At 42.5% G+C, this 72,089-nt stretch overlaps 1 pseudogene; it reads left to right on the forward strand.

Annotated features, from left to right (window-relative positions):
- Nucleotides 1-23,428: 23,428 nt before the first annotated feature.
- On the forward strand, nt 23,429-36,612 carry LOC105725432 (bromodomain-containing protein 7-like; annotated as a pseudogene).
- The last annotated feature ends 35,477 nt before the right edge of the window (nt 36,613-72,089 follow it).

Below are 72,089 nucleotides of genomic sequence, written 5' to 3' on the forward strand. Positions count from 1 at the left end.
ATGCAGACATTAAATTCTTTTACATAAACATAATTTTGATCGCTGCATAGTGTACTCAGAACTAAGCTTTGAAGAGAAAACAGGCATTAATCCAATAATTCCATAAAAATATAAAATTTCTACTATAAGTGTGTCAAACAAGCCGCTCCAGTTAAAAGCACCGTTGGTAGAGGGTTCGGCCTGGGGGTCAGTAAAAGCTTCTATGAGGAGGTGATGAATTATGTGAAACCTAAACAATAATTGTAAGATATGGCTGGTCAGGGATGGGGCAACAATGGGATGGTCGGGCCTTCCAGTGAAGATAGCGGTATACAAGATCCAACTGTTAGCAAGAGGCCTCGTGAGGCACTTTTGTCTCCTAACCAATTTTTCACTGCTATTTGTATGTGTTTATGTGGCATCTGGATGTTTCATTAAACTCTTGGGTACCTCTAATTATTTATCAGTTGACCTTGCTGGATTTTGTAGTAAAGAAACAACTTGGCTGGGGTGGTGGCTCACGCCTGTAATCCCAGCACTGTGGGAGGCCGAGGTAGGGGATCACGAGGTCAGGAGATCAAGACCATCCTGGCTAACATGGTAAGACCCTGTCTCTACTAAAACCACAAAAAATTAGCCAGGCGTGGTGGCATGCACCTGTAGTCCCAGCTACTCGGGAGGCTAAGGCAGGAAAATCACCTGAAACTCGGAGGTGGAGGTTGCATTGAGCCGAGATGGTGCCACTGCACTCTAGCCTGGGCGACAGAGCGAGACTCCTTCTCAAACACACACACACACACACACACACACACACACACACACACACACACACGCATTCATGCACACACACACACCCCTCATATTTTTGAGCCTAGGGGAGCAGTTGTGAATTCAGATGCCTCATTGGGCATTGTGCCAAGGATTCTCTCTGTGTCTGCTTATTTAATCCTCACTGTCTTTTGTGGGATAGGTACCACCATTCATTATGCAGAAGAAACCGACTTGCTGATTTACCAAAATTGGGCTCAACTACTGGAGAGGGAGGCAGCCAAAATCCAAGCCCCAGTGTAATGTCAATGCCTGTGCTTCCAAGCTAGTGGTAAACTAAAGTTATTTTTCCTGGTGTCGTCTTCATCATCTAAAACTGTTGAACAGCAAGAGCCCTGTTTTGTCCGTGACTTTAACAGGAACATTTCTGGTGTTTAACAGTTCAGTAAAGTGTCCGCTGTTGATACATGAGAAGTATTCCTTACAATGTTAGTGAAATATTCCTCTATTCCAAGAGCTCTGCATTGTCAAGACTAACTCAGACATAGATACTGCTTTTTGTCGAAGACCTTGTAATATTTGACGGTGGGATTTCTCCTTTGACCCATTCGTGTGATAAATGATGTTAATAGATTTCTGAATATTAAATGATTTCTTGTATTAAATCATCCTGGGTTTCTTGGAAGAAAATCTGCTTGGTTGTGGTGAAGTACCCTTCTAAAGCATAGCTGAATTAGGTTTGCTTGTATTTTATTTAGCGTGTTTATATATATATATATCAAAAACTAAGATCGGATCGGAGCTTTTTCATTCTTTGGTTATCGTTATTAGGTCGCAGCAGCAGACTCATGCCAACCTCACCAGAGAAATCAGGACACAGTTTTTTTCTTCCTAAATTGTTACCAAGCATAGGAATTATTTATTTGGAAATATTGAATGTTTAGAATAATTTAGGCCTAGTACTTCCTTCAGAGATCATTTTTATATGACTTATTCAATTTCTTCTAAACTTTTGATATACTCAAATTCCAACTGAGTCAATATTTATAATTTATTTTTTAAGAAAGCCATAAATATCCTTAAGATTTTCAGATATATTTAGCATAAAATTATATGTTTATTATATATTGCCTTACCTTGTAATTATTAATTTCTGGCTTTCACCCTTATTCCTTCTTCATGTCGAGAAGTTATATAAAACCTTTGTTAGGAGCTTAGGTCATGGAGCATGGTGGTACTCTTCTGACCGCATTCTGTTACTTGTTGCTTGGGTGGTCTTGGGCCCATTGGGTTGTCTCTGTCTTCCTTAGTTTCTTTATTTGTAACATCAAGATAATAATAGGGCCTTGTTTGTTTGTTTGTTTAGAGACAGATTATTGCTCTGTCACCCAGACTGGAGTATAGTGGCATGATCATGGCTCAGTATAACCTCAACCTCCTAGGCTCAAGGGATTCTCCTGACTCACCGTGGGACTGCAGATGTGCACCATCACACCTGGCTAGGTTTTAAATGTATGGTAGACATGGGATCTCCCTGTGTTAACTAGGCTAGTCTCAAACTCCTGGCCTCAAGCTGTCCTCCCACCTCGGCCTCCCAAAGTGCTGGGATTATAGGCGAGAGCCACCATGCCCAGCCTGTGATATTGTTAATAACACACTCGGTCACTGTGAGGCACATACTAAATGCTCAATAAACATTCAGCTATTATTCTAACTTACAAATTTTTAATATTTGTGTTTACAAAGAAAATACCATTTAGATTTATATATTAACTATACAGGTGTTTTATTTGGTTTTCTAAATTATTGGGAGTTTAAAATCTGCCCTTTATTGTTCCTTATGCTTTTCTTAGTTTTTTCTTGCTGCCTTTGAGGAAAACTCATTGCTGTGCTTTCCTCAGTGAATTTCTTTCCATTTTTTCTTGTTTAATAATAAAATTTAAAGCTGAAATCTTGGATCATCACATCTTTGTATATTGTGTTTTCTCAGATCATTAATTTCCAAGTAATCTATAACCAATATTTTAATTTTCTCTTTAACATATTATTTAGGAGACAGATTTTCAATTTGTAATGATCTGTAATTTTTTTTTTAGCTTTTGAAAATTTTGGGTGGGTTTTTGGTTTATTTGCTTTTTAGATTTTGAAGACTGTTATCCATTATGTATGCTCAGAGAATGTTATTTTATATACATTTTCTGTGTATTCTTACAAGTTAGTATTTTCTCCATATGCCCAAAGAATGTGACCTGAACTACCACTTACTAAATTTTGTTGTTTTGGGTGTGTATGACCTAATCATATATATTTTTGTTTGTTTGTTTGTTTTGAGATGGAGTCTCACTCTGTTGCCCAGGCTGGAGTGCAGTGGTTTAATCTTGGCTCACTGCAACCTCCGCCTTCCAGGTTCAAGCAATTCTCCTGCCTCAGCCTCCTGAATAGCTGAGACTACAGGTGCGTGCCAGCACGCCCAGCTAATTTTTTGTATTTGTAGTAGAGACGGGGTTTCACCGTGTTAGCCAGGATGGTCTCCATCTCCTGACCTTATGATCCACCCGCCTCAGCCTCCCAAAGTGCTGGGATTAGAGGCATGAGCCACCACACCTGCCCATGATATATATTTTGGAAATTGTATTCATTTATCTCTTACAAGGAGTTCAGTTATTTTCTTGATATAATGTTTAAAACTCTATTCAGTCAGCATTAATTATATTATGTAGATCCGCTGCATCCTTATTTATTTTTGTCTACTTAATCTGTCAAAAACTCGGAGTATTAAAATCTCACCACACCATTGATTGTGCTTATATCATTTGTCTCTTGTATTGCTAGTAATTTTAGCTCTAGGTGTTTAATGATTTTAGTAAGTAAACATTTATAACTGTTGATCTGCCTTGTGAATCGGATATTTATCAGTAAAAAACAATCGTGTTGTTCTATTTTAAGACATTTTGCTTGAATTCTACAGTGCCTGACATTCAATTGCTGCCTCCGGCTTGACTTTTGTTTGCACTGGACTGGCACCTGTTTGCCTGTTCTTTTGCATTTAACCCAGATACTTGATTTTGTTTTAGGCTTAGCTAATGCAAGCAGCATAAGGTGGGAATTTAACTTTTGACCCAACCTCAGAGTCTCTGACTTTCAAGTGGGGAGCTTAAAAGATTTACATTTATTGCCATAACATTTTTGTTTGGGTTTACATATATCATTTTGTTTTCCAGCTTTCTCCATTTTATTAACACCCCTTCCTCTCCATTTTCTTTTTGTTTATTATAGATAGCATAATATTGAAGTAGTTCAAAGTAAACCTAGATCAACTTCCAGTTCTATTGCTGACTAGCTGTGGATTTGTGCCAGATAACCAGGAGTACATTTTAAGTCTTATTAATGACAGAGAGAGGTGATTTTGTAGAGCTTTTGCATAAGAATTCTCATATGTAGGTCTTAGCAAGTCAGAGCTATGACAAAAATAAACACAAGCAAAATTAGACTATGTTACCCATAAAGTTATGAGTTCACAATTATTAGAGATGTACAAGAAAAATCGACATCAGACTGCCCTGGAGCTGATTCCTATTTTGAGTGGAGGCTGCACTCATTGATAGCCCACATCTTTCCGATTCTGAGGGTCTATAACTACCTGAGAAGTAGCAACGTTGACAAGATCCTAGTGGCTTCTAAATGTGCAGTTTTTCCATTTTCTTAGATGGGAATTCTAATTTTGCACAGAAGTTTCAGAAGAAAATCCCCCACCCAAGCATCCCATCTGGATGTGTGGTTGTGTGCAAGGTCTGTATCTATACAAGTACACATAGACACTGTTCTCAAGCCTGGCTGAACATTAGGATCATCTGGGTGCATTTGCAAGGCCACCACTGTCTGGTTCCTACAGTCAGGGAGTTCGGTTTAACCTTTCTGAGGTTGAAGCCCAGATATCAGCCATCCTTTTTTTTTTCTTTTTTTTTTTTTTTTTTTAAATAAACTCCCTAGGTGATTTTAATCTGCAACCCAGGTTAAGAATGACTCACAATGTTGCCATTGGTTTTCAGCTGGGCAAACATGGCAAACAACTATGCTTTGCCTCGGGTGCATTCATCTTTTCATCTTCTGGTCACAGCTTTCTATTTTGTTTGGGAATCCATCACTTCCGGTTTCTTTTTCATTTTTAATTATTTTGGATATGTAATAGTTGTACATGTTTATGATGTATGTGTGATATTTTAATACAGGCAAACTTTGTGTACTGATGAAATCAGGGTAATTGGGATATCCATCACCCCAGGCATTTATCATTTCCATTTTCTATCCGCAAGTTTGGGAAGGGTTGACTCCAGGATTCCGGGTGGAAGAGTACTCTCAGGCTTCAGTCAGCACCCACATTCCCCAGGCCAGTCAAACAGCATGAGGACTTTAGGGGATGTGCCTGCATTTTAGCTGGACTTTAACCTAGGGGAAGGCTGGAGAAGCTGGAATCACCTAGGATCCTAAGAACAAAGCTTGCATGGCAAAAGATAGTGTGGAAAGAAGAAGTAAGTGGGAGCTAAGCAATGTATACACATGAACATAGAGTATGGAACAGTACACATTGGAGACTTGGAAAGTTGAGGGAGTAGAAGTGGGGAGGGTGATGGCAAATTACCTCATGGGTACAATGTGCAATATTTGGGTGATGGACACACTAAAAACCAATACTTCACTGCTAGACAGTGTATGCATGTAACAAAATTAAACTTTTACCCCTTAAATGTATACCAGATAAAATAAAAATAATTATTGATATTTTAAAAAGGGAAGTGAATCTTGATGACCTCAGTTGAGTCATGAATTTAATCCCATTTACTATGGTCATGATTAGCTCCATTTTACTGATGAGAAAACTGAGGCTCAATGAGGTTAGGTTAATGATGTGATTTGGCTGTGTCCTCACCCAAATATCATCTTGAATTGTGGCTCCCGTAATTCCCACATGTTGTGGAAGGGACCTGGTGGGAAATAATTGAATCATGGGGGGGCTGCAGTTTTCCTGTACTCTTTTCAAGGTAGTGAATGAGTCTCACGAGATCTGATGGTTTTATAAGAGGAAACCCTTTTCACTTCATTCTCATTCTCTCTTGCCTGCTGCCATGTAAGATGTTCCTTTTGCCTTCCTCCATGATTGTGAGGCCTCCCCAGCCACATGGAACTGTGCATCCATTAAACTTCTTTTTCTTTATAAATTACCCAGTCTTGGGCATGTCTTTATCAGCAACATAAAAATGAACTAAGGTAGTTAGTTACCTAAAATTCCACAGCCCATCAGCAGAAGAGATGAGATTTACTCCACGAAGGTCATATTTCAAAAGCTGAAATTTTTGTTCTACCGCACTGCTGCAACAAGTAAACATGCCCTCAGTCTCCTTTCTCCCTCTGTTAAACTGAATAATTATGAATTTTCAAACTGAGTTTGAGCCTGCCAAAGAGATGTTATGAGCTTTGGACAATACTTGTGTCCTATGCAACCAGTATTTAATCTCCATTTCTCAGAATAATTCAAGGTTTTTGTTTGTTTGTTACTCACTTTAAACAAAAGAGTCCTAACTGTTACAGAAATGCTAATTCCATGTCCCTAAAATTGCACCTCTCCTGGAGTTTCTCTTTGGGTGTATTCTTGATGGTTCCCAAAATGTAAGTGCATAGTAAAGTGCAGAGAAGGAAAAGAATGTGGTGAGAAGATGAGGAAGAGAGAGCGAGCCAAGAAGCCGTCAAATGTGGATGGCAGTTCTTTTAGGACTATGTGGTGTAGGCTCTTTTAGGAGCTTCCCTGAGCCACCTCGAAAGAGTCTCAAAATAATCCTGCTGGATGTAGGTAGAATGGGGAAAGTAGGACATCATAGCATGTATTAAGCCCTCACTGTGTAAGTAAGTGGTAGGGACAGAATTTGATTTCCTAACGTGGGTGCTTTCTGTACGCTGCATGGTTGCAAAGTACTTCTTACCCCATCACTGTTCTGTTTTTCTAATAAGCAGAGTCATTATGAATTTTAAGACTATCAGAATTCTTTTGAAGGTTATCAACTAGATTTTTCTGTTCTTTCGGTGATAGTTATCAACCTAATCTTGAAACTACTCAGAAATGGCAGACAGATTTGTTTCCTAGGACTAGGCGCTGTGAGTCAAGCCCAGGTATTTCCTTAAAAAATAATAATAATAATTAGACTGGGTGCAGCAGCTCACACCTGTAATCCCAGAACTTTGGAAGGTTGAGGAGGGTGGATCACGTGAGGTTAGTTCAAGAGCGGCCAGGTCAACATGGTGAAACCCCGTCTCTACTAAAAATACAAAAAGTAGCCAGGTGTAGTGGCGTATGTTTGTCATTCCACTACTTGAGAGGCTGAGGCAGGAGAATCTCTTGAACCTGGGAAGTGGAGATTGTAGTGAGCCAAAATCACACTACCGCACTCCAGGCTGGATAACAGAACAAGGCTCTGTTTCAAAAAGGAGAGATAGGAGAGAGAGAGGAGGGGGAGGTGGGGAGGGAAGGAAGAAGGAAGGGAGGGAGGGAAGGAAGGAGGGAGGAAAGAAGGAAGGAAGGAAAAGACAAGGCAAGACAGATACAAAGGGATATATCCATATCCTGTCCCTACCCCCACAGGTTCTTTCCTGGGCTTGTCTGGTATTCTACACTGATAGCATCAAACTGTGATGATCCTAAGCATAGCCCCATTTGGAGCAGTTGTTATTAACAGTCAAATAGGCAAGTCAAAGTGTTAACATGCCATATTTTACAAACTCGTTTAGTTAACCTGAGTAGTCATGGGGAACTCTACTCAACTAGCCAGTCAGTGGAACAATGGAATACCATGGTTAGCCAAGGATGAGAGAAAATTAGAGCTGGACCCAGCAGGCTGAGTCTCAGTTCCCAGCAGAGGGACTGCTCACCTTCTTAGGTCTAATTGCAGCCATCAGTTTAATCCTTAAAGAATTATGTCCAATTGGTTTCCGTCTGTCTGCATTTGTAAATGTCATTCTGCCCAGCATGTGTTGTAAAGATTAGCTGTGCTTCATCGTTTTGTTAGCATGAATCAATAATGTGGGATTCTTGGCTCACTGAATTTTTAAAGTCATCTGTGAATCAATGTAGGCTATTTGTGCAGCACTCTCTATAACATGCTAATTTGATATTATTGGATAAAATGCCTAGTTTTGGAAGACAGTTATAGAAAATTTTAAGATTCGCTTAAAGGTTAGCTGAAGCTATAGAAGAGAGAGGTGATGTTATTTTGCTGATACTGACACGTGCATGGATTTCATTCTTAGGAAAGGGGTAAAATTAAATTACTGAAGTTAATAGTAGGTTCTAAACAGAAGTATGGTCCAGGAAAATGCAAAACAAAAGCCACTATATGAAACCTCCATGTTGGAACTTTCACAATATCTGTCAATGATTTAAAAATGCCTCACTCTTGGAAGATGTTGCAGTGATATTGGAAATTACATCCTATGTGGAAAACAAGGGAAGTGCAATGCATTTCCTGAAAATTGCACTATAAAGGAGGTTCATCTTTCCCAAAGTAAGAGAAAAGCAAGTAGTACTAGTGCTGTAATCCCACAGGTGATTTACTACTTTTCTTTCTATGGCAGAAAATTCACAGCCACATTACTTGCTGTCTTCAGCTTTAATACAGCCAAACTCTTTGGAAGCCTGTGGAAATGGGTGTTGATATAATATTGTTATTAATCAGTCAAAGATGAGCTAAATAAATATCCAGATTCATTAATTATAAGAAGGGACAATTTTAAAAATGAACCACTTTACCTGTCAAATTAGCAAATACTGAAGAAAATATGAAAGCTGCTAATGATTGAGTGATTTACTGTTAGATGATTATAAGTTATTGCAGTCTTCTGAGAAGCTATTTGATAAAAAAAAAAAAATCTGGTTGCCTAAACAGAGCTTACCCTTTTAACCTATTAAATCCAGTTTTAGTGTACATTCAAAGTTATAGACTAATATTTTTGCTTAAATATGTTTATTGTTGTATTCAGTCAAATAATAAAAATTGTAGGCTGGGCGCGGTGGCTCACGCCTATAATCTCAGCACTTTGGGAGGCCGAGGCGGGTGGATCACGAGGTCAAGAGATCGAGACCGTCCTGGTCAACATGGTGAAACGCCGTCTCTACTAAAAATACAAAAAATTAGCTGGGCATGGTGGCGCGTGCCTGTAATCCCAGCTACTCAGGAGGCTGAGGCAGGAGAATTGCCTGAACCCAGGAGGCGGAGGTTGTGGTGAGCCGAGGTTGCGCCATTGCACTCCAGCCTGGGTAACAAGAGTGAAACTCCGTCTCCAAAATAAAAAAATAAATAAATAAAAATAAAAATTGTAGAAACAACCTATCTACCTAACAAAGTGAGTGATTAACATAGTTATCATCTCTCCTTATGATAAGTTGTCCTGAATTCATAAAACAGAGTGTTCGTAAAGAACTTTTAATTTCTGAAGAAATGCTTAAATATAATATTAGAGGGCAAAAAGGACAGAAAATTATATGCATGATTTCATCTCACCTATGTAAAAAGTACCTTTTTGGAAGGATGCTGGAAGTAAATTTACTAAGATGTTAACAGTCATTCATTCAACTTATATTTGTTTTCAGACTCTGTTTTAAGAGCTTGGGATAGAAAGAAGAAGAGCAATAAAGAAAATAAAACACGATGATATACTGGAATGGTGCCAGCAGTGAGGGTCCTAAGCATAGCCCCCTTTGGAGCAGTTGTTACTGGACATCTTCAATTCTTAGTGGACAGCTTCAGATGATATATCATGGAAGTCATGGAAGCCTTTTTGAGGAGGTGATATTTAAGCTGATGTGAAGATAGGGAGGGAAAATGTGAAGATCTGGTTGACATGAGGGGAAAATGTGAAGATCTGGATTACAGGGAGAGAAAATGTGAAGATCTGGTTTACAGGGAGAGAAAATGTGAAGATCTGGTTGATAGAGATGGAAAATGCGAAGATCTGGTGGATAGGGAGGGAAAATGCAAAGATCTAATTGATAGAGAGGGAAAATGTGAAGATCTGGTTGATAGGGAGGGAAAATGTGAAGATCTGGTTGATAGGGAGGGAAAATGTGAAGATCTGGTTGACATGGGGGGAAAATGTGAAGATCTGGATCACAGGGAGAGAAAATGTGAAGATCTGGTTGATAGAGAGGGAAAATGTGAAGATCTGGTTGATAGAGAGGGAAAATGTGAAGATCTGGTTGATAGAGAGGGAAAATGTGAAGATCTGGTTGATAGAGAGGGAAAATGTGAAGATGTGGTTGACATGGGAGGAAAATGTGAAGATCTGGATTACAGGGAGGGAAAATGTAAAAATCTGGTTGAAGAGTGTGCCAGGTAGAGAGATGAGCAAGTGTCAAGGCAAGGAGAGTTGGGTGTGCTCTAGAGATATACCAAATTGCTGGAGCCTAATGAGTGTCCAAGTAGGCAAAGTGCAAAAAATGTGGACATTGGAGACTGAAATAGGCATTTATATCCATATACATGCAGCAGAAAGCCAATGGAGGGCTTTGAGCTGGGGAGCAGCCTAATAGGATTTACATATTTAAAAACACCACTGTAGATGCTTTTGGAAATGTAATGTAGAATTCAAGAGAGAAAACAGAAATCAATTAAGTGCTTTTTGCATGTTTCCTTTGATTCTGTAATCTTCTGGTTATTTATAATACAGATATAATGGCATGTGTGGGAATAGCGTATGCAAGATCATTGCAGTATCATTTGAAATAGCAAAATATTGGAAACAACTCAATTGCCAAAGGATATATTACCAGTTAAATAAATGTTGTCACAGGCATATGATGGAATTCTAAGCAACTAAAGAGAGTGTTCTCTTCAACATCCATATGGGAAGCTCTCCAAGATGTATGGCCAAGTGAACAGAGCAAGGAACAGAATAGAATGCATGATGTTTTAACAATTCTGTAAAAACAGGAGGAATGGACATTTTATATTTCCATAAAGACTCTTGAAAGAGTCTTTAAAAATGAAGTGAAAATTTGGTTACCTGTGAAGTGTAAAGGTGGGATCAGAGCAATGGAGGACAAAGGCATATGTATTTGGATATGGTTAGATTTTTGAATGTGTGTACTACCTACTCAGTCAAAGCTCAAATGTAAAAAATGAGACTTCCTAGAAATCCTGGGAAGAGAGGTGGAGATGCTAGGGAGTCTTTTAAAATGAAGTGAAAATCTGGTTACCTGTGAGGTGTAAAGGTGGGACTGGTGTGATGGAGGATGGAGGTGTATATATTTTGATATGGTTAGATTTTTAAATATATGTACTACCTACTCAGCCAGAGCTCAATTTAAAAAATGAGACTTCCTAGCAATCCTTGGAAGAGAGGGTGGAGGTGCTAGGGTAGTGGCGTTGGAGATGGAGAGAAGTGGATGACATTGGCATGTATTTTGTAGGCTCAGTCTGTGGAACTAGATTGGAGGATTGGTTGTGAACCATAAGGGGAAATAAAAGATGATTCCTAGGGTTTTGGTTTGAGAAACAAAGTTGTGGCATTTTCTGAGTTGAGGAGGACTAGGGTAGGAGGTGGTTTGGGGTAGAAATCAGAAGTACTTTTTAATTTTGTGAAGTTTGAGGTGATAAGACATCCAAGTAGTGATTGGAGAGGCTGTTGAATGATTGCCTGGAGATATATATGATTAGCCTCAAGTTGGAAATAAAAACTTAGCAAGCATCGACATATGGATGGTTTTTAAAGTCATGGGAATGGACGAGGTTGCTCACTGGATGAGGAGTAGAGTTAGAAAAGTGAAGGCTTCCCAGGACTGAGCCCTGGGGCAAAATATTTTAAGGGGAGGAGAAAAGAAGGATCCGGGAAAAGGATTGAGAATCTGGGCCATGGAGTTAAAAGGAAACCTAGGATTTTGTTGTGACACAATAGTAAAGAGAATAAAATAAGTAGTTCAAGAAGAAGGGAGTAGTTATTGATGTCAAATGTTGCTGGGAACTGAAACGAGAGCTCAAAGAAGCAACCACAGGATTTCTTAATGGGATGATCAGTGTTGATTTCAACTCAGTTCACTTCAGGGGTGGGGGGTGATTTGAGGAAATAATATAAAATGGGAGTTGTATACATAGAAACAAGGACTAAAAACCATTCATTCAAGGAACTTTTCCTTGGAAAGGAGGAAAGGAATGAGAAAGTTATTCGAGGGATGGATGTGGTGGCCAAGAGCTCTTGCTTTTCTGTAAGATGAGAAATCCTGAGGCATGCTTGTGTGCCAGTGAGAAAATTGTATAGTAGAAAGACTGAAGATGATGGTCCAGGAGAGGAAATGGTACATGTGGGAGCCAAGACAAACCAGGTTTTGGAGAAGATGAAGAAAGATGAGCCAGAGCCCGTGGTGCAACTGGCCTTTGTAGGAACCCAGCTGTTCTTCTGTTGTTGATGTGGTTGTCACTGGAAGTTCATGTGAATGGGGCTGTGCTTGCCTCAGTTTTCTTCATTTGAAAAAAGGAGAATATATGGTACATAGCTCCCAAGATAAAGTCAATAATGATGCCTGAAAAGCAGCATACTCTCAGTAAATACTAATTATTTTGTTACTTCCGTTCTGTGTGTTTCCCAAATGTTCTATACTAAGCATTTGCTAAAATAATGTTAACATGTATATTAATGCCCCATTTTATAGTCCCTGGACAATATGAGTAATGGAAAAGCATAACCCTTAGCACTTGGAGACTTTTTCAGCACCAAGGACAGCAAAACTTCATCATAATCAGCACACATAAGCATCCAGCTTCAGATTGCCTAGGGGGCGGCCGCTCTCATAAATACATAAAGAGGCAGAAGGGACAAATGTAGCAAGCCTTAGATTGAGCCCTGCGGGAAATTCTACTTCCCATTTGCAGAGAACAAGGCTGGGTTCTTTCTTCACAATGTCTCTGCCACTTGTACACAGCGCTAGTATTGTGTGTGGCGTTGCTCTGTATCTCTCGGGAACCCAGTGTGTTTGTGGGGACTTAGAGAAAAGCAAGAGAAAGTGCGGTAAATCAGAACTGGTTTTTCAGGGGCAGGCTTAGAGGACACCTGCAAGGTAGGGAGAATGGCAGATTACATTGGGATGTATCGTGGGCCTGAGTTCTGAATATGTTGACTTTATCTTTTAATAATGCATGTCATTAGGAACAGGGGCTACTGAGGTACCTGGCAAATAAAGTGCATTCTTCACAGGCAGCCTTGCTCTTCAAGAGTTTCTTAGGCCGGGCGCGGTGGCTCAAGCCTGTAATCTCAGCACTTTGGGAGGCCGAGGCGGGTGGATCACGAGGTCAAGAGATCGAGACCATCCTGGTCAACATGGTGAAACCCCGTCTCTACTAAAAATACAAACATTAGCTGGGTATGGTGGCGCGTGCCTGTAATCCCAGCTACTCAGGAGTCTGAGGCAGGAGAATTCCCTAAACCCAGGAGGCGGAGGTTGCGGTGTGCCGAGATCGCGCCATTGCACTCCAGCCTGGGTAACAAGAGCGAAACTCCGTCTCAAAGAAAAAAAGAGTTTCTTATGCAGAGGAAGAAGGAGCAATGCTTGACAGCTGTTTTTCTTACTAAAAATTGTCCATCTGTGGCTCTGGGGAAGGGGATCAGAAACAGTGGAGAAGAGAAGGGAACCAAGTCTCACTGGGCTCCTGTTTTGAGCCAGGCACTTCACATAGTTCAGCTCATTTAATATTCTCATCTACTTTTAAGGTAGGGATCAGCCCTATTAGTGCAAAAGGGAAAGATCTAAGAGGTTTTGCAACTTACCCAGAATCACACAGCTGTTAAGTAGGCAGTTAACATTTGAACTCAAGTCTTTCTTCCTGCGTTTAGCTCCTGTTCCTCTATACCAGGGTTTTCTCGGTCTTAGCGCTACTGACATTTTGAGCTGGATGGGGTGTGTGTGTGTGTGTGTGTGTGTGTGTGTGTGTGTGTGTGTGTTGGGAAGAGGTGTGCTTTCCTGTGCCTTGTAGGCTACTTAGCATTATTCCAGATACAACAGCATTGCTTCCCATCCCCAGTTGTGATCAGCAAAATTAACTCTGGACATCGCCAGATGACCCCTGTGGTGCAAAACGTCTCCAGGGTGAGAATCACTGGCTCATATCATGGTGCCTAAACGATGATTCCACAGCTCACAGCCCCGCAGGAGCTTTCTAGATTGTGGTCATAGATCATATTTCTGTGTGCCATGTTCATTCATTCTTTTGTTCATTCACGACTTCATGTGTCCCATCCATAGTCACTGCATGTCTAAGCCGGGCACTCTGCTACATACTGGGGAAGGGAAATGAATGGTGCATAGTCTCTGCTTTTGGAACATGTGGTCTGAGGGGCAGACAGACACACACAGCAGCGGCTCAGGGAGTACAATGCCAGCAACACCTCTGAGAAGAGCGATGTATCCCAGCCTAGGTTGGGTCTTAGGGAAAGGAAAACTCACTTGGTATATAAAGGATCCACCAACTCACTTAAAATATAAGCTTATCTTATGAGTTTTTGCTTAGGGATTATTCTGAGTTCTTGGTGAATGAATCCTTAGTGATCCAGCTGGCAGGATTTGTCTTTTTAAATATTGTATATACATAGAGCAAAGTGCACATTTCATAAATGTAAAGCATAATGAATTTTCACATATGTTACACTAGTAGAACCTCCATTCAAGGTCAAGAAATAGAGCATTTCTATCACCCCAGAAGTTTTCTTCCCTTAATCAGTAGAACCTTGCCCACAACAGTAAACATGGTTCAACTTCTAGCATGATAGAATGATTTCACCTGCTCTTGAACTTGATATAAATGGCATCCTACAGTATGTTTTCTTTTGTTTCTGCCTTATTTTTCTCATCATTGCAGTTGTGAGATTCATCCATACTGTTGCATGAAGTTGTACTTCACTTTTTTTTACTGCTGCACAAAATTCTATTGAATGAATATTGCCATAATTTATCCATTTTCCTATTGCTGAACATTTAGGTTGCTTGCAATTTTGTCTGTGTTAATAAAGCAGTCATAAACACATTTATCAGTATCTTTGGATGAACATAAACACTTTTTTCACTTGATTATATGCCTAGGAGTGGAACTGCTAGATCATAAGGAGGTGTATGCTTAGCCTTAGGAGAAATTGAAAGGATTTCTTGTTTTCAATTTATACCCCTACCAGAAGCTCTTGAGAGTTTTGGTAGCTGTCAGGCTTCAGAAAGCATCACAGGTTAACATCATGCATAAGTAAGGCAGGAATTGTAACCTCAAGGCTGTAGACAGCAGGGGTGGTGTTGGGAAGAAGGATGGCATCACTTCTGTCCCACTGGCCTAACCACTGTCACAATTCCCACATTTGGCCACCTGAGCTCTGGAAGAAAGCTTAATGGGCTACCCCACAAGTGAAGTGCTGGAGGAAGCTCCTTTCCTGTCAATGAGACGTTGATGAATAATAGATGGAACCATAGGGTTTAAGAGAGAAACCAGGCTGGGTGTGGTGGCTCATGCCTGTAATCCCAGCACTTTGGGGGGCCAAGGCGGGTGGATCACCTGAGGTCAAGAGTTCAAGACCAGCCTGACCAATGTAGCAAAACCCTGTCTTTACTAAAAATACAAAAGTTAGCCAGATGTGGTGGTGGACATCGCAATCCCAGCTACTTGGGAAGCTGAGGCAGGAGAATCACTTGAACCCAGGAGGTGGAGGTTGCAGTGAGCCGAGATAGCACCACTTCACTCCAGCCGGGGTGACAGAGTGAGACTATGTCGAGAGAGAGAGAGAGAGAGAGATCAGGGTGAGAACATTCACCAGCCCAACTTCCTTCCTGCCTATAAGAGACAGAGATCTGAAGTGGGTTTCTAATGTAGCCAAGACACAAAGCTCTTAGAGGTACCATGGTGTTGTGCAAAGAACTCTGGGGGTCCTGCCTCAGTTCCCCATGGGACAGGGAGAAGCCCCTTAAACTCTCTCAGGTCATTTTCTCCTTCACAATGCTTGCCTTGCTCATCTCCAGGGGTTGTTGAGAGAGCAAATGATAATATATACATAAATCATAGTGTATACATGAAGAGAAGTTTGTAGTCTGGTCTTCCTGGCAGTTGGTCACAGGGGGTTACGGGGAAATGCTGTACATTGATGGAAAGAATATGCACTAATAGTCAGGACCACCCTCTATCACTTGCCACTGGGTGGCCTGGGTTATTCCACTTCATCTTTCTGGTCTTCAGTGTCTCCATCTGTGAAATTATGTCTTGGAGCAGATCATCGCTGATGGTATTCCACTGGAGACTCTGGGAAAGTGAGAGTGTAAATTACCTCAAATAAGTCCTTACTGTTCACTCAGGCCCTGTTCAAGACAGCAATGTCGGCTAATTTCTACTGAGTGCCAAGAAATTGCTAAGCATTTTACATGCATCATATCTTATAAGGAAGGCATCATTATTATTCTCATTCTACTGATACAGAAACTGAGGCATGAAGAAATTAAATAAAATTTACCTGAAGTCTCATAGTTAGTAAGTAGAGGCAGTAGCTCAGCCCAGGCAGGCTGATTTCTGAGCCAAGTTATTAAGGCTGTTGATACCACAGATGCTTGACTCAGGGATCCTACCTTATGGGAAGGAAGGGAGTTTACAGAAACAGTTTAGGAATCAGACATACCACCTTGCCATTTACTAGCTGTGTGCTCTTAAGCAAGTGCCTTAAGCCCACTCAGTTTCCCTGATGTTCAAATGGGGGTGCTATTTTCTAGCTCACAAGGATAATATGTAGGAATAGCATGGTACCCAAGATGACACGAACTATTAGTTCCTCTTTCTCTATCACTATGTAAGTCAAGACAGAAATGAAGAATGGTCATTGGACATGACCTAACCTCCCATCTCCTTGCCACGAGGGAATGTTCTTGGAATAATGCCAAGCTGAAAGCTGAAATATAATGTAACATGACTATGTGGAAAGAAAACACCCTTCCAATATGCTTGTTTTTCTTTAATAGATGAGATCACATTGGGTATAAAGTTTTGCAGTTTGCTTTTCTCACTGAATAATGTGACATAAGCATTTCCCTGTGATAATGACAATCCCTTTGTAATCATCATTAAAAGCTGTGTAATGTTTCATTATATCTCTCATGATTTACTTATGCCCATAATGTTTCTAAATTTCTCACTATTATAAAAACACTAAAATGACCATGATTTTAGCCATAAAAACTTTATCTGAAATTCAAGACATTTCCCTAAGGCATGGACATTTTTTTTTTTTTTTTTGAGATGGAATTTCGCTCTTGTTACCCAGGATGGAGTGCAATGGCGCGATCTTGGCTCACCGCAACCTAGGCATGGACACTTTTAAATTCTTCTGACAGGCGTTGCCAAATTGCTTTCCCAAAATGTTTAACCAAGTTATACCCCCACCCAGGGAATAGTATTTTTCATTACACTTATGCTAACAATGAGAATTATGAGATCCAGAATCTTTGTTAATTTGATTATTAAACAATTTATCTCATTATTTAAGTTTACAGTTCTTTGATCCAAAATGTTGTTGATTATTGATTCATATTACCTCATGGTTTAAATTTTTCGTTTTGGGAGCCGGGCGTGGTGGCTCACGCCTGTAATCCCAGCACTTTGGGAGGCTGAGGCGGGAGGATCACGAGGTCAAGAGATCGAGACCATCCTGGCCAACATGGTGAAACCCTGTCTCTACTAAAAAAAAAAAGAAAAAAAAATTACCTGGGCGTGGTGACAAGCGCCTGTAGTCCCAGCTACTTGGAAGGCTGAGGCAGGAGCATTGCTTGAACCCAGGAGGCTGAGGTTGCAGTTAGCTGAGCTCACGTCACTGCACTCCAGCCTGGCGCCTGGTGACAGAACGAAACTCTGTCTCAAAAAAAAAGAAAAGAAAAGAAAAAAAATTTCTTTTTGTCTGTATTTTTTTGTTTTTCAGTTTTGTGACACATGTCAAAATATGTGTATGTGTAATTTAAATAATAATTAGTAAACAATCTATCCACCACTCAGCTAACGAAATAGAGCCTTTGTGTACCTTAGAAGCCTCCTGCATGTCCCTCTTAATTATTTTCCTCCCACCTTCTGGGGTAACTACAATTCTGACATTTGTGGTCATTATTTCCTTGAGTTTTAAAATAGTTTTAACACACATTCATGCATCTATCTGTAAGCAATGAAGTTAATCTAATCTTACATAAGGGGCACAGTACTGTAAATATTATTCTGTGGCTTATTTCACCTAAAATTGTTGCTAAGATTCGTGCATGTGAATGTGTATAGTAAAATTTATCCTGTTAGCTGCTGCATAGTATTCCATTATATGCACATGTTTCTTCAGCAGAATTACTGGGGTTTATAGCTTCGTCTTTATATGGTAATATGTTAGGCTTTAAGCTCATTTTAATACATGTTGTAAATATGCCTTCCAGATTATTTGATTCCTAATCATCTGACAATTAGAAATTATTTTATTCTAATATATAATTTTTTTTCTTTTGTAACTCTTTCATTGCCTCAGTATCTAGAAAGTTATTGGTCACCTTAAATCATAACATTTTTCTCATATTTTTCTGTTTTGCTGTTCTTTTCCTTGTCTGTCTTTGAATACTGGTGTATATGTTTAACTCTTTGCACAACTTGGGATTGGTTTTGCTTTACAGCAAGAAGCGAAAATGTTTGTTTTTGCTCAGTTGCCAACTCACCACTTTCTGTAGCATTATCAGATAAATTTTCTTTGCTAAACATTGTCTGTCATATCTCAGCCCTATGCCTGTCCTTATATATATATATATTCCACTCTACACCACAGCGAGAAACCTGAAAACTATATTCCCAGAGTTCCTTGGTGTCTGAGCGTGGGTCCATAGTGGCCAGGGGCGTCAATCACATGGTATTCACAAATGGGAAAACTATAGAAACTGTTTTTCTGCTTCTGGTGACAGCATCAGCAGTATTGCAGTTGCGTGGGTTCTTGATAATACGTCTTTTTATTATCCAGCTCTTGGGAAGGTACTGGCATCCTACATGTGTTAGTCCCTGGGCAATCTCTGCTTTGCTCCTCTTATTTTTCTATACATTTGTAATCAGTTCCCTGTATTAAAGTCCCCTCTGTTTGAAATACCTAGAGTGATTTCTTTTTTTCTCAAGGGTAGGTTGATTGATCTGATGGATAAACCTTCCTCTTCCTATTGATCTACAATGCTGAATTTATTGTGTACATGTGTTTGCCCAGGTATGTGTGTGCAGGTGTAGAAGAAAGAGGGGATAGAGAGAAAGAATGTCTGCTATTTGTTTTGGAGCTATATATTTTGATTCATTAATCCTTTTGCAAATTCTTGCCCACACATATTTATCATTGCAATTAGTGTACCTAAAGCATGCATTTTAGTATCTGACAGTGCAAATCTGCCCTCATCCTTTTCTCATATGGTGTTCACTGTCCTCATCTACTTTTCAAGTCATGTTTTTAAGAAAAATGTCTTAAGGCTGGACCTGATGGCTCACAGCTGTAATCCCAGCACTTTGGGAGGCGAGCAGATCACTTGAGGTCAGGAGTTCATGAAACCCCATCTCTATTAAAAATACAAAAATTAGCCAGGCATAGTGGTGTGCACCTGTAATCCCAGCTACTCAGGAGGCTGAGGCAGCAGAATCACTTTAATCCAGGAGGTTGCAGTGAGCTGAGATCACGCCATTGCAACCAGCCTGGGCAACAAGAGTGAAACTGTGTCTCAAAAAAGAAAAAGAAAAGTCTTTGGAGGAGAATTGATTGTGCTCTAGTATAACCTTTTTCTCTGCATCTTGCTGAAGCTGAGGGTATTGCATAAGAGAAGGTGACATTGCTTCACAGTAGAGAACTCATGGAAACAGTCACATGCCATGTCTCCCCATCCTGTGGGCAAGTGGGTGGTTGTGTCTGGGTGCACAGGTGATAAATTATTGCCCTTCAGATTGTCTCTTCCTTACCACTTTGGGATCCCCCTATTTAGATAAGAGGCTGCAGAATTGTCCTAAAAATGAAAGGGGATCTTGTTTCCTGTGAGTCAGCCTGACTAACAGTGCCCAAGGTCAGAAGACAGACTTCCTGCAAGACCTTGCAATTTCTCAATAATCCTATTTGGGCTCATTAGATGAAATGGCTTTGGGAAAATGATCTGATCATTATTTTAAACATCAGGGCAATCATGTCAAGAGATGCCTCTGAAACACACACCGTCTCTGCTTTGGTAACTACTGAAAGGGAGGGGACTGGGGAAGGTGCTTGTAATTCTCTTTTTTTTTTGTCAGAGACTTTCATGATATTGTGAAAACACCCCTAAGATCTCCCCTCTGGGCTCCCCTCCTGCTTTTCTGTGAAGCCTGGTTTGGTTGAAGACAAAGACTGCCCCCACTTTGGAAGTCTCAACTCTGGGGAAGCCTCTGGCAGTTTCCCACCCGTGGAGTCGTCTTTGTGTATAAGACCGCTTTGGAACTTGAAAGTGCTCATCATGACCCTCAGGTCTCGGTGCCCTGGGAGTCGGGCACATTGAGAGTGAGTCGCAGTGAAGCTATTTTAGAGGGAACATGGGGACTGTGCCAAGGCTGTCCTGGCAGGGAAGGCTGGGTAAAGGGCAGTATGACTTTGTGCAGACTTGGAGCAGAGTGGAAATAGCCCCCCACCTCCCACCACCATAAGCTTTGGAGTCACACTCTGTGTGCTTGAATTCTGGCTGCTCTGCCTCCAGTTAATGGGGTGCTTTCTGTGCCTCAGTTGCCTTCTCTGTACAATGTTAGAAATAATGATGACTGTGTTAAAGGCTAGACACAATTAAATGAGGGAATCCATATCAAAACTGAAAATAGTGCCTCCCCATTCCCCACCCAACTCCCAACATTAATTCATTAGGTTATTTGCCTAAACTATGGAGTCAGACTGCCCAGTTCATATCCTGATTCAGCCAGTTCCTAGCTGTGTGATGTTCAATGACTTGCCTAACCTCTCTGAGCCTCATTTCACTTATCTGTAATCTAGATTTCATAACAGTTCCCCCTGATAGCATTGCTGTGAGGATTTAATGAATTAATTCGTAGTCAACTCTTAGAGTCATGATTCTAAACTGAAGATATGTGTGACCCCCCCCCAGGGGATATTTGCTAATGTCTGCAGATGTTTTGATTGCAAAATTGGTGTGTGTATTATCGGCATATGGGTTGAGGCCAGGGATGCTGCTAAACATTTTACAAGGCACAGGACAGCCCCCCTATGACAAAGAATTCCTGTTTCATATGTCGAAAGTACCAAGGTTGGAAATCCCTGATAGGCCAATTCATGGCTCAAGGTGAGCCCTGACTCTTGTCTTTTGAGCAACAGTGCTGTGCGCTTACCCCATGTCAGGAGCTGCACTGTATGCTGGGAGTATAAAGATGGATGACATGAAGCCCTGCCCGTACGTGGCTCAATCTAGAGGGAAATGCTTTGGGATTGGGGCAGGGAATGGGAGGCAGGAAGCTTGGTCTCTGAAAACCAGTCAGGGAAGTTAATCAGAGGAAGACTTCTTATTCTTTCATCGTCCCTCTAATTATAGAACAGGCCAAGCTTCTGGTGGCATACCAGGCAAATAAGTTATTACAACAATTTGATGGTTGCCCTTCTGGAAGAAGTGCAGGATTCCATGAAGCCACATGGCAAGATCCCCGTTCCAGTTGGAGGAGGTGAGGACAGACTTCTCAAAGGAGGTGATGCTCATTGCTGCATCATGACCGGTGTGTAGAAGTAAGGAAAATGAACATGGGGCAGTGCAGAGCAGAGGAAACCTCACAGACAGAGGTTTCTATGTATCCCAGAAATGTTTATTGAGCACCTAATGTGTGCCAGGTGCAGTTCTAAGCACTGGGAATACAGCAATGAACCAATGCAAAAAGCTGTAAGCTCCCCATGGAGCTTACAGTGTAGTGGCAGGGGATTGGGCATAACCAACAGGCACACACATAGGCAGTGAGTTAGGTGTTGACGAGTCCTATAAAGAAAAAGCAGGGAAAGAGAAGAGAAGGTGCTTGAGAGGGCAGCAGTATTAAATAGGAAACTCATGAAAGGCCTCCATGAGGACATTATATTTGAGCAACAACTTGAAGCAAGTGAAGTGGGGAGCCATATGGATATCTGTGTTTCAAGCAAGGGGAATAGCTCATGCAAAGACCTGAGGCAGGAGCCTCCCTGGCATGTCTGAGGATGAACAGGAAGATGAATGGAGAGGAGGGGAATTGGACTGCAGTGGGAGCCATAGCCAGGTCAAGTAGCATCTTGGATGCCATGGTAAAGAGAGTGGATCATTTTCCATCACCTACCAGGGAAATAAACAGTCACCAGGGAAATAAGCAGACATCTTCTATGAGACATGGCCCTGTCTGAAGCACATGCTTAGACCAAGCAGGCTGTCTTCTAGGTAGCTGTGTCCATTGAGTGCCTCTGTGATTACTCAATACAAATACTGTTACCCATTGCCTGCAAGATGTGTTTAACGCAGGAGGACTCTTTTTTGTACTCAATCCTGGCAAATTTTTATGGTGGCAACTGAGCCCTTAGTTTCAATCACAGTGACATGGCTTTGGGTACAACACTCTTGATTTTCTGGGTCTCAGACTGTTAAGGTATGAGGAGACTCAGTGACCATTAGCTAACTTCCTTTTTAGCTCCGGGATTCTACAAATGCCTCAAAGGTCTTCTTGGATGCCTGGATAACAATTGCTAAAATATGGAGCATTAACCATATGCTAGCGTTGCACTAACCATTTTACATCTGTTTTTGTCCAGTAAAACTTCAACAACACCCTGGGATAGAAGTAGTATTAGCTCCATTTTATTTTATTTTTCATTTTTTTTTGTTTCGTTTTGTTTTTAGAGATGAGATCTCACTCTGTTGCCAAGGCTAGAGTGAAGTGGGTGATCATAGCTCACCTCAGTGTTGAAACCCTGGGCTCATGTGATCCTCCTGCCTTAGCCTCCACAGTTTTGAGACTGCAGGTGCACACCACTATACCCAGCTAATTTTTATTTTATTTTATTTTTTGTAGAGACAGGATCTTGCTAAGTTGCCCAGGCTGGTCTCAAACTCCTAGGCTCAAGGAGCTTTCCACCTCAGCTCCACTTTAGAGATGGGAAAACAGAGGCACAGAGGGGCTAAAAACTTGCTTTAAAGTTGCATGGCTTGTATGTGACAGGTGGACCCAGCTCTGTCTGACTGCAATGCCCATACTCTGTGGACTCCATGAGCCTGAATAGGAAAGATGGCATCAGAATGGGGCTCCCAAATACGTATAGCTCACCAGGGGAGGAGGATGCAGGTATTCTGTGTTTCCTGCCTCTGCTTCCACATCTGCTCTGCTGATATACCTGAGGGGCTGGAAAGACTCGGGTGGGGTCCCTGGGGCCATTCCAGCAAGGTCACAGTTAGAGTGCTAAATTGTGTATATGCGGTGGCTCATGCCTATAATCCCAGCACTCTGGGAGGCTGAGGCGGGAGGATCACCTGAGGTTAGGAGTTCAAGACCAGCCTCGCTAACGTAGTGAAAACGCGTTTCTACTTAAAAAAAAAAAAAGTTGTTGAATAAGGGCTGAAGTTTTATCAATTACTTCCCCATGAGGCAGCTCTGAGCACCAGGTCTGAGGCTTATTCATGGGGCTCGTGAAGCATCCAGACCCCTGTGGAGGGTCAGGTAGGACCAGACGTCAGTCCCAGACACCGGGAGACTCAAACAACAGGATGGGAAACACAGGCTGACACGTTCGCCTTACCGCTCAGAGTTGCCTAGCAACCACAAGTGACAAGCTGCCAACTCGGTGATACAATCACAGCAGGGAGATCAGAGTAAGCCAATTAAAACTTTTTTTTTTGTTGTTGCATTTTTCATGTTTTTGTTCCCATAATTTCATTTAGTCCTGACTGCCCTCAAACATGGATTAAGAAGCCTGCCAGAGGAGAGTGGAACTCGCACATATGACACAGCCCATTTCTCCTTGCACAGTCAGAAAATATGCTTGTCACGTGCCAGCCAGGGAACGGGAGATAATTTAATTAAAATGTAGGCTTGTCTACCTATTTTACTTAGCTCTGCTGTGAAATTTAAAATTTGCCTGGAGTTAGGACCAAATCTGATTGTTATTACTATATATTAGTGCTTTCCCACAACCAATGTTAGCCTAAACGGCAATGCCTGGCACATACTAGGCACTCAATAAATGCTTGAACGAATAAATGAATGAATGAAACAGACACTGGGGAGAATGATAAAGCTAACTCATGTTGGTGAACGTGTCTTTTTTTTTTTTTTTGAGATGGAGTCTTGCTCTGTCACCAGGCTGGAGTACAGTGGCACGCACAATCTCAGCTCACTGCAACCTCTGCCTCCTTGGTTCTAGCGATTCTCCTGCTTCAGCCTCCAGAGTAGCTGGGACTACAGGTGCATGCTACCATGTCCAGCTAATTTTTGTATTTTTAGTAGAGACAAGGTTTCACCGTGTTGGCCAAGATGGTCTTGATCTTTTAATCCCATTATCCACCCGCCTACAGGTGTGAGCCACTGTGCCCGGCCTGTGAGATTGTCTTCAAGAAAGTTCTAAAACCATAGGTATCTAAAGGAATCACTTCCTTTATTTAAGACCTTTTGATGGGCACATCAAGGACCAGGATGCTCAAACTGCCCAAAGTCCACATAGGGATTTGGTGAGAGAGCCTGGCACAGACCAGGATTTTTTCAACCCTAGACCAATGCACATTCCACATTTTTCACACAAAAATTCATGTATCTGTGAGCAGAGTCCAAGTCTCTGCATCTCATTAACCCACATCCCCCACAGAGGTGACACTTTGAAAAGAAAGTAAATGATCTTCATGGTCAAATCACACACCTTTGGGATCCTTCGGAAGAGATATGTTGTCTTGCTCTCAGAGATGAGACAAGGAACAGTCAGAGAATTGTAAACACTGAATTTTCCAATGATAAATAAAACTTTCATTATTATCCACTAGATTTTCGGTTTTCTTTTTCCATGTTTCCACTCCCTACCTCCTCAGTTTCTGGATGGATTTTAAGCAGCAATGGAAGGAGTCAACTTGAGACATGAAGAGTAGGTGAGGAGTCAGGAAGAAGCCTTATTTCCTATGCTGCACTAAGTCTTCTCTGAGTTCTGAGGCTTCTGAGTCCTGATACACTTTTGCCCGGATCTTGCAGCTCTCTGGGTGTTCTCTCTCTGCTCTGACTCTTCCTTATCTCACCAGTCAGAGAGCAAGACAACATAGCTCTCCTGAAGGATCCCAAAGGTGTGTAATCTGACCACGCAGACCATTTACTTTCTTTCCAAAGTGTCACATCTGTGGGGGGTGTGAGTTGATGAGATGCAGAGGCTTGGACTCTGCTCACAGATATATGAAATTTTGCATGAAACATGTGACATGTGCATTGGTCTAGGATTGAAAAAATCCTGGTCTGTGCCAGGCTCTCTCATCAAATCCCTGTGTGAACTTCAGGAAGTTCTGAGCATCCGGGTCCTTGAGGTGCCCATTGAAAGGTCTTAGATAAAAGAAGTGCTTCCTTTTAGCTTTAGATACCTATGGTTTTAGAATTGTCTTTCTTAATATTTTTAAAATCATTATTATTGTTTCCTTCCACCCAGAGTCATTTTAGACATTTATTCCTAATCGTCCCTCAATGAAAAAAAAAATTTTTTTTTTTTTGAGACAGAGTCTCACTCTGTTACCCAGGCTGGACTGCAGTGGCCCAATCTTGGCTCACTGCAACCTCCACCTCCTACGTTCAAGCAGTTCTCATGCCTCAGCCTCCCTAGTAGCTGGGAATACAGGCACATGCCACCATGCCTGGTTAATTTTGTTTGTATTTTTTACTAGAGATGGGGTTTCACCATGTTTCCCAAGCTGGTCTCAAACTCCTAAGCTCAGGCAATCTACCCGCCTCAGCCTCCCAAAGTGCTGGGATTATAGGTATGAGCCATCGTGCCTGCCCTCCACCCCCATGAAAAACCAGAGATACACTGGGTGCATCTGTTGATATACTCTATGTATATCTGTGCTTTATACATAAAAAGAGATTGTTTTTCACCCTTTCCCCAAAAGAACCAATTTTCACCCCCTTGGGGACAGGATAAGCTCTTTTGAGAATTCACGTTACAGGACAAAGGCCTCTATCTTTTCCTCTGACTTCTGGAGCTCATTCAGATAAAAGGCAGTCTGTAGCCTGTGCTTTAAAAGACACGACTCACTGAGGAAAAAAATAAATAAACAAATAAAGTAAAGAATCAAGAACTAAATTCTTTGGAATGAGGTCACTGTAGCCTTTCTATGATATTGTTTTCAGAATTCAGCATCTAAGCTCTCCTGGCCAGCATTACGTTCTTTTTCTTGACAGAGCGCAATCTTTGTATTCATACTCCATGCACAGAACCTTTGTGGCTTGAGTACAGACACTAACGAGAGTGTGAAGGTTAATTTTATGTGTGACCTTGACTGTGCCATGGGGTATCCAGATAGACAGCTAGAATGCCTGTGAAGGCATTTCTGGATGAGATTAGCATTGGAATTGGTAGACTGACCAAATTAGATAAAGCCCTCCCCATTGTGGATGGGCTTTATCCAATCAGTTGGAGGCCTGAATAGAACAAAAAGGAAGAAAATGAATTCTCTCTCTCCTGACCGTTTTGGAACTGGGATATCTGTCTTCTCCTGTGCCTGAACTGGAACTTACACCACCAGCTCTCCTGGGTCTCTAGCTTCCCAGTGGCAGATGGTAGAACTTCTCCACCTCCATAATCACATATGCCAATTCCTTATTGTAAATCTCCCACAATAAATATAGGTAGGTAGGTAGGTTGGTAGATAGATAGACAGACAGACAGATGATAGACAGACAGAGAGATGGCTGGGTGGGTGGACAGACGGACAGATAGATGGGTGGGCAGATGGACGGGCAGGCAGGCGAGCAGACAGATTATAAATAGATTGATAGAAAGACAGAGAGGTAGAGATAGAGACAGAGAGATAGATAGATAGATACATGTAGCTTATTGGTTCTGTTTTCTGGAGAACCTTGGTTAATACAGAGATCTTGGGGCAGAGGAGGATAGAGAGCTTGGCAGAACGTCATCATGTGGGCTTGTAAGTGACTGTTGTAGCAGAAATATATGTTTCCCCTCCCAAATCTCCTCCAATCCCTTTTAATAGCTCTATGCATACCTCTGCCAGCTTCTGTGTGCTTCGTTGCTAATGGCTGGCATGTGCAGCCTTCTTCAGAGGATTGCTCTTGGTCTGTTGGAGCCACCTCACCTATCCTGAGAACTGAGCTGGCAGCCCTGGGGTATCCCATAGCAGTTAATCTACTGGTGGGGAGCACAAGTCTCTAGTTTCCTTATCATGAGGCAGAGCAAACGCTGACATGCAATTTATGCTCCACCACTCCTCCCGGGGTCAGGCTGAGGGTAGAACATGGCCTGAAGTCACATTCTTCCCTACCTCCTCTTTCTCTAGCCAGCTCTCTTGAAAGCACTTTCTTCATCAGTCATGTGCACAGGAATCTTTCCTACCTATCCTATAGGAAGTTATCAGTTTCATATAGTCAAGAGCAGAAGGAGCTTTTCTCTGGATATCACCAAAGGGTAGCCTAACAATAGGCTATGCCAATATACCATCAGGATGCTCAATTTCTATTTGTTTTGTACCATGAAATATACACACCTCTGTCTAAAAATTGTTTTGTGGACTCAATGATGGTTTTGTGTTCTTACTGGTTTTCAAAGTCATTGTGTGAAATAAGGTAGTTTCTAACTGTCTCAGGACTTAAAATATGTTGGCCTTCCTTGAATTGTAAATATGTTTTTAAAATTTCATTTTCCATCACATGAATTTACTTATCACCTCTCCCCATCCTCAGGATCTGCTTCTGGAAGAAGTTGAGCAATCACAATCATAGTAAAGTCTTGGATTTTCTTCTGTGAAAATTGGGAAACCATTGAGTATTTTTTTTTTTTCTGCTTTTTTGAGATGGAGTCTCACTCTGTCACCCAGGCTGGAGTGCAGTGGTGCAATCTCAGCTCACTGCAACCTCCACCGCCTGGGATTAAGCCGTTCTTCTGCCTCAGCCTCCCGAGTAGCTGGGACTACAGGCTCCTGCCACCATGCCTGGCTAATTTTTGTATTTTTAGTAGAGATGAGGTTTCACCATATTGGCCAGGCTGGTCTTGAACTCCTGACCTCATGATTCGCCCGCCTCAGCCTCCCCAAGTGCTGAGATTACAGGCATGAGCCACCGTGCCTGGCCCACTGAGTGTTTTTAATCCAAAGGATAAAATGCTTATACTGGAAAACTCCAATTCTTAGTACTAGTAATAGCCTAATTGCATCACTGTTCTTTGCTGAACTAGTCTTCTTCCTCCTCTCTGGAGTGAGTGGAAAGACCCCTGGAATTTTCCCAATCCCCAGCAGCCAACTGAGTTCTTGCATACTTGGATTCATATGTATCCATGATTTTAAATGTCCTACTCATAGACCTCCATCTAGTCTACTTCATTCATGCAACAAATATTTATTGACTGCCTACTGTGCATTAAGCACTGCTTCCTATCAATCTAGTCTTTTGACTTCTTGAAGTCCCAAGCTCCTTACTGTCAGATATCTCCCCTAGATCTGGGCCACCCATGATTCTTTCAGTCTTGTATGTGACTATGTATACTAATAGCATGTAAAACAGAGTTTTGACAAGGAGTTCCCATAGACACCCACAGTGAACCTTGTAGGTGCGTAAAGGAGATTTGACATCACTTTCACACTTTGTGATTGGTTGTCCCATAGGAAGGTACCAGTTTCTCATAATCAGTACCAGAAAGAACTTGTCTCTGGAAATCACCGGAGGGTAGCCTAACAATAGGCTATGCAAATGCACCATCAGGATGCTCGATTTATGTTTGTATTATACTATCAGATAAAGAACACTTCTGTCTAAAAATTGTTTTGTGGACTCCATGAGGGTTTTTTGTGTTCTTAGTGATTTTCAAAGTCATTGTGTGAAATAAGGTAGTTTCTTTACTTTTTTTTTTTTTTTTTTTTTAAGACAGAGTGTCATACTGTCTCCCAGGCTGTAGTTCAGTGGTGCAATCTCTGCCTCCTGAGTTTAAGCAATTCTCCTGCCTCAGCCTCCTGAGTATCTGGGACTACAGGTGTGCACCACCATGCCCAGCTAATTAGCTTTTTTTTTTTTTTTTGTATTTTTAGTAGAGACGGAGTTTCACCATGTTGGCCAGGATGATCTCCATCTACTGAACTTGTGATCTGCTTGCCTTGGTCTCCAAAAGTGCTGGGATTACAGGCATGAGCCACCATGCCTGGCCCTTTTTTTTTTTTTTTTTTTTTTTTTGAGATGAAGTCTTGCTCTGTCGCCAGGCTGGAGTGCAGTGGTGCAATCTCTGCCTCCCAGATTCAAGTGATTCCCCTGCCTCAGCCTCCAAGCTAGGACTATAGGTGCATGCCACCACACCCGACTAGTTTTTTGTATTTTAGTAGAGACACAGTTTCACCATGTTGGCCAGGATGGTCTCGATTTCTTGACCTTGTGATCTGCCCACCTCAACCTCCCAATGTGTTGGGATTACAGGCATGAGCCACCATGCCCAGCCGAAATAAGGTAGTTTCTAACTGTCCCAGGACTTAAAATATTTTGACCTTCCATAAATTGTAAATATGTTTTTAAAATTTCATTTTCCATCACATGAATTTACTTATCCTCTCCCTCGGTATTCTGAAATGATGCAATAGTGACCCACAATAAATATTTCCTCACCAAACATTAGCTCTTTCCCATTCAACCCTGATTTACCTTGGCATATCACCCTCCTGCATAATGATTTAGGAATGTGCAGATTGCATCTTAGCCATTGCTCTTGTGCCTTAGTGCTGGTAGCTTCTTGTTTTTTAGGGAAGAGCAAAGCATTAGACTGACAAGCCATTCTGACACGAGTTGACAAATATCTATCAGGACCATGGGGAGAGTGAAATCTTTTTGACAACTCTATTATTTTTCTTTATCTCCAGGTTTTTAGGGGGCAATCTTTCCTTCAGTAGGATCAAACTCTCCCCTCCTTGCTCTACATGAGAGAAAAGTAAAAACATGGATGATTTGTAAAGATCTTTCAAGATATGACTTTTTTTTTAACAAGTCTTTGCAGTACACAATCTAAGAAAGAAAAATCCTCTGTTAGCTTTCATAATTGTGAAAAGTTGTCTATGCCTACAAACGAGGTGGCCCCAAATATAGGGTGATCATCATTTTCTCGAAGATTCTTCACTCTTTAAAAATTTTTAGCTAAAGTACATTTTTACAGTTGTGAGATATTGATAACATTGCTTCATATCTAGTGATAATAGTAAGTTTGTGTTTAGTTACACATACATTTTAAATTATATACAGAATCATAGTTTAGATATAAGGCTTCTTTTCTTCTATTTCGGTAAATCATTCCAATTTTTCCATGCATTTTCTATATAATTTTCTCTGGCATGACAGGGGACACTTTTGAGTCATTTTCCTGACTCAAAACCAGGAAACTGACATTGGTACAATTCCTCCCACAATGTTCCTGAGCATGCTAATTTCACTTTCATCCAAAGCACTTCAGATCTAGCAATTTTTGAGTTCACAAGAAATTGTATTCCAACCCACAAGCACTGATTTGCACAACTTTAGGACACCTTTTCTTTTATTGTAAAACATAACAAAATAGCTGGGAATGGTGGTTCACGCCTGTAATCCCAGCACTTTGGGGAGGCGAGGTGGGCAGATCATTTGAGGTCAGGAGTTCAAGATCAGCCTGGTCAACATGGTGAAACTCTCATCTCTATTAAAAATACAAAAATTAGCTGGGCATGGTGGCACATACCTGTAGTCCCAGCTACTTGGAAGCTGAGGCACAAGAATTGCTTGAACCTGGGAGGCAGAGGTTGCAGTGAGCCCAGATCACACCACTGGGCTCCAGCCTGGACAAAAGAGTGAGACTCTGTCTCAAATAGTAATAACAACAACAGCAACAACCCACAAAATACAGAGATACCCACATAATATTTGAATGGCTCAATGGATAATTATAAAACAAACACATTTGTCATAACCACCCAGACAAAGAAATAGCATATTTCCAGGTCCTCAAAAGATCAAAACTTATTATCTTTCCTGGAGGCAACACTATCTTAACTTCTGTGATAAGAAAAGCATGAACAGCTTTTTTAAAAAACGTCTGTTCTGTGTGTATCTGTTTGTTGACTACACAATACAAGCTCTTAGTCTGTTTCACTTTCAAGTAGCTTTACAGGTTTTATTTATAATGATAACCAACACTTGCAGTGGTAAGGCCATCCTCCCAGGAATAATTACTAAATGTGTGTAAAATTTACCTGCTTCCTTGTTTACTGATTCTGTCATGGGACCTCTATAAACATCCAAAGCTAGCATTGATTGAGGTCATTTCAGAATAATGTGTTTTCTCCCAGAAGTACCCTGTTCTTTAAAGTAAAGTAATTGGCAAATGTGTCCCATAATTTGAGAGACTATAAAAGGAATATGTAGAAGGTGACTCACACTTCTCTGAAGTCTAATTTTGAGCCAGTATCTTCTACAATATGCAGACCTATGTGGCGTTTCTTTTTTGATTTGAATTTTCTTTAATAGTAAAGCATCTCAAATATGAAAGTAAAAAGAATTTAGCATGCACCCATGTTCTCAACAATATCCAGATATCACACATGATGTTATTATACAATAATATAATTATGAAAACAAATAGAAAAAAACAACTTCAAAGGAGTGGTTACCTTTCTGATATTTTGTAGGTATTAGTTTCAATTGCACCATGTACATTATTCTGATATGTATCTTTTCATTACTCAATATAATGTGTTTGATACTTAGCCATATTGTTACACAAATATCTGGTTCCTTCTTCTTAAATGCTATAAAATCATCTATTATAGAAATATAATTTACTTATTCTTTTCCCTACTGGTGGACATTTAGATCACTTTGGTTCCCACATTATACTGATGAAAATTTGCAAATATACAGACATATGTAAAGAGTTGTGTGTTGAAAAACCATAATCCCTCTACCCAGATTCTTTAACATTTTGTTTGCCTTATTACTCCATATATCTCCATCCTTTAATCCATCCATCCATCCATCCATCTTATTTTTGCTGCTTTGCAAAGTAAGTTGCTATGTTTTACTATTAAATATGTTAGAGATGGAAAACAAAATAGTGATTCCCAGGAATTAGGGGATATTTGGAATTAGGGAGATGGTTGCAACTGTACAGGCATGCGTGAGTGAAATCTCTGCGGTGCTGGAATAGCTCCCCGTCTTGATTTTGAATAATTGTGGTGGTGGTTTCATGAATCTAAATATGTGAGAAAATGACATAAAATTATCTACGTGCACATTGTGCCAATATTAGTTTCCTGGTTCTGACATCAGTTCAAAGTTGTGGAAGGTTTAACCATTGAGAGAAACTGGGTGATTGCTGTATAAGACCTCTTTGTACTATATTTGCAACTTCTTGGAACCTATAATTATTTCAAAATAAAAAATTAAAGCAATAGCAAGAATAATGAGATCATTTGAAGCTCCTGGACTTGTTGTTAAAGTAGGGAAGTTGTGATCAGGAAGTGTGCAAGTATAAATGAATGGGTCAAAAAGCCAACTGTGGAAAAGCAGAGAAATGGAATAAATCTGAGCTCTTGAGATCATTATTGAGTCAGGAAATAAAAACTCTTCTAGACCTCTTATGGGGAGTAATACATTTTTCTCTGTGTCTAGGCAACAGCAATTTTACTGAAATAAGCATGAAAGAAATCAATATTTTAGCTTCTTAGAGCAAAACTTTTTTTTTTTTTTTTTTTTTTTTTTTTTTTTTTTTGAGGCGGAGTTTCGCTCGTTACCCAGGCTGGAGTGCAATGGCGCGATCTCGGCTCACCGCAACCTCCGCCTCCTGGGTTCAGGCAATTCTCCTGCCTCAGCCTCCTGAGTAGCTGGGATTACAGGCACGCGCCACCATGCCCAGCTAATTTTTTGTATTAGTAGAGACGGGGTTTCACCATGTTGACCAGGACGGTCTCGATCTCTTGACCTCGTGATCCACCCGTCTCGGCCTCCCAAAGTGCTGGGATTACAGGCTTGAGCCACCGCGCCCGGCCTAGAGCAAAACTTTTAAAAGAAAAACAAATTTGGCAATGATAGCATTATATATATCTTCATGTATAGATGTGAGTTCTTCTAGAAATACATCTAGGAATCAAATTGCTAGATCCAGAAGGGTGAACGTCTTCTAATTTACTACATATTTTATGAAAATGAAGAGGCCGTCTAGTGTAAATTGCACCCAAAACGTTATTTAAAATATTAAGACAGCAGCAGTTGTAAGATGCATTTAGATGTAGGCAATGTTAAAAGGTGGCAGTGGGGGTCAGTACATGTGGAGGTGGAGGAGGAACATCTTAGAACCAGTGTAACAAAGCAGAGGACTCCACATTCCTTTACAAAATGATTGTATAATTTTTTATTCCCACCAGCTGTATTAAAATATGAATTTTCCGCATCCTTACGAAGAAACTCATAATCAAATGGCTATGAGATGATTTTTAAAATTGCATTTCCTTAAGCACCTTTTCAAAACGTTTGTGGAAGATTTGTGTTTCTTCAGGTGTCAATTGCTATTCACAACCTTTGCTCATTTTTCTGCTCAGTTTTGTCTTTTTCTTACTGACTTTAGGAATTTTTTGTATATTTAGTTCTGCATATTGCAAACATCATCCTTATTCTGGATTGTTTTTGTGGTTATTTTTTACATTGTTCTAACTGTCTCTCCTAACACCAGATCGATACTCTTTAAGTTTTATAACCAGTTTTAACATCTTACAGGTGTCTCATCTTTGTTCTTCTTATTCATAATTGTTTTGGCTATTCTTGGCTTCAACAAGTCTTTGTGAATTTTAGGGTCTGCTTGTCAAGTGTTATGAAAAATGATCTGCTTGAATTTTGATTGAAGCGTTGGTTGTATAGATCAATCTGGAACATTTCCATCTTTATTATAGTGTATTTTTTCATGAACCTAGTGTTCCTCTCCAAATGATCTTCATCTCTATCCTTTAATTAAATGTTATATTTGTCCCCATAACAACAGATCTTTCAATCCATTTATTCTGTAGAAGCTTGTTTTCTGTTTGTTGTTATGAATAAGACATTTAAAATGATGCTTTCTAACTTATTGTTAACAGTGTTCAAATATGCTAATTTTATTTGACTTTGTATTTATATATATATTTTTAAATGATAGTTTGCCCTCGATAGTCTTGATATTCATATCTAGACAGTCACATCAAGTGCAAATTTGCCTCAGCTGTTAAGAATTTCCCCTGCTATTCCTAGTTTGGTAACATTTTTCTTTTAACACATGAATGTGAAATTTTACTGAATGTTTTTTCTGCCTACATGACGATGGTTATTTTTCAACTTGAATCTGGTACATAATAACTTACATTAATAGATTTTCTAATGTTATGCTGTCTTTACATTTCTGGAACAAACTCTATTTGGTTATGGTTTCTGTTTCTTTTTATGCTGTTAGATTTTTGTTGACCAATATTGTGTTTAAAACTTTTACACATATATCTATAAATGAGATGGACATAACTTTTCTTGCCTGTCTTTGATATAAGGGTTATATTTTATTTTAAAATCAACTGCACCATTCTTCTTTTTCTATTCTTTTAAAATGTTTTATAAGAAGTAGGATTATTTGTCCCCACTGCCTCGCGGCGCGAGGTTTCGCGGGCCCAGCTCCCGCACTCAGCTCGCCTGGCCCGGACCTGAACTGGCGCTGCATGGCCTGGGCCTGGCGCTGGGGGCGGGCACCGGGGCCTGGTCGGACATGGGCCAGAAGCACAAAAGTCAGACAAATACCTCTACGAGGAGTATGTAGAGAAGGCTTTGAAGCTGGTCCTCAAAGTAGGAGGGAACGAAGTCACCAAACTCTCCACGGGCAGCCCGGGGCACGACTCCAGCCTCTTCGAAGATAAAAACGATCATGACAAACACAAGTGGAAAGAGAGAAAGAAAGGAGAGAAGGAGGTTCCAGGGGAAGAAAAAGGGAGAAAATGGAGAAGCGCTAAGGAGGATAAAAAGAAGCGAGATCGAGACCGTGTGGAGACTGACGCAGAAAAGGACCTGCAGTGTCGTGCCCCTGTGAGATTAGACTTGCCCCCTGAGAAGCCCCTCACAAGCTCTTTAGCGAAGCTTTGAATCAACTGATGAGACAATTGCAGAGAAAAGATCCAGGTGCTTTCTTTTCATTTCCTGTGACTGATTGTGTTGCTCCTGGCTGCTCCATGATCATTAAACACCCAATGGATTTCAGTACCATGCAAGGAAAGATCAAGACCAATGACTACCAGTCCACAGAAGAACTAAAGGATAACTTTCAACTAATGTGCACTAATGCCATGATTTACAACAAACCAGAGACCATTTATTATAAAGCTGCAAAGAAGCTGTTGCACTCAGGGATGAAAATTCTTAGCCAGGAAAGAATTAAGAGGCTGACGCAGAGCATAGATTTCATGTCTGACTTGCAGAAAGATAGAACAGACACGTCGCAGAGTGGAGAGGACCGAGGCTGCTGGGCAAGAGAGAGAGAGAGGACTCTGGAGATGCCGAAACACAAGCCTTCGAGAGTCCCAGCAAAGAAAATAAAGACAAAGATATGCTTGAAGATAAGTTTAAAAGCAATAATTTAATGAGAGAACAGGAGCAGCTTGACCGCATCGTGAGGGAATCTGGAGGAAAGCTGAAGGAAAGCTGACCAACTGGCTTGTGAACAGTCAGTGCGAATTTGAAAGAACAAAACCAGATGGAACAAGAACGTTGGGACTTCTCCATCCTGTGGATCCCATTGTAGGAGAGCCAGGCTACTGCCCTGTGAGACCGGGAATGACAACTGGAAGACTTCAGTCTGGAGTGAGTACTTTGCAGGGATTCAAAGAGGATAAAAGGAACAAAGTCACTCCAGTGTTACATTTGAATTACCAGCCCTACGGATCGTATGTACCGCATTATGACTCCACATTTGCAAATATCAGCAAGGATGACTCTGTTAATTTATTCAACCTATGGGGAAGACTCTGATCTTCCAAGCAATTTCAGCATCCATGTTTTTGGCCACATGCCAAGATTATCCATATGTCATGGCAGATAGTTTGCTGGATGTTTTAACAAAAGGAGGGCGTTCCAGGACTCTACAAAAGTTGGAGATGTCATCGCCTGAAGATGAAGGCTGTACTAGGACACTTGACACAGCAAAAGAAAAGGAGATTACAGAAATAGAGCCAGCAGGAGTTTGGACTCCAAGACAGGCTCATAGCACTGAAAGCAGTAGCAAACTTTGGCATTCCAGTTGAAGTTTTTGACTTTGCAGAAACTGAAGTATTCCAGAAGAAACTTGATGAGACCACCAGATTGCTCAGGGAGCTTCAGGAAGCCCAGAATGAACGTTTGAGCACCAGACCCCCTCCCAACATAATCTCTCTTGGGTCCCTCGTACAGAGAAATGCATCTTGCCGAATAAGTGACCAGTAATCTTGAAGAACTTGCACAGCAAGTAACTCCAGGGGATATCATAAGCACGTATGGAGTTCAGAAAGCAATGGGGATTTCCATTCCTTCGCCCATCGTGGAAAACAACTTTGTGGATTTGACAGAAGATACTGAAGAACCTAAGAAGATGGATGTTGCTGAGTGTGGAGCTGGTGGGAGTTGAGGCTGCCTGGTATTTGAGTATATATTATGTACATACTTTTTCATTCTTAACTTAGAAATACTTTTCAGAAGATATTAAATATTTGTAAATTATGTTTTTAATTAAACTTTGGAACAGTGAGTTTTAAAGTTCTATAGGGTAGACTTGTATTAGGTAACAAAGTTGGACCTGGGGGAAAAAAATAAGACATAGGATTATTTATTTCTCGAAAATTTATAGATTTTGCCAAAAAATACCATATGACCCTGATAATTGTTTTGTTCTCTTCTTATTCCTGGTTATTTACATTCCATTAAACTCTGCTCATTTAAGAAACTCTAATTTTTTTTCAATTTACTGTTTATTTTTTAATATTTCAAGGTAAATGTTTAAATCATATTCTGTCTTTATTCCTGGCTAATATATGTTCTTAAGGTTATGCATTTCCCTTCAACTACTTTATAAATAGAATATCATAAGTGTTGATACTCATTCATTCATTTATTCAACATGCCCCTACTCAAACAAAGTTAGATCTATGCATATGCTGTGGGTAGTATAATGAACATAGCTCCTCAACTTCATGAAGCTTGCATTCGTGTAAGGAAAGGCAAACAAAATGCACAAATAAATTATGTCAGATAGTATGTAAATTATTCAGAAGCATGTTTTTAAAACTTCAAATATATAGTGAGTTTTTCACATAGCTATCAAATTGTTTAGGGGTTATCTTAATTTTGTGCTGCTAGAACAGAATACCTGAGACTGTAGTTCATAAAGAACAGAAATTTATTTCTCACGGTTCTGGAGGTTGGGAAGTCCAAGATCAAGGTGCTGGCAAGTTTGGTGTCTGGTCCTTCTGCTCAAGATAACACCTGAAATCCTTCATTCCCTGGAGGGGGAAAATACTGTTCCTCACATGGCAGAAGAGTAGAAGAGCACAGAGGCAAAGGGAGCTGAACTTGCTCTTTTATTATGGCCTTGATCCACTCATCAGGGCTCTGCCGTCATGACTTAATAACATCCTAAAGGCCTCACCTCCCAACATGATCACAATGGAGATTACATTTCAACCTATGAATTTTATAGGGGACCCAAACATTCAAACCATAGAAGGGGTTTTACTTTTATTTTCCTATTTGGTTTTTGAATGTGGTCTAAATGCTATTGATGCTGCTTTATGGCCAATATATGGTCACATTTTGTAAATATTCCATATGGGATGGAGGAAAGTAAATGCTCTAAATCTTGGGTGCAGGTTTGTTAACATTTTGCCATATTCCATTTATTTCTGCTTCTCCTCTAGCAGATGTGAGATAAACCCATACCCTGACTCTGTGTGATGCCTTCAAAAACTTTATTGCTTCATTACTTTCCCAAGACAGAGTAAATGGCATATTGAGATAGACCAGGAGAGAAAATACTGGGTACATGTGGCACCACATCCATGCCTTCATCTGTGGTAGACTTTATTAATCAATTATGGAGATTCACCCAGCCATCTTGGCGATCATCAATCAATCAGAGTTGGCGTGTGTAATAAAACTTGTTGACAGAAGTGTCTGCTTTAAGGGAAGACCACTTGCTGGTTTGTCCTGGAAATCTTGACTTTTTCTCAAAACTTCTTTTGAATATATCTGGTAGATATATCAGAAAAAGTGTGGATTTTCTTATGCAAGAGTTAGCATTTTAAAAAGTGAATAGATGTCCCAACATATCACCCATGGCAGACATGACTGAACTTTTTCACCATATTTCCTCATCCAGTCTGAACTCAGCCTCAGAATTGTCTCACCACAGCGTGCCAGACAACACTACCAATTGATTTGACTTGACACGTGAGATGAAACCTTTGATCATCCCCGAATTACTGGGCTTTGATTTGAATAATATGCTCCCTCTTCATCTGTGCAACTTTCATCCTTAAAATCAATGGTGACTGATTTCCTCTGAAGTAAAAATGGGGACATAGTCTCATAGAATATTCAAAATCTTGAAGAATTTACTCCTTGTCTCCTTAAGTAATATTCCAGAAAGGGATATTAAGTCACCGTGCTGGAAAGGAAATCTCAGTCATATACTAGAAACAACCAAAGACAGCAGAGTCCAATTTCCAAGGATGAGGTTCAAAAAAAGAACAAAATGCAGTTCAGCACAGAAGAAAAAGCACATGCTTTCAGTTCTCAGTGGTGAGGGTGGTAATCTGAAACAGATATTAAAGGGCATAAGACATCTGGAAATCAGAGTTTCTGAGACTGAGTTAGGAGCACACCAATTTGCTGGGGCCGAGTTAGGGAAAGGAAAAAAAAAACAACTTTCTCCAGAGGAAGAAGCTGAAGGACAAAATGGATATAAAGAAGCCTTGCTTTATGGCTTAGGAACAGGGATCTCTCTGACAGGCTGGCTGAGCAAGGGCACAGGGTTCACCTTTTCCTTTTAGACAGTTGTCACATCAGAACATCCTGGCTTGGCTTCTAGAACTTTGGTAATAAAAGACAGAAGGAAGGGTGAAGGGAACACTGGACTCATTTGGGAAGAGGAAATGAAGGTGTACAGCATCGATGCTCTCCTTGACCAAGAACTTAAGAAAGACCAAGTCAAAAATACATGATAGAGTTGCAGTTTTTCATCAAGGAAGAGTGAAGATCAAAGGTTTCTGGGGATAATCATTCAGCGGAAGGGGAACGCTTGAAAAATGGGAGCTGAATTAAAGGAAAAAATCCACATCCATGTCAACCTCAGGCCATCAGGAGAGGTGGGAGGCAAAAAATAAACCTCTTTCCTTAGATCCTTCCTAGTGCAACCAGAACAGACAATCTCTATAGTCCGGTCTCAGAATTAGATTTAAGCGTGGGCCCCCTTCTTCTGTTTCTAGTTTCTCCATATTTCCTGATGTATTTTTGGGAAAAAAAATACTTTTAATGATGCCAACTTGCCTCCTTTGAGCACATTAAAAAAGGAAACGATTGGCTGAAGCTGTCATGATGATGGGAATAATTTTGTCGCTGTGCAATTTGGCTCTTGCTCTAACGTGAAGCGCACATTTTCCTCCAATGTATTTTAAGCCGGAGACTTCTAAGTAAATGGGAGGTGGCTGATTTTATTTCTGTATGCAGCCAGCCTTCACTGGCACGAGCTCTGATTTGGCCCAATCAGTTTTGCATTCATGCTGAGAAGCGAGTTGATCAAGTTCAAGGAACATCTGTATGCATTTATCTGGATGGGGTGCAAACATCAGAGCCACTCCTTTGAAAGGTTCCTCAGCCCTCCAGGGATGGCCACAAGATTCCCAGACAATGACCTTTGTAACTCCGGCAACTGCCTTCCATCCTTGAACAACTGCAAGGCCTCTTGAACGTGCCACCATCTTTGTAATTTATAGGTTGTTTTAAAGAGTCTAGCTCTGGCAAGTTTGAGAGTTTATTAAGTAAATCTTCATTAGCTGGTTAAATGGCCTCCAAAAAGTTACCCAACTGAATGTCCAAGTGTCAGAATGTCAACTCATATATTACCACGGCATTTCCACAGTTACATCTGTCTTGGTCTTCCCCATCTTTTTATTTCCCCTTTCCTGGCTGTCATAAATTTCATGTGCCAGCAGCTCTATGACTCAAAGAAGGTTGTAAACATCCTTTTGTTCAATTACATCAGGACTTTTTCTCTTTATGTCAGCAATTAAATTTATGAGGGAAAAAAGTTCACTCTCTAAACCTAAAGAGACACAGTCAAGCTCAAAGTAAATAAAAAGAGAACATAATCAACAACTCACAGTTAAGTATAAATGAGGCAGTGATTTCAGAATCCCAAGATGTGGCCTCAAATCCCAATGCCAACAACTAGCTGTGGCCCAGGCTGGAGTGTAGTGGCGTGATCTCAGCTTACTGCAACCTCTGCCTCCTGGGTTCAAGTGATCCTCCTGCCTCAGCCTCCCGAGATGTTGGGGTTACAGGCATGCATCACCATGCCTGGCTAATTTTTGTATTTTTAGTAGAGTTGGGTTTTCGCCATGTTGGCTAGGCTGGTCTTGAACTCCTGATCTCAGGTGATCTGCCCGCCTCGGCCTCCCAAAGTGCTGGGATTATAGGTATGAGCCACCGCGCCCGGCCCTGAGCTCTCCTGACTCTGCAGACTGTAGTTTCCAAGTCTCCAATGTGGAGTGAATGGTTGCAATTTCATAGAATGTTGGGAGAATTCACTGAGGTGTAGTACGTGAAGTGAGTACTCCCCCAAATGGCCAGTCCCCTTTTCTTTTCCTTCTCCATGTGCATAGGGTGTACAGGGCCTATGTTATATATACCTTTGTTTTCCCAAAACCTAGAACATAGTAGGTGCTTAGGAAATATTTAACAGAAGGATGAGAGAATAAGCCAATTAACGAGAGGCATTGGGTTGCGTTTTCCGTCTTGGGTTCGATAACTTAGGTCTTAGGATGATGAGAGTGATCTTGTGGATTGAGGCCAGACTATGCCAATGGCGCTCAGTGGAATAGCAGCATGGGGAGATGGTTGGAAATGCAGGATCCCAGGCTTTTCCCCAGTCCTATTGAGTCAGAATCTGCCTTTTAACAAGATCACGGTGATTTGTGTGCACATTAAAATTTGAACATCCCTGGATTAGAGCCCCTGATTGTGAGGCCAAGAGTATAAGCTGGTTTCCCGCATCGACCAATTTGATTGGCACTGCTGACTGCACACCAGCTTCGCCTTGTATTTGGTCTTATGGGAAGCCCAGTGTGTGAACATGGATAAATCAGGGCCAACAAATTCCTTTTCGCTGTAGAAGGAAACAACCCTGTTCATGACAGGGCAATAGTGCCACGTGTCTACCTTCACCTGCCCTATAGTAACATCCTTTTTTTTTTTTTTGAGACGGAGTTTTGCTCGTTACCCAGGCTGGAGTGCAATGGCGCGATCTCGGCTCACTGCAACCTCCGCCTCCTGGGTTCAGGCAATTCTCCTGCCTCAGCCTCCTGAGTAGCTGGGATTACAAGCACGCACCACCATGCCCAGCTAATTTTTTGTATTAGTAGAGACGGGGTTTCACCATGTTGACCAGGATGGTCTCGATCTCTTGACCTCGTGATCCACCCGCCTCGGCCTCCCAAAGTGCTGGGATTACAGGCTTGAGCCACCGCGCCCGGCCAGTAACATCCTTTTAAGTGGAACTCTGGCATCCAGATCGTGTAATAACCACTTTTCTTATGCAGCCGTTGCAGCAACCCATTGGCAGATGAGGCTCTGGAAGGTTTGGTCAGTTGCCTGAGACCACTTGGGTGGTAACAGAGAGCTGAGATTCAGGCTCGGAGCTGTCTGATTGTAAAGGGCTCTCTCTTAATAGCTCTGCTACCTACCCTCCCAGCCAGACCTGCACACACCTGCCAGGTACCTTTCCCCAAGCCCAGCTGGGAGAGATCTACAAAGCAGCAGATGCTTTTTCATTGGTACATCAGCATTGCAGAAGGCACAGGCTCAACCCCTGCAGTGACTTAGTTGGAATTGGTGCACCTCCTTCTTCTGACCTGGTACCCATTTTTGCTTTATCATATCCTGCTGTCCTCCTTTGCACATGTCATGCCTCAGCACTTTCCTGACAAGCCTAGGCTGTCTCCTGCTTCTGCATTTGCTCAAACCACTCCTTCCTCCTAAGAGGCCCCTTTCTCCACTTGTCCACCAGGCTAACAAATGCATGCAGGCATTAAAGGGTCCCTTTCTCAGTGAACTTCTCCCTAAAGTCTCCGAGTAGAACTGAATTCTTTCTCCTTGGGTCTCTCGATCAAAATTGGTTTCATACTGTAAAAAAGGATGATTTCTTTCTCTCTTCTCTGCTGACATGTGAGCTTGAAGACCAATACCCTGGTAGAGGTAGTATGCTGTAAGCACAGTGTGGAAGCCAGAACTTCCAGGGATCAAATCCCAAAGGCTCCATGATTTTGAGCAAGATAACAGTTGGATGCTTCTCTGTGCCTCAGTTTCTTCTTTAGCAAAATGGAGATAATGCATGTCTACCTCTCTGAGATTTTTTAAACGACTTTAAATGTAAAGTGTTTGGAATCATGCCTGATACATAGTAGGTTTTATATAAGTGTTTGTTACATAAAATTTTGTTTCTGTCTTCACCTCTCAGTCACCTACACAGCAAGCATTCAGAAAGTGATTCTTCAAGTCCATGAATAAATACATGAGTGCTTTGGGGCTGCCTTTATTGGTTAACTTTTGAAACTTTAAGAATGGAAAAGTGTTTGCAAAAATATTCTCTGGTTTCTCAGCATTTCTAATCTCTTCCCACAATTCTTTTTCTAATACAAGAACCTGCCTTTTCATCCCTTCGTTTTCTCTCCCTGGTTGTTGATTAATGATGGTATCAGTATGTTCTAACCAGAATCTCTCACATTTTCCTAATATACAGACATGCAATCTGGGGAGATTCTCCCTCATTGGGGTAATGTCAGCCCCAGCTCACGCTTCCAGAGTGAATGGAGGAGGCGAGAAAAGAGCCGCCAACTCCAGCAGCTCCTGAAATAATCTCCTGGCTCTGCTGGCATGCAGGCAGATATCTCGCTCCACCGAACAGCTGGCCTTTATTTCTGTCCATGTGCCTCTCTTTTCATTTTGAAGGGAAGACAACCTGTCAAACCAAACCCAGAGAGCCTGGCTGGCTGCAAGGATTTGAAAGGGCAGAGTTTTTATTTTTCTTTGCTTTCTTGTGGTTTTCTTAAGAAACACAAAACTATCTCAGTGTTTAGAAAGAGGCAATATAACATAGTGGTTAAGTAGTTTGGAGGCAGACATACCTGGTTTGAAACCCAAATCTGTTACTTATTAGCTATGCAATGCTGGGTAAGAGACAGAAACTCTATGAGACTTGGCTTTTGTTTTTACTTAGGTTTTGTTTCTTTCCCTAAACTATAAAATGGTTCTTATGATTAAAAAAAAATGTTAAGGCTGGGTGGGTGACTCATATCTGTAATCCCAGCACTTTGGGAGGCTGAGGCAGAAGGATCACTTGAGCCCAGGAATTCAAGACCAGCCTGGGTGACATAGTTAGACCCTGATTCTATAAAACATTAAACACACACACACACACACACACACACAAGTCAGGCATGGTGGTGCATGTCTGTGATCCCAGCTACTTGAGAGGCTGAGGTGGGAGGACCAGTTGAGCCTGGAAGGTCCAGTGATTGTGCCACAGCCCTCCAGTCCAGCCTGGGCAACAGAGTGAGACACTGTCTCAAAAACAAAATTATTTTAATTAAAAATCTCATAATCTAATTCATTCAAAATAGCACCATGTGTTACCCATAGTCAGTCCTCTTACAGGTATATATTACAGGTATATACATATTCATGTGTGTATATGTGTAGGTACATATATATATTTATAAATATATTACATGTCCTATTTGATATCACTTCTTACAATCAATTATCTTTTATTCAAACACCTTTTGCATAGAAAGTACACAATATGTATTTGAATAGATGGATGGGTAGATATATAAATTTATGAAAGAAATTGTTTATATGTGCACATATATCTATATATGATATATGTAGATATATAGATATATGTATCATATATGATATATATACATATATCACTGTTGTAAACATGAGACCTCAGACTTATTTCTCATTGTCATGACTAGATGGTGTATATACCCCAAACTTACATTAAGTGTCCTATGTGTAAGTGCAGGCCACACATAACATTGGGAAAAGAGTGATTAAATCATAATGCCCATTCACTGCATTTTCTACGGCTGGGGGGAAATGTAATCGTATTATTGTTTACAGAAAGTATCATGGCTACCTTTCCCTGTGCAACAGGGAGCCTGTTTATAGCTCAGATTTCAAAGAAGAATAACTAACTCTTCTCACCCAAACACAATAATCAGGCCTCCCTGAGTTCCACAGAAGAATATTAATTCTGCAGGAAAGACGCTAATGTGAAAGAGGACAGAGATACAGCAGCAAAGTACTTGGGTGGGAGCAGAGAGAATCAAAGAGAGGAAGCAGGAGGGAAAGGGAAAGGGAGAAGAGGAGGGGAAGGGGTTGGGAGAGTGAGCTCAAATCCTGCAACAAAATGCACTGGAATAAAGAAAGCATCTGCACTAATGTGGGTAATTCAGAAGCAAACTTAGGGCTTTAGAACAGAAGTAAAACGTCACCATTCCAACATATACTAAACCCATACGGGAACCACTGAAGATCACGAAAACCAGACCAGGATAATTCCCTTAGCCACACTGAATGAATAGTCCTTGCCATGCCCTCAGCAAAGAACTGAAGGCTGAGACCAAGTTTTGGGGTACCTACTCTATCCATACTTCCTTCTTTGGAAGTTCCTCACTGATCCTTGATCCCATCTACTAAGTAGTGCTGTTTCTACTGTATAATCCATCCTTGTGACCACAGCTGATTGGATGGGGGTGAGTCAGTCATGTGATCCAAGATGAATTAGTCCATAGTGTGAACTAAGCCAGCCAAATTTATTCTTCAAAAAGCTAATGTAAAAGACATAGAGAAAATATATAGGCTCTTAATCTGCAACTTTTGTAGAGTTCATTCATTCATTCATTTATGAACCAATGTTTACTGAATGCCCACTTGCAGAAACAGGACCCTCAGATCCTGACTTCAGTTTTCATTCCCTTGTGTCTGTCCTTAATTTTGTATTCCCTGTTGTTTATAAGATTGACAGGAGTATACTTCAACTAACTGAATGGTTCTTATTCCATAGCAGGGGCTCTATTATCCTTAATTATTTTTTCATTTTAAGAAAATTTAAAATGAAAAAAATTCTTCAAGTATCACTCTATAAAGACATCAGACTTGAGAAGCTGCCTTCTGATTATTTCAGGGCAGGGATCTAGAGGAGAGAAAAATTCAGGACATCCCACTGAATCTCCCAACCTCCTTATCCTATTCTGTCTTCATGGGGCTTGTTTATACCTGGGAGTTCTATATTCCACATACAGGAAAGAGTTTTGGGCTCACATCCCCCTTCCCTGTCTATCACACACTTCACGTGAACACAACTGCTGGCAGATGCTTTGGGCATGTGAGAAAACACAGAGACAGACGCTAAATGGCACTTGTGCAAAACACACTAGAGTGAACACCCTACTGCAATTGTCATCAGCTTCCACCCCGGATTTTCGGAGGGAGTCCCGCCTTAAAAATAGCCTGTCTCTCTGTCCCCACAGGCACTTATTTTTGACAGATTGCATGTCCCAATTTTTGGTTTCGAAAACACTACACTTTACATCTAACGTACCCTTAGATGTAGTCTGGAAAGGGTCCCATTCCAGCTGATCATCTTCACAGCGGTGTGAGAACTTCTATCTTCTGAAGCTGCATGAGAATAAATTAAGTGACTGAAGGAGAGAATAAGGGAGGGGGTGGGGAGGAGGGGAGACATTAGGCTAGGGCATTACTCCCATTTTAATGATCTACAAATTCCAAGAAATAGTCACCCTGCAGTCACTTCTCATAGGGTGATTCTCTAAAGACCCTAAAATTGCCACCTGATTAAAACCTCACTTTCCAGCCAGGGCTCTCAGTGAAAAGAGCATGTTTAATGACTGGAATCACTAGGTAATGCCATAGGATGTTTCTTTTGAGCTTTTCTGTGCTTGGCACGTGATAGATGCTCATGAAAAGGCTGGTAAGTTGACTGGGTGTCAAAGCATAAAATTGAACATCAGTCAACAGAGCAAACCACACATCCAGACTCCATCCTTGCTTGATTTTGCCTCGCTCTGCTCGAGCATGGTCATCTTGATTCTTGACCTTTCCTAGCCTCTGTTCTTAACTGAGTTTATTTTTTTTAGACCTCTGTGAACTGCTGGTCAATGAATCCCATTTTGTAGTTGCTGCTCTTTGGGGTCCAGGGTTTAATACGAAGAAGTTAAAGGTGATTGTGGATGGAAAGGGTGGTCTCATTCCATAGGTAGAGAACCTGCAATGCAGACGGTCTGTAGCTTCCAAAGCTGTGTTTAAGATGAGCGTTTATTTTTTAAGTTTTCACTTATTTATTTTTGAAGATTTCCTTCATCCATGGGATGAGCATTTCTTTCTTTCTTTTTGTTTTTGACGGAGTCTCACACTGTCACCCAGGCTGGAATGAAGTGGTGTAATCTCAGCTTACTGCAACCTCCGCCTCCTGAGTTCAAGTGATTCTCCTGCTTCAGCTTCCCGAGTAGCTGGGATTACAGGTGCCTGCCACCACGCCCAGCTAATTTTTTTGGTATTTTTAGTAGAGACGGAGTTTCACCATGTTGGCCAGGTTGGTCTCGAACTCAGGACCTCATGATCCGCCCACCTTGGCCTCCCAAATTGCTGGGATTAGAGGTGTGAACTACTGCACCCGACTGGGATAAGCATTTCTAACTAAGGCATATAGAGCTCACAGGGTGCCCCCGCATAGCGCTATACAATCTTCTCCCAGAAGCAGCTCTCCCGGAAATTTCAGCCCTTGCTTCACCCACATCTCCACACTGAAAGGTGGGTGGGGAGAATATGATTAAGGTGAATTTTCAACTTCATTTCTGTTGTCTCATAGAGATCTCCTGTGCTCTCCTATTAGATCTTCAGCCCTGAAGGACTCAGATGCTGATAGACCTTATAACACATGCATCCAGAGCATATTAAAATAATTATTTTAATTTTTAAAAATGAAATGTCTTTCTAAACAATGGGAGTAAGGATTCTCTCCCAGACACCTTTATTGCAATGTTGCCCGAGCCTTGATTGCTGTCATGTCATCAGCAATAATATTTGACATATTACATTCCATAGCTATTAGGAATTAGTCATTTTTTAAAAAACTGTCTCATTTGATTTTTTAAAAATACACATTTTAAAAGGAAGCTTTGTTGCGTGTCTCTATGTAACTTCAATAAAAATTTACTTTTATTATTAGGACAGAAATTTTGATTCAAGACTCCACATGTCAAATCAGTTGCCATGTCAGTATTACTTACCATTAATAGAAGGAAAAAGAGTAAAAATAAACATCATGATATTTTCGCTTATGTTCATCCAAGTTGAATAAAATCTTTAAAAAGAATTTTCTCTCTCTGTCTCAGGATGTCTGAGGGCCTTTTCCAACCTATCCTCCTGTCTTCATAAATTGTAAGGCCACATATATATTTAGCAAACATCTGTCTAGCACTCACTGGGTGCCAAGTACTGCTTGAATGGCTTTACAAAGAGGAACATAGTTAATCCTGTCAACAGTCTTACAGAGTAGAGTATATTGTTATTACTATCCCCATTCTACAGATGAGAAAATTGACATACAGAACTGTGAAGTGATTTACATAAGACCACACTGGTAGGTGGCTGAATTAGGATTTTTTATTTTATTTTATTTTATTATTTTTTGAGACAAAGTCTCGCACTGTTGCCCAGGCTGGAGTGCAGTGGCATGATCTCAGTTCACTGCAACCTCTGCCTCCCGGGTTCAAGCGATTCTCCTGCCTCAGCCTCCTGAGTAGCTGCTGCTATTACAGGTGCCCACCACCATGCCTGGCTAATTTTTGTGTTTTTAGTAAAGATGGGGTTTCACCATGTTGGACAGACTGGTTTCAAACTCCTGACCTCAGGTGATCCGCTTGCCTCTGCCTCCCAAAGTGTTGGGATTACAGGTGTGAGCCACTGCGCCCAGACTGAATTAAGATTTAAACCCATGCTATCTGACAGCAGAATCTGCATTTATCACACCTGGAGCCCAGATTTTGGTTTAAAATACCACCCCAGGCTGGGCGTGGTGGTTCACACCTGTAATCTCAGTACTTTGGAAGACCGAGGAGGGCAGATCACAAGGTCAGGAGTTTGAGACCAGCCTGGCCAACATGGTGAAACCCCTTCTTTACTAAAAATACAAAAATTAGCCGAGTGTGGTAGTGGATGCCTGTAATCCCAGATACTTGGGAGGCTGAGGCAGGAGAATCACTTGAACCCAGGAGGCGGAGGTTGCAGTGAGCTGAGATCTTGCCATTGCACTCCAGCCTGGGCAACAAGAGCAAGACTCCATCTAAAAAAAAAAGAAAGAAAAAAAATTATCCCAAGCTGAAAGGAGCCTCATTGTCTGGAAAAATAATTTACTCCAGGTCTGGGGCAGAGACAAACAAAGTGAGCTTGTGTCATCCAATTGTTTCAGAAAGCAAAGAGGTGTCAAAAATGATGGAAATGTGTCAAAACAGCCCCAAATCCAAGTTTATGGGGCTTGCAATAGCCAAATTTGGGACAATTTTAGCTTGAAAAATGACAGAGGTTGGCCATTATATGTTGAATAGCTAAAATTTCCTAAGTCTATAGGGACTCTTAGAAGAGGGAAAGAAAACAAAAGAACTTATTTAAGAATTATTATACCAGCTAATACAGAAGGAAAAACAGAAAAAGTATCATCTTTTAAATTTTAGTTTTCGTGTGTACATCATAGTGTATATATTTATGGGGTACCTAATATATTTTGATAAAGGCATACAATGTGTAATACATCAGGGTAAATGGGATATCCATCACCTCAAGCATTTGTCATTTCTCTATGTTACAAATATTCCAATTATACTTTTTTAGTTGTTTTTAAATATGTAATAAATGGTTGACTGTAATCACTCTTGTGCTATCAAATACTCTTATTCATTTTACCTAACTATATTTTTATACATAGTAACCATCTGCAGCCCCTGCCACTACACTTCCCAGCCTGTGGTAATAACCATCCTTCTCCTCTATCTTCATGAGTTCAATTGTTTTAATTTTTACCTCCCACAAATTAGTGAGAACATGCAAAGTTTACGTTTCTGTGCCTGGTGTATTTCACTTAACGTAATGACCTCCAATTCTATCCATGTTGTTGCAAATGACAGAATCTCATTCTTTTTTATGACTGCATAGTACTCCATTGTGTAGATATACCACATTTTCTTCATCCATTCATCAGTTGATGGATGCTTAGGTTGCTTCCAAATCTTGTCTATTGTGAACAGCTCCAACAAACATAGGAGTGAGGATATCTCTTTGATATACTGATTTCCTTTCTTTTGAATACATACACCTATCAGCAAGGAAAAGCATCATTTTAAAACTTGCCGTTTAGTAATTATTTCAGGCAGGTATTAGCAATAGATGCTATAACCATTTGGAGAAAGATTGGTGGAGAAAAGAGGTCTTGCCTAGTTCCAGCCTCACCCATGGGTGCCTTTGGGAAGTAAAGGACGGTAAAGTGTTTCTTTATAACAGGTCATCAGCTGTCACTACCTTAACCAGGTTACACACCTGTCTTCATTGGTGGCATGACACCCTTACATTATTTACCTGTGAAGGCAGTGATGTAGTGCAGAGCGCCATCTAAAAAGGCTCCTTGCTGAAAAGGTAAAACATAACTCTAATTCACGAAATTAACTAGAATCGAACCTCGATCTCTTTTAGGCTCAAATTTCAGTTTACAGAAAATAGAGGAGACAGAGAAAAAAGTCAAATGACAACACGGGAAAGCAATGTGACAAATCCAGGATGTGGGACATTCTGAAAGACAACTGGCCTCTACATAAAATCAGCGTCCTAAAAATGTAGGGGGGTTGTGGCGGGTCTAGATTAACAGGTGCCGCAATGACATAGTAAATTTATAGTGTCACAAGAACGCATTTTTTAAATGTGTTAAAATGCATTCTTGGGACAAATGAGGAAGTTTGAATTTGGATGTTAGATGATGTCGAGTTTTCATTTTCTTAGGTGTGGTAATGGTGTCGTGGTTGTAGAAGAAGAATGCCTTTTTCCTAGAAGGCAGAAGTATTTAGGGCTAATGAATCATGGTGTCTGCGGCTTCACATGGTGCAGAAAAAATATACACACACATACATAAAACAGGTACGATAGAGCATTCAGAACAAAACATTAGCCTTTCAATCTAGGTGCTATTTATTGCATTACTTTTACAACTTTTCTGAATATTTGAACATTTTCATAACAGCCAGTTGGAGAAAAAGAAAACAGAACTTGTAGTTTTCCTGGCCCTGCACCGCTTCCTGGAATGAGAGAAGAGGCGGTGATGCTCAGAGTCCATACCCTAAAGTCACTTCATTTACCCCATCGTGGTCCTCAGGAGGCCATGTGTCAGGGACACGTTGAACCACCATGCTCCAACACATGAAAAATTGCATTTCAGCTGCAGAGTTGAGATGCTGGTCCCTCCTAGAGCAATGGTGACTCCCAGCCCTTTCTGCTGGAGTGGGGAGGCCAGACCGTTGCCCTTCGTTGTGGAAATGCCCTGGTTTGCTGCATTGTACTCATGCACCCCTGCAGACTTCAGTTCCTTCTGCAGACAATGGCTGCAGGGTTCTCCTTTCCCCTACCCCTACCCTGTAGCTTCAGCCCGTCTACACAGCAGGTTAGAAAGGGATTCAGAATCATCCGGATCCTGCAGCCTCCTTTTGTTCTGAACTGTCCTACTTTCTTTTCCTTTTCTCTAAAGCACAATGACCAGCTGTGACATTCATTTGCTGATAATATGCTGTAAATCTTCCTGGCCTGAGACCAGCCGCAATGCCAGCCGGCAGGTAAGAGGCGTGTGCCACAGGGCTCTTGGAATTGGAAGTTAAGGCCCGGTGTCTGCAGCGCGGATGGCTATCATGAATCTTTCTATCAGAACACTTTCCCTGAGATTAGGCTGCGTGCCACGAAGCATATGCCTGCCCCTCTCCTGCTCAGTCGGAATCGGACTGAGCATCTTCCCTGAGCCTCTGATGTCTGGCATTTGGAAACATGCTGCTAGCTCTGCTGAGGACGATGGGTCACAGGAGAGTGGGGTTCGCGCTGACCCCGTCACAGAGAGCGACCAGCAGCCAGCACGGACCTTCCAGCCCCAGAGAGATGCTTTGCCATTTCTCCTAGTTGCCTCCTAGACTCTGAGCTTTCTTCTCAGTTGCTAAAGGGGATGCCCAGCCATGCCTGTTGTTCAGCAGCCAGGCAGTTCTGCACGAGATCTAACCTCAGTTCGTTGTGCTGTAGCTTGAATCGATTTCCTTGTTTTCCTTTTGGCCGATTTTGAGCTTGACAAATTCAACTGTGCTGCTTTAGACCTTCCAGTAGAGCGACAAACTCAGCTCTACTTGCCTGGGACTTTCCTGGTTTTACCACTGAAAGTCACTCATCTGCGAAAACCTCTAAGCTTCCCTCCCTCCCTCCTTCCTATCTTCTTTCCTTTCTTTCTTTCCTCTCTTTCTCTCGGCCTCCCTCCCTCCCTTTTTCCTTCCTTCTTTCTTTTCTTTCTTTTTTCTCTTTCCCACCCTGTCTCCCTCCCCTCCCTTTCTCCTTCCTTCCTTCCTTCTTTCCTTCCTTCCTTCCTTCCTTTTCTTTCTTTTCTCCCTTTCTCTCTGCCTCCCTCCCTTTCTCCTTCCTTCCTTCTTTCCTTCTTTTCTTCCCTCCCTCCCTCTCCCTCCTTCTTTCATTTCTTTCTTCCCTCCTTCCCTCTCTCCCTCCTTCTTTCATTTCTTTCTTTCCTCCTCCCTCCCTGCCTCCCTTTCTCTCTCCTTCCTTCCTTCCCTCCCTCCTTTTCTTTCTTTCTTTCTTTCCTCCTGTATCCCTCTGCTCCTTCCTCTCTTCCTTCCTTTATTATGCCACGTCCCAATCATAATCATTTCCAGCTGTTCTGTTTTTCTCGGCATCCACCTGACCCAGGAGGTGGTTGTGAGTGTCAGCAGTGGTGACTATTTCGTTTACTCAGGTGGGCAGGGTGCTCCATGCTTTTTATGCTTCCTCTCAGTCATTCCTCACTACACCCTCTGAGGGAGAGTCCTCACCTCCATCTACAGGAGAGGAACCCAAGGCAGACATGGGTCATGGACCTCACCCAAGGCCATGCTGCTGCAGAGTGGAGGCGTTGAGTTTGTAGCCCAGATTAGCGGGGCTGGACCCCAGAACTGTCTCACTCAGCCAACTGCAGACACAGATCACAATTGTCTATGATTTCAAAGAGCTGGACCAGGGTCCATGGGCAAGACCCAAGGACTAGAAGCAAGGGGACCTGCATTCTCCATCTCTGACATTCCCTCCAGAGCTCCTTGGTGACAGCCCTGCCTCCATTTCTTCCCAACCTCTTCCCACTCCCGACACCACCCAGAGCCAGGTGCTTTGTTTAGAAGCCCCAGGCTGCTTCCTCCGACTGGAACACCTCTTTCTCCCTTGCTGATGTCCATGGAAGCTCAAGCCCTACAGCCCAGGGGGAAACAAGCCAACCAGCCAGCCTCTTACCAGCTTGCTGAGGCTTCTGCCCTTACTAGCTGTGGAGGGCCACAGTCAAACAGGCATGGTGAAACCTAGCCCCTTGCCCAGGTTTCTTACCTTCTTGTGCCTCAGTGTTCTCATCTGTAAAATGGGGATGGTGAAGATGATAATCATAGCCTAGTTCCGTAAGGAAGCTTGCAGGAAGAGCTAAACAGGAGGTGATAAAAAGCTAGATAATAACAGTTGTGAACACAAATCTAGGGCTCACTCTGTGCCAGGCACTCTTCTGTGAACATTGCCTTTGTTGGCTCCTTGAATCCACACAAGCATCCTTGAAGGTGTAATCGTTCCAATTTTACAGAAAGGGGAAATGGTGGAACAGAGAAGTAGTGACTAACCCGCGATCTCCCAGCTATGGAGGAGTGGCTTGAGAGGCCAGGCTCTTCATCACTGTGTAGATAACTGCTGATGCGTAGCAGATGACGAATGGGAAATTGTGATCGGGTGTTATTTCCAGGGAAGGTTACCAGGGAAGGCTTCTCGGAGGAGGCGTTTCCTGGTTTGAGACTTGGATGATGATGAGAAGGCAGGCAGGGGACCATCTAGTCAGCGGGCCTCTGTCTCAGCTGCTCATTAGTAACACCTGAGGACAGGTTTGAAACCTGCAGTGTCTGATCTTCAGCCCAGAGCAATGAAATACCAACCTCTGTGGGTGAGCCCAGGCCTCAGCATTTTTTTAAGCTTCCTAGGAGGGTCCCACATGCAACCAAGCTTGAGAACAGCTGATGTGGGGGGCCGGGAATTGAGGGAGGCATCGCAAGGAGCAGGGACACCCCACCTTTCCCTGGAAGGAACAATCCCCCCTTCCCGCCTGTGGCCTGCTGTTCCCATAGCGCTACCCCATGAGCAAACAGAGAAGGAGAGAGGAATTAAAGCTCCATTTAGGGAAAAGGTTAAGAGCAGCTTTCGCCTCCTAAATTCCAGGCAGGGCCGGAGTCGGCTGGGTCGATGTGGCCACCTGTCAGGCCCCCAGATGACAAATGACATTCTGAATCAGTATCTTCTCAGATACTTCTAAGCTGACCCTTGGAGATAGCTAATAAAAGACCAACCTGTCCCCTAAGATTAACGACTCCACTCCGGCATTAGAGGGAAGGAGGGCGGGCGAGGGGGGTTCTGGAATCCTTGGCTGCCCCCAGGTGCCCAGGCCCTCCCCTTGATGGTGGGGAGGAGGCAGGGAACAAAGAGGGCTCGGTGGGAGCGTTGCAGGCTGCACGCTGTAAACCCCCAGCCTAGGTGGAGACGCCCATGCAGCCGCCTCCTCCCTGCCCCACCCGCCAGCCAGTCTCCCTCTCTGGCTCACAGCCTCATCTCTGCCCCTCCGTTTCTTGCTTTTCTTTTTTGGAACGTATTTCTGTCTTGCTGTGGGTCCCCGCTTTCCTGTATCTCCTTCTCTGCATCTCTCTGTCTCTCTGTCTTTGTGTCTCTGTGTTTCTGTCTGAGTTGATCTCTCTGTCTCTGTGTCTCTGTTTTCATGTCTCTGCCTTCCTGGGTCTCCGCGGGTCTCCCTGCGCCGCTCAGCCGCCTTTTCCAGCTTTTCCTCCCTGCTTCCTCCTACTTTCCTCTTCTCACCTTTTTGTTTCTCTTCTGTGTTTTGCTTTGTCTCTCTGAGCCCAGCTTCCCATCCCTCTCCAGGGGAGTGTGTGTGTGTGTGTGTGTGTGTGTGTGTTTCTTGCTCTGTCTTCTCCAGGGGGGTGTGTGTGTGTGTGTTTCTTGCTCTGTCTTCTCCAGGTGTGTGTGTGTGTGTGTCTGTTTCTTGCTGTCTTCTCCAGGTGTGTGTGTGTGTGTGTGTGATGTTTCTTGCTCTGTCTTCTCCATGGGTGTGTGTGTCTTGCTCTGTCTTCTCCAGGTGTGTGTGTGTGTGTGTGTGTGTCTGTTTCTTGCTCTGTCTTCTCCAGGTGTGTGTGTGTGTGTGTGTGTGTGATGTTTCTTGCTCTGTCGTCTCCAGGTGTGTGTGTGTCTCTGTTTCTTGCTCTGTCTTCTCCAGGTGTGTGTGTGTGTGTGTGTGTCTGTGTCTGTTTCTTGCTCTGTCTTCTCCAGGTGTGTATATATGTGTGTGTGTGTCTCTGTTTCTTGCTCTGTCTTCTCCAGGTGTGTGTGTGTGTGTGTGTGTGTATGTGTGTCTGTTTCTTGCTCTGTCTTCTCCAGGGGTGTGTGTGTGTGATGTTTCTTCCTCTGTCTTCTCTAGGTATGTGTGTGTGTGTGTGTGTCTGTTTCTTGCTCTGTCTTCTCCAGGTGTGTGTGTGTGTGTGTATGTGTGTCTGTGTCTTGCTTTGTCTTCTCCAGGTGTGTGTGTGTGTGTGTGTGTGTGTATGTGTGTCTGTGTCTTGCTTTGTCTTCTCCAGGTGTGTGTGTGTGTGTGTGTGTGTGTGTTTCTTGCTCTGTCTTGCCCTGCCCCCCACCCCACTTATTCTCTTGGCTTTTTTCTCTGTCTCTGATTCTGCATCTGTCTCTCTACATCAGTCTCTTAATCTCTGCATCTGTGTCTCTTTCTGTTTCTGTCTCTGTGTCTCTTTCTCTGTATCTCTCTGTCTCTGTCTTCATGTTCCTGAGTTTCTATCTCTATCTTCTGTCTCTGTGTCTGTCTCTGTGTCTCTTTCTCTGTGTCTGTCTCCATCTCTGTGTCTCCATCTCTGTGTCTTGGTTTCTGTGTCCCAGTCTCTGTGTCTCAGTCTCTTTGTCTCTGTGTCTATGTCTCTGTGTCTCTCTCAGTCTCAGTGTCTCTGTCTCTGTGTCTGTGTGTCTGTCTCTCTGTGTCTTGGTCTCTGTGTCCCGGTCTCTGTGTCTCTGTGTCTGTGTCTCTGTGTCAGTGTGTCTGTGTCTCTATGTCTTCGTCTTTGTGTATCGGTCTCTATGTCTCTGTGTCTCCAACTCTATGTCTGTCTGTCTATGTGTTTTGGTCTCTGTGTCCCGGTCTCTGTGTCTCGGTCTCTATGTCTCTGTGTCTCTGTCTCTGTGTCTCTGTCTGTGTGTCTGTGTCTCTGTGTCTTTGTCTCTGTGTCTGCATCTCTTTGTCTCTGTGTCTCAAATCCTGCAGCACTCATGTCATCATCCCCATGTTTCAGGTGAGTCTCAGAGAGAAGGTCAGAGAGGTTAAGGAACCTGCCCAAGGTCACACAGCTAGCAAACAGTAGAGGCAGAATTCAAGCCCAATCTGGGTGGGCGTGAGGATAATGCCCTTTCCACTGAGTCTTTTAGCACTGTGCTGTCCAGTGAGGTAGCCGCTGACCACCCGAGGCTATTTAAATTAATTAAAATGAAATAAAATTAAAAACCGAATCTCTTTGTCACACTGGACATAATTCAAGTACTCAGTAGTCGCATGTGGTCAGAGACTACCCTACTCAACATCAGACATAGAACATTTCTGTGAATGCAGAACGTTCTATTGGACAGCCGTGTTTTAGGTAAACACGGAGGAGTCTTTTGTGGGAGAACAGAAGTAAACAGAATGATATGGAAATAGCCCTAGGTCACTCCCTGGTCCCCGTCCTGGCCATATGTGAAGTTGCCTGGCAGCCTCTGGGCTCAAACAGCCTTCTCTGTCTCTAAGCACCTGCCAGCGGTATCACCTATGCCATGCAAACCTGCTTTTACCACCCTGTTTGTGTCAGAATGACCGCAGAGGAACACGACGCTTTCATTAGGGGAAGAGGAGCAGATGTGTACATTCTTCTAGAAGGGAGAAAAAGCACAATCTTATGCCAGAAATTGAATTCTCTTATTTCAGCTGGTGTCCAGGGCTTTGAACCCTTCCTCAACATGAACAGCTTATCTTGTTCCACCCTATCAAAAACATTTCCTAATGCTGGCTCCTTCTGCAAGGTCACCTTGAAATCATTTCCCTGCTCCAAGCATCCTGAATCTTCCTTAGCCTAATAGAAACCAGTCTTGAAATCGGAGTAAACTGGACTGGTTCAGCCCTGCTCCCTCTCCAAGAAAATTGTGTCTTGCCTCTCTGTAATGAGTCATGGAAAAGAGGGAAATATTTACACTTTCTTGCAATATCACCAGGCTGGGCAATCGGAATACCCCAGGATCTGCTGGCCCCACCTGCACCCGTCAATAGTCTTGGCCTCGTGCAGATGTCTCTGCGGGCGGCTGATGTCTCAGTGGTTCTTCCAGGGTTGCTCAGGAATGAGTTCTCTCCTTTAGTTTTCAGGCATCCCTGTGCTTCTCTTCCAGGCACTAGTCATTCCTGCCATAGAGCTCTCTTCTGCTAGCAGCTCTGCCCCGGACCTGGGCTCCAAAGAATCCCTCTAGCTTTGATGGTTGCCGTTCTAAGCCCAAGCTACTCTATGGTCTAGGACAACATGGAGAATTGTTCTCTTCCCCTTCCTGCCTTATTTTGATACCCAATTAGAAGTGACTCAGGGCAATGCTGCTTGGCCCCAACGACTTATGGCATTTGCTGGAGTAAATGCCATAAGTAAATTTTTTTTTTTTTTTTTTTTTTTAGTTGGAGGTTTCCTTTTGTTACCCAGGCTGGAGTGCAATGGCGTGATCTCGGCTCACCACAACCTCCGACTCCCGGGCTCAAGCAATTCTGCTGCCTCAGCCTCCCAAGTAGCTGGGACTATAGGCATGCGCCACCGTGCCCAGCTAATTTTGTATTTTTAGTAGAGATGGGGTTTCTCCATGTTGATCAGGCTGGTCTTAAACTCCCAACCTTAGATGACCCGCCCACCTTGACCTCCCAAAATGCTGGGATTACAGGTGTGAGCCACCGAATAGGTTTTATTTTTGTCTGACGTTAGAGTGGTATGTACAAGAATATTAAAAACAGGCTAGGCACCATGGCTTATGTCTGTAATCTGAGCACTTTGAGAGGCCAAGGAGTCAGGATCACTTGAGTCCAGGACTTGAAGACCAGCCTAGGCAACTTAGTGAGACTCTGTCTCTACTAAAAATAAAAAAATTATTTGAGTATGGTGGCGCAAGCCTGTAATCCCAGCTCCTCAGAAGGCTGAGGCAGGATGATCACTTGAGCCCAAGAGGTTGAAGCTGCAGTGAGCTGAAAAAAAAAAAAGAATATTAAAAACAAGTTATTAATGACATTTGTTAAATATGTCATTAGTCTTTCAAGAAAGATTGTTCAAGGGAAGCTTTACAACAGGGTTTTGAAGTAGGGGAGAAAGATTGAGTTCAACTCCAAATAAAATAAGAAAAGTGAAAATCTACAGGCAAGGAGTAGGATGAGGGGTGGAGGTTGGTGGGTGGAAACTGGCTAAGAAATAGGGTAATTCTTGGCCAGGAGAGGTGGCTCATGCCTATAATCCCAGCACTTTGGGAGATCGAGGCGGGTGGATCACCTGAGGTTAGGAATTCGAGACTAGCCTTGCCAACATGGTGAAACTCCATCTCTGCTGATAATGCAAGACAGCTAGCTGGGTATGGTGGCGCACACCTGTAATCTCAGCTATTTGGGTGGCTGAGGCAGGAGAATCGCTTGAACCCATGAGGCGGAGGTTGCAGTGAGCCAAGATTGTGCCATTGCACCGCAGCCTGGGCGACGAGCAAAACTCTGTCTCAAGAAAAAAGAAAGAGAGAGAGACAGAGAGAGCAGAAAAGAAAAGAAAAGAAAGAAATATGGTAACTCTTTACTAAACTGACCTAACAGGGTTTTTGTGGAAGGTAGACCAGAGGGATAACATATTGAGGGAGAGAGATTTTCAGTAAACGGACTCGACAGGATTCTTGCTAAAAAGGGGATAAATGAGCTTGTAATAAGGGCAAAGGCCAATGCAGGACCTACGCAGACAGAGGCTCCGAGAAGCCTGACTATAGTCAGCTCAAGTTGAGAATCTTTGTCAAGGCATGCGCCGTGCAGCCAGGTGACCTCTGTTTGAATCTTAGCTCTGTCACTAGCCGGTTGTGTGACCTGAGGTTAAGTTACCCAACCCCTCTGTGCCTCAGTTTCTTCATCTTTAAAGCAGGGATAATAATATTGACCTTATAAGTGTGAAGACTGAATTAGTTGGTTTTGCTTTTGTCAATATTATCTGTTTCTGTTCCTTGGATACAAAAATGCCTCAAGGAGCCAAGTGTGGTGGCTCACATATGTAATACCAGTACTTTGGGAGGCTGAGGCAGGAGGATCGCTTGAGCTCAGGAGTTCGAGTTCAGCCTGGGCAGCATAGTGAGACCCTAGCTCTACTAAAAATAAAAAATTCAGCCCAGTGCAGTGGCTCACAGCTGTGGTCTTGGCTACTCAGGAGGCTGAGGTGGGAGGATCGCTTAAAGGAGAGCAAGGGTAGAGTGAGCCATGATCGTAACACTGCACTCCAGCCTGAGCAACAAAGTGAGACCCTGACTCTAAAAATTAACTTTAGAAATTTAGGCTGCGTGCAGTGGCTCACGCCTGTAATCCCAGCACTTTGGGAGGCCGAGGCGGGCAGATTGCCTGAGCTCAGGAGTTCTCAACCAGCCTGGGCAACATGGTGAATCCCCGTCTCTACTAAAATACAAAAAATTAGCCGGGCATGGCAGCTTGCGCCTGTAGTCCCAGCTACTCAGGAGGCTGAGGCAGGAGAACTGCAAAAAACCCAGGAGGCAGAGGTTGCAGTGAGCCGAGATCATGCCACTGCCCTCCAGCCTGGGCAACAGAGTGAGACACCGTCTCAAAAAAAAAAAAAAAAAATTAAAAAGAAAGTCTCCTGGCGAGGTTAGCCATCACCATCACCCCATGCTCAAAACCTCTCCCCCTCCCACAGGGGGCTTTGTCCCTAGATATCATTATCTGACCTTTTTGCCCCATTTCCTAGCAGGCTTTTCTGGACCATTTACGCCCCCAATAGACCTCCTTTCTGGCTGTCATCTATCCTGTTTGGTTGAATCCTTCCTGTTCACCCTGCCCACCTGCAATCTGCATGTGCTTTGCCTTTCTTCCCAGATTCTCCAGCCTCCCTGTACATCCTTACTCTGAGATCCTGGAACTCATATTCTACCCCACGCCACACCAGTTCTTGCTGGGCTGTCCGTAGGTACGTACGCACTCCTGTTGTTTCAGCCTGGCCTCTTACTTGGGACCCAGAATGAGCATGGGTCCACCGTGGATACACTGAGGCTCAGAAACAGCTCTCCTGTTCCCAGCCTGACCCCAGCAGGATGGAGTGACCAGACCCACTCCCTCCTGGCTTCCATCAGTGGAAGGAGATGCCACAGGCGTGGATACAGGAACCTCTCGATTCCCAAGTGTGCTCTAATAGTACAAAGTGCTGACAATTTCAAGGAGGGTTTCTTTTCTTTTCTTGTCTTTTTAACAGTAACCTCTAAATCCCTTTCCAGGCTGCAGGGACTCATGACTTTTTATTTAGTATGTGCTCTCCCTCTCCTTCGGTTCATTGGCTTCAGACTTATTATCTCACATTTGTCTGCATTACATTGCCTTTTCCTCTGACCGCCTGAGTCACCCACAATAACCCGGGCCAGCCCCAACCCAATCTATATGTAGGTGTGTACATGTGTGTGTAGTTCAATAGTTCCTATCAGAGCAGTTTCATGGACAGGGTGGGGTGAAGACACTGCCCTGAGTCTCAGGCCAGGTTGCAGTTATGGAAGGAGAAGACCTATTGCTGCAGGAACTGTGTTTCTGCCTCAGTTTCCTTATGTGTAAAACAGGAATGATGGTTACCTCATAGTTATTGTGAGAACCAAATCAGTATTCAGGGGCCGGGCGTGGTGGCTCACGCCTGTAATCCCAGAACTTTGGGAGGCTGAGGCGGGCGGATCACAAGGTTAGGAGATCGAGACCAGCCTGATGAAACCCCATCTCTACTAAAAATACAAAAAATTAGCCAGGTGTGGTGGCGGGCACCTGTAGTCCCAGCTACTTGGGAGGCTGAGGCAGCAAAATTGCTTGAACCTGGGATGCAGAGGTGGCAGTGAGCTGAGATCACACCACTGCACTCCAGCCTGAGCCACAGAAGGAGACTCCATCTCAAAACCCAAAAAACCAAACCAAAACAAAAATAATCAGTATTCAGAACCCCACCCTGGTATGTAATAAATACTATGTCAATACTTGTTATCATCACTGTTGTTGTTATGGCAATTGCTCTAGAAGCTATAGCGGATGAAGAGCCAAAATTCACAGAATGATACAATCATGGCCACCATTGCTAAGTACCCACTGAGTTTTAAGTACTGTGGGCTGAGTACTTAGTTTTTTCAACAAAATAGAAGCGCTCTCTTTTCCTGTCCTCACTTTTTTTTTAATGCATGTTAATTATAGAGTTAAAAATCTGTAGAGTACACTGCTAGGTAAAACAGGAAAGTGTGGGTGGCTAGCAGAGTGTCTCTGATACATAGTGAGAACTTAATAAACATTAACTGAAGAATGGGAAGTTGAGCAATTGATTAAATAAAGGTCTATATACTGTACCCCACGCAGAGCAACTACTCTTGACATGTTGATATGTACATTTCCAGATGTTTTCCTATACATACTGTCATATACTTTTTTATTCTTTTACAAAAGCAAGGTTATATTGTATGTAATTATTTGTAAATCACCTTTTATTTCCACACAACTATTTATCGCAGTCATCTTTCCCATTTATTGTGGTCATCTCTTTATGGTGGTAACTATGATAGAAAGAATATACTGTGACTTTGAATTCTCCATTGTTGATCATATCAGAGCAGACCCAAGGAAAAGAGATGTTTTTAATTCACAGAGTTATTAACTGTCTAGTTAAATTGAGAATATAAAATTTAAGTTTTAAAAATTTTAAAGAAGCATATATCAGTGATTATTGTGTGGTACTTGAATTAAGGTGCAGATCACACACACACACACACACACACACACACACACACACACATTGGGTATTAACACCTTTGAATACCTGCATGCTGTTTGAATAAATGGATGTACTGTATTATACTGAATTCCTGCTTGTTACATACTTAGGTTACCTATTTCAAAAGTGTGACCAATTTGATTGGTAAGCCTTAAGTCATTCAGGTAAAACCAGAAAAATAAATACTTTTCCAATAGCTGCTATTAACTCTACCCTTTCAAATTCTTCCTATCCTGTTACCTAGTAGGCTTCCTCAAGGAGATCGCTAGCTTAGTTCATACAGATACAGCCTAGTATTAAAAGGTCTGTTTGGATGCTGGAGAGGATGTGGAGAATTAGCAACGCTTTTACACTGTTGGTGGAGTGTAAATTAGTTCAACCATTGTGGAAGACAGCGTGGCAATTTCTCAAGAATCTAGAACTAGAAATACCATTTGACCCAGCAATCCCATTACTGGGTATACATCGGAAGGAATACAAATCATTCTGTTATAAAGACACATGCACACATATGTTTATTGCAGCACTGTTCACAAGAGCAAAGGCTTGGAACCAACCCAAATGCCCGTCAATGATAGACTGGATAAAGAAAATGTGGCACTTATACACCATGGAATACCATGCAGCCATAAACACGGATGCGTTCATGTCCTTTCCAGGGACATGGATAAAGCTGGAAACCATCATTCTCAGCAAACCGACACAAGAACAGAAAATCAAACACCACATGTTCTCATTAAGTGGGTGTTGAACAATGAGAACACATGGACACAGGGAGGGGAACATCACACATTGGGGCCTGTCAAGGGGTGGGGACCTAGGGGAGGGATAGCATTAGGAGAAATACCTAATGTGGATGACGGGGTGATGGATGCAGCAAACCACCATGGCACGTGTATACCTATGTAATGTGCACATTCTGCACAGGTACCCCAGAACTTAAAGTATAATAAAAAATAAAAAAACCAAAGGTCTCTGTTTGAACTTGGTTCTTAAGATTCGGTCTTGGTCACTGGACAATGTCAATTTCACATGCAATTTAAAGTGCCCCTTCCCCTCGTCCATCTTCCATTCTACCTGCAAAGCTGGGACTGGAGAGAACCAAGTGGGACTTGTCTCCTATCATCCCTGTGGTCAGTCTGCACTGTTATTGTTTCCCGATGCTTTCTTACGTAGTTCAGGAAGCACTAAACTGGTCAGCAAGCAGAGAGAGAGGGACTGGCAGCCCCTTCTTATAAATGCCTCCAAAATTAGTGAGAAATTTTCTTTGTGCTTCTCTCATTTTGCCACAAGGAGTAGAACCTCTGGGGAAGTAAAAGGAAGTAGGGAGAATCTCTCTGCACTGACTTTGCGCCTCTCCAAAGGATACCTTCACTCTCCCTCCCTGACTTATATGTTCTGAGGAACAGGCATAGCAAGGGATCAGCGTGGGTTCAGCTGAAGTGGCTCCTCTATCCCATCGTATCCTGAAGCTGCTCATACTGGCTTGTGGGAGCCAGTTGTTAGTATCTCTTCCAAACTCCACATTCACGAGGGCACGTTGATACCTCAAAATCAGCCCTGGTGGGAATATTTACACCATGAAAATTCGTATCGTATGACAACCCCCCATCTCCACCTCCACCCCGTAGCTGATTGTTAATTACCAGCACACCACTACCTCAAACCTAACCTTTCAGGGAGAAGCCTGGCCAAATATTGATGGTTACTATCCTTAGAATGTGGAATGCTTATTACCTTTTCCTCTCAGCCTTTAGAGGCCAATTATGGAAAAGATCACACCATCATAAAAAGAATTTCATCTTATAAATAATGGTTTGATGAGCAACTTTTTACACTTAACCTGCCCCATTTGAGTGATTATTTTCTTTGGCTAAATTCCTAGAAGCAGAAATGCTGAATCCAAAGGTATATCTAAAGTTTCAGATACTGTGGCTCAAATGTCCTAAATATCCTTCAGAAAATATGAACCAATCTACACTTCTATCACCAATGTGCCTGGTATACTGTACCCTTACTGCAAGTAAATATTATTATTTTAAAATCTGTTTTTTAACTCTTTTATGCAAAATGTGATTTGTTTTCATCTGCAGTTCTTTGACTACCAATATGTTTGCATAGTTTTATGGAAAATTCATGAACAGCATTTCCTAAATATACTCTTTTTTTCTTTTTTTTTGAGACAGAGTCTCTCTCTGTAGCCCAGGCTGGAAAGCAGTGGTGCAGTCTCAGCTCACTGCAACCTCTGCCTCCCGGGTTCAAGCAATTCTCCAGCCTCAGCCTCCTGAGTAGCTGTGACTACAGGCGCCTGCCACCACGCCCAGTTAATTTTTGTATTTTTAGTAGAGACAAGGTTTCACCATGTTGGCCAGGCTGGTCTTGAACTCATGACCTCAGGTGATCCACCTGCCTTGGCCTCCCAAAGTGCTGGGATTATAGGCGTGAGCCACCATGCCCAGTCTTTTTTAAAATGAATTTCTAACAAGGCAGGTAAGAATGGCAGCCACAGAAGAGGACAGGGAATGAGAGGGCTGCCTGTCGGATAATACCAGTTTCCTCCCCACCTACCCTGAGCTCTGTCTGAGCAGAACAGTGAGATCTGTGATTCTTGGAGCTCTATCTGAACCTTCTTAGAGGCCACAGTTTAATTAAAACCTTTCTCACATGATACATTATCTATAAAAGCAATTCGGTTATAATATTGATTTTGCTGTGTGGTTACAGAACTCCCCTAGGAAGTCTTATTCCTTTATCTGTGGCTTTCTGGTCATAGTATCTGCAAACTTCTTTGTAAGGAGGTGTACTCACCCACACTCATATGCCTGGGCACACACACAAACTCACACTCATTCCGAAACATGCATAAACATTCATATGCTTAGACACACATGAACACATAGGCATGCACACACATGCATGGGAATACATGCACACACAGACACATGGAGACACACACTATGCTTAAAAACAAAGACACAGACACACTTATGCAGACCATACCACACATGTATATACATAGCTGGATACACATGCACACACTTATTCAGATACATGCTCATCCTCACATGCCTAGAAACACAGACACACTCATACTGACACACGCATGCATGGACACATATATACACCCATCCCTACACCCTTTCCTCCCCTTTACACACATTGCTGCTGCTGTATTCAATTTCCTCCAGCTTTTCAAACATGACACAATCACTCTTGCCTCAAGACCTCTGTGCACACTATTTCTTCTGCCTGGGACCCTTTCCCCTCTACCTGTCACTTGGCCAACTCCTGTGCATCCTTCATGTCTCTGTTGAAGAGTCACTTCCTTCAGACACCTCCCCTGCTTTCCTGGGCCACCTTGGAGCCTCTTGCCATTCTGGCACTCACGGAGTTTTAGAACCATTACTCCATGAGGGTGGATTTTGATGTCCACTCTGCTCCTTGCTATTTCTCAGGACCTGGAAAGTACCTGGCACATGGTAGGTATGCCAAAAATATTCAATGTGAGTAAACTGAGGCTCTGATTGACGAAGGAGGTGTAGCTGATTAGCAACAGAAGCAGGACTTGTTGACTCCAGAGTCCATATCCTTTATTTTTTGTTTGTTTTGTTTTGAGGTGGAGTCTTGTTCTGTCTCCCAGGCTGGAGTGCAGTGGCATGATCTCTGCTCCCTGCAACCTCCACCTCCCAAGTTCAAGCGATTCTCCTGCCTCAGCCTCCTGAGTAGCTGGGATTGCAGGCACCCGCCACCACGCCTGGTTAGTTTTTGTATTTTTAGTAGAGACGGGGTTTTACCACGTTGGCCAGGCTGGTTTTGAACTACTGACCTCAGGTGACCTGCTCACCTCAGCCTCCCAAAGTGCTGGGATTACAGGCATGAGCCACTGCGCCCACCCCATGTTCTTTATTTTTTATGCACAGACTCTGTTCCTCACTGACACTTCATTTTTCAGGTGATTCTTTTGTCTATTTATAAACACCTGTGCGCACATACATACACACATAGGCACACACATAAACCACAGGAAAGGTATTTACATGACTTTTCATTTGGGAATTTACCCTTCAACCCATTCATCCACCTATCTCGTGCCCCTAAGCTCCATGAAGAAAGAGTCTCTGTCTTGTTTCCTGTGGTAATAACCTCTGTGCATAGCACAGCACCAGCCCCTCAAAATTATTTGTTAAATGAACAGATGAAACTGTTAAATAAACAGTAGCTGAACATCTACAAGGCACTGGGCTAGGTGCTAATGGGATTGCAGAGACAAATAAAAACAGCCCTTGACCGTGAATATATTGCTACCTGGTTGGGGAAACTATCAAATCAATCTTTGCCCTTTGGGATATGCAGACAGTCTAGTCCTTTTCTGACCCTCTTTCATGTGTATGGACAGAAAAACCAAAGGCACACATACAGTTGCATGTGTGTGACTGAAACTCACACATACCCACAGACAGACACCCAAACACCCTTTGCACACACACCTGCACATCTAGGCCCCCATCTAAGATGATTATAAACAGGCTGCAGCATTTTTAGCCCCACCTGGTTTGTTTCCTCCGAGTTCAAAGGAGTTTATTAATTTCAGCCCCTTCATGTGGAACTTGCAAAGCCTCCTGTAGGAGATATCCATGGCAACTGTGGGAGCCATCTGAAAAGGAAGATATTAACCTTTTGGAGTCTGCTGTCCACTTTGTCTGTCTCCCTTAGCCTATTTAACATATTTCTCAGAATCTCTGAAATAACAAGAAGCAGCTGCACCGGGGAGTGGTCAAGTCTAGGATGGGAGATGCCTCCTTCATGCACGAGGATCTGCTACCCCTGCAGGCTAATGCTCCAGGAGCTAAGGGCCAGCTGGTGGTTGAGCTAGAGGTGGAGAGTGGGGCCAGGACAATGTAGGCCTTGGCTTCAACTTTGCCCCCAAACTGCAGGTGGAACTTTCTGAAATTGTCAAAAGATGTCACTGTGGGTCTTGCTGCCTCCAATATGACCTTTTCAGTAAAAGTAAAAAAATGCCTGGTGCCTCCTGTTTGGATCTAGAATTGGTTGTTTCTTCAAGCTGGTCAGCTCATTTCCTGACCTTGGGCAATCCACCCCAATTTTCTGATCTCTCTCTCTGGTTTTTTTCTTTTGGAGTCTCGCTCTGTTGCCCAGACTGGAGTGCAGTGGTGTAATCTCTGCTCACTGCCACCTCCACCTCCCAGGTTCAAGTGATTCTTCAGCCTCAGCCTACTGAGTAGCTGGGGCTACAGGTGCCCACCACCACATCTGACTAATTTTTGTTTTTTTAGTAGAGCTAGGGTTTCACCATGTTGGCCAGGCTGGTCACAAACTCCTGACCTCAGATGATCCACCCGCCTTGGCCTCCCAAAGTGCTGGGATTATAGGTGTGAGCTACGGTGCCCGGCCTGATCTCATCCATGGGACAAGGAATGCATCTGATAAAGCCGTTGGCAGATGGGAGATCTTTAGGGTGCAGCACGGCTTGGGGAGAAGGTGGGTTCAAACCTTAAGTCCATTAGAATACTTGCCATGTAGCTCTAACTGAGTTTCTTCTCTCTAAGCCTCAGTTCTTCATCAGTAAAATGGGCACAATAATACATATTTGACCAACCCATTGAGAAGATTGAAGGAAATTGTGCTTGCAAGCAGTTTAAGTGTTGTCCTTGGTGTATAGTAGGTGCTCGAAAAAATAACGATTTATTTGTTTAATTTTTAAAAAGTTTTTATTTCAGTAGTTTTTGGTGAACAGGTGGTTCTTTGTTACATGGCTAAGTTCTTTCATGGTGATTTCTGAGGTTTGGGTGTACCCATCACCCTAGCAGTGTACACTGTACTCCATATGTAGTTTTTGATCCTTCATCACCTTCACCCTTTTTTCTCTATCCTGAAAGTCCATTATATCATTCATATGCCTTTGCATCCTCATAGCTTAGCTCCCATTTATAAACGAGAACCGATGATACTTGGTTTTCCATTCCTGAGTTACTTCACTTAGAATAATGGCTTGCAAGTCCATCGAAGTTGCTGCAAAGGCCATCATTTCGTTCCTTTTTATGGTTGAGTAGTATTCCATGGTGGATATGTACCACATTGCCTTTATCCACTGGTTCGTTGGTGGGCATCTAGGTTGGTTTCATATTTTTACAATTGTGAATTGTGCCGCTATTGTGTGTGTGTGTGTGTGTGTGTGTCTTTTTCATATAACTTCCTTTTCTTTGGGTACTCAGAAGTGGGATTGCAGGATAGAATGGTAATTCTACTTTTAGTTCTTTAAGGAATCTCCATACCATTTTCTACAGTAGTTGTGCTAGTTTACATGCCCACCAGAAGTATAAAAGAGTTACTTTTCACCACATCCATGCCAACATCTATTATTTATTTATTAATTAATTAATATTACTATTTTTTGACACAGGCAGGGTCTTGCTCTGTCACCCAGGCTGTAGTGCAGTGGTGTGATCTCAGTTCACTGCAATCTCTGCCTCCTGGGTTCAAGTGACTCTCCCAACTCAGCCCCTTGAGTTTCTGGGACTACAGGTGGCCGCCATCATGCCTGGCTAACTTTTGTATTTTTAGTAGAGATGAGGTTTCGTCATGTTGGCCAGGCTGGTCTTGAACTCCTGATCTCAAGTGATCTGTCTGCCTCAGCCTCCTAAAGTTTTGGGATTATAGGTGAGAGCCACTGTGCCTGGCCTTTTTTGATTTTTTTAAATTGTACTTTGGGCTCTGGGGTACATGTGCACATCCTGCATCCTGCAGGATTGTTGCATAGGTTCATTAATGCCATGGTGCTTTGCTGTTTCCATCCTCCCACCTGCCCCCCACCCATCGCCTACATCAGGTATTTCTCCCAGTTTTCTCCCTCCCCATCCTCCCTACCCTCCACACTGTCCCTCCCCTCCCTACCCCCAACCACTGTCCCTTCCCTCCCCTCTCCTCCACCCCCCCCACCTACCCAGTGAGTGTTATTCCCTTCCCTGTGCCCAAGTGTTCTCATTGTTCATCACCTACCTGTGAGTGAAAACATGCAGTGTTTGGTTTTCTGTTCTTATGTCAGTTTGCTGAGAATGATGGTTTCTAGATTCATCCATGTCTCTACAAAGGACATGAACTCGTCATTTTTTTTGGCTGCATAGTATTCCATGGTGTATATGTGCCACATTTTCTTGGTCCAGTCTATTATTGATGGGCATTTGGGTTGGTTCTAGGTTTTTGTTATCATAAACCGTGCCGCAGTGAACATACATGTGCATATGTCTTTATAATAGAATGGTTTATAATCCTTTGGGTATATACCCAGTAATGGGATTGCTGGGTCAAATGGAATTTCTATTTCCAGATCCTGCAAGAATCGCCACACTGTCTTCCATAATGGTTGAACTAATTTGCACTCCCACCAACAGTGTAAAAGTGTTCCTCTTTCTCCACATTCTCTCCAGCATCTGTTGTCTCCAGATATTTTAATGATCGCCATTCTAACTGGCGTAAGATGGTATCTTAACATGGTTTTGATTTGCATTTCTCTAATGAGCAGTGATGATGAGCATTTTTTCATGTGTATTGGCCTCGTATATGTCTTCTTTTGAAAAGTGTCTGTCCATATCCTTCGCCCACTTTTGAATGGATTTGTTTCTTTCCTTGTAAATCTGTTTTAGTTCTTTGTAGATTCTGGATATTAGCCCTTTGTCAGATGGGTAGATTGCAAAATTTTTTTCCCATTCTCTTGGTTGCCAGTTCACTCTAATGATTGTTTCTTTCACTGTGCAGAAGCTCTGGAGTTTAATTAGGTCCTGTTTGTCTATTTTGAGTTTTGTTGCCAATGCTTTTGGTGTTTTAGTCATGAAGTCCTTGCCTATGCCTATGTCCTAAATGGTGTTGCCTAGGTTTTCTTCTAGGGTTTTTATGGTGTTAGGTCTTATGTTGAAGTCTTTAATCCATCTGGAGTTAATTTTAGGGTAAGGTGTCAGGAAGGGGTCCAGTTTCTGCTTTCTGCACATGGCTAGCCAGTTTTCCCAACACCATGTATTAAACAGGGAATCCTTTTCCCATTGCTTGTTTTTGTCCAGTTTGTCAAAGATCAGATGGTTGTAGATGTGTAGTGTTGCTTCTGAGGCCTCTGTTCTGTTTTATTGGTCTATATCTCTGTTTTGGTACCAATACTATGCTGTTTTGATTACTGTAGCCTTGTAGTATAGTTTGAAGTCAGGTAGCATGATGCCTGTAGCTTTGTTCTTTTTGCTTAGGATTCTCTTGGCTGTGCAGGCTCTCTTTGGTTCCATATGGAGTTTAACGTGGTTTTTTCCAGTTCTGTTAAGAAGGTCAGTGGTAGCTTGATGGGGATAGCATTGAATCTATAAATTACTTTGGGTAGTATGGCCCATTTTCACAGTATTGATTCTTCCTAACCATGAGCATGGAAATGAATGTTTTTCCATCTATTTGTGTCCTCTCTGATTTCCTTGTCTTTCTTGTTCTGTTGACTACCCTTCACTCTGTTCCAAGTGATGCAATCTGAATGGAGCTGGCCCTTGTGAGTCTCCCAGTCTAGCAGACCACACAGATGAGCAAACAAACACTTATGAGGCAATGAAGAGAACTGTGAATTCTGCGTAAGGAAGGCAGGGAATCTTCCCAGAAGAGGTGGCATCCTTCCAGGATACAGTGACCAGTTATACTAGAAAGGGAATCCACTTTCTGTAGTGCGGTATTCCTCAAAGGTGGAGGGGCAGTTTTGTCTCTGTGGGACATTTAGAAATGTCTGGAGACATTTTTGGTTGTCGCAGCTGTGGAGAAGTGCTACTGGGATCTCATTAGCAAGAGATGCTGCTGACATCCTAGGATGCATAGGGCAGCTTCCCACAACAGAGAATTATCCAGCTCACAATGTATATAGCACCACGGTGGAGAAAACTTGCTGTAAAACATCATGATATTCTTTCTTTTTTTTGGAGAAAGAATCTTGCTCTCTTGTCCAGGCTGGAGTGCAGTGGCACGATCTCGTCTCACTGCAACCTCCACCTCCCAGGTTCAAGCAATTCTCCTGCCTCAGCCTCCTGAGTAGCTGGGATTACAGCCACACACCATCATGCCTGGCTAATACTTTGTATTTTTAGTAGAGATGGGTTTTTGCCATGTTGGCCAGGCTGGTCTTGAATTCCTGGCCTTAGGAGATCCACCCACCTCAGCCTCGCAAAGTGCTAGGATTATAGGTTTGAGCCACCACGCCCGGCCCACTAACTCTATTTTAAAGCTGAGGAAACCGAGGCTCACACAGGAACTTGCCCAACATTTCCCAGAATCAGAGGCCAGGTTTGAAATTTAGGTCCCTTAGACTCCAAATTCAATTTCTTTTTTTAAACCTCACTGTGCTGTCTCAAATGTCTCCACTGGGGATGTACCTGGGGATTGCTTTGACCATCCACCGCACATGTGGCATGAAGGGTGAATCGAACTAGCTTAAAGATTCAGGGATGAGGGGCTACTGCTGCCTTTGAAGGGCCCCTCTTGGGTCTTTCTTCTGGCAGGGAAGGTTAATGTGGTTCAGCCCAATAACACGAGCACTTCCATGAGTGGAGTGGAGCATAAACAGAAGAGGAGCAGCTCATCCTTTCTTCCCCTTCCCTTATGTCGTGATGCAAGTTCTGTTAGTGATGCTGCTGCTTCTGTTACTATTACTATGATTATTACTACATCAGATATTAAGGAACACGCCCTCAGCTATGCCTTTTATTCACTTGGTATTATTTAAGTCTCTTAGCAACCCAGTGAGATAGTTATGATTGCTTCTATTTCACATATACAAAACAAAACTGAGGCTCAGAGAAGGGTCAAACACAAGAGGCAGGGATAGCCAGGTTCAGTGGCTCACATCTGTAATCCCAGCACTTGGGGAGGTTGAGGCGGGCAGATCACCTGAGGTTGGGAGTTCGAGACCGGCCTGACCAATGTGGAGAAACCCTGTCTATACTAAAAATACAAAAATTAGCCGGGCATGGTGGCAGGCACCTGTAATCCCTGCTACTTGGGAGGCTGAGGCAGGAGAATCACTTGAACCTGGGAGGCAGAGGTTGTGGTGAGCTGAGATTGCACCATTGCACTCCAGCCTGGGCAACAAGAGTGAAACTCCACCTCAAAGAAACAAACAAACAAACAAACAAAAGAGGCAGGGCTAGTAATTGAATCTATATTATTGTCTTAGTGGTTCCCAGCTGGGGAGCAAACTATTCCCCCAAGGGTGGGATGTGATATGGACACCCAAATATCTGGAGACATGACCGGGTGTGGTGGCTCAATGCCTGTAATCCCAGCACTTTGGGAGGACAAGGTGAGGATTACTTGAGGTCAGGAGTTCGAGACCAGCCTGACCAACATGGTGAAACCCCTTCTTTACTAA

This window comes from Aotus nancymaae, unplaced genomic scaffold (genome assembly GCF_030222135.1).
Source record: "Aotus nancymaae isolate 86718 unplaced genomic scaffold, 86718_ANA_hifiasm-v0.15.2.pri h1tg000049l, whole genome shotgun sequence".
NCBI classification, from domain to species: domain Eukaryota; kingdom Metazoa; phylum Chordata; class Mammalia; order Primates; family Aotidae; genus Aotus; species Aotus nancymaae.